The sequence below is a fragment of the Pinus tabuliformis genome, chromosome Q (genome assembly GCF_031772625.1).
Source record: "Pinus tabuliformis cultivar Carrire ecotype Pingquan chromosome Q, CPIR1, whole genome shotgun sequence".
Taxonomy (NCBI): Eukaryota; Viridiplantae; Streptophyta; class Pinopsida; order Pinales; family Pinaceae; genus Pinus; species Pinus tabuliformis.
In genome coordinates, this window is record NC_142296.1 from 907,747,891 (window position 1) to 907,819,979 (window position 72,089).

Here is a 72,089-nt window from a genome sequence, read left to right on the forward strand (position 1 = left end):
AAACAGAGATTGAACATTTGGAAATGGGAGAAGAAAGTCACAAAGTAATATGGACATTCATGTTAAATAACAAGATAAAATTGTTAGATCTAAGACTTTTGTGATCCATAATGTAGATAGATGTTTTCCGGATTAATCACATAATCAAGATTTGGTCGACCTTTTAAACCAACTAATGTGATCCATCCTAAAGACAAGGTGGTCTAATTGTTTTTTATACTAATACCAACCCTATAAGAAAAGAAAAAAATAAGAATTTTAACAAACCTATGAAAGTGAAATGGTTAAGTAGTTAGATGAAAAATGGCAGCTCGACCATGGAAAGAAAAAGGTGACCTAACACATTGGTAGAAAATGACGAGAATGCAACGCTGCTCAAACCATAGAGGCCGCAAAGAGACGACAAAGACGTTATTTAGATCATCCAAGTGTGTGTGTTATTATGGCGTTGGGATTGGTATTATTATTCATTGTGTTGGGTTTGGTATTAATATTCATGGAGTTGGTATTAAATATTCATGACATCCTAACAAATGATGAAAAGATGGTGGATTGTTATATGCAGTTCATTTTATTATATGGAGATCAAATGGCAGCGTTATATAAATGTCAGCAACATTATACAAATGGAATGTTATTATTTTGTTATATGGAGATCAATTGGAAGTGTTATACAAATGTTGGCACCAAAGATACGATGGTGGATTATTATATGGAGTTCATTTTATTATATGGAGATGAAATGGCAGCGTTATGTAAATGTCAACAATATTATACAAATGGAAGTGTTATTATTTTGTTATATGGAGATCAATTGGAAGTGTTATACAAATGTTGGTAGCAAAGATATGATGAGAGGAAAATGCAAAGCTATAAGGAAAAGACAAAGACAAAGCAAAATTTATGAAGAATGTTGTTATGCTTGTGATGTTGTGATGGGTTTTAGTTGTTGATGTATTGTTAATGTATGTTGTAAAGGCAATGGTTGTTATGCTTGTTGATTTAATCATTAAAAGTGGTTGAAATTAATATTTAGTGAATCATTTATTTTATTTTTAATATTCAAAATCTCAAAAAGTGTGAAATGAATGAGTGAAAAGAGAAGTCTTTTCACTTCAAGTTCTTGTATGGAATACTAACATCCATTGAAGCTTGTTTATAAAAGTGTGTGAGGTTGAAAGGGTGGAATGGTTAGATATTTTGAAAATGTAAGAGCTGATTTGAGTGGTTTATTACTTGGCACATAGAGTAGATGTGACGCGGATTTGAGGAGAAGAAGAAGAGAGACAGAGATGGAGGTATGTAGATTTATAAACTAGGTCTAAGGTAACTAGCACATTGTTTTCTTTATGTATCATGGTATTGTAGTTTCCTTTCAAGTTGTAGCTTGATAAAAAATAAGTTGTAGTCTGTTGAAGTAGCAACCTCTTGTGGATTGTAGTCTATAGAAAATTGATGGGCACTGGAGGTTCCTTGCAAGTTGAAGCTTGCAAAAGAAATTGAGGTAGCAACTTCCTATAGGTTGGAGCCTACTAAAAATATGATGTAATAAGATAGTATGAGTTTTCCTTTGCATCACAACAATAACAAATCATGGTTTTCTCTTTTTATGGGTTTCCACTTATATTTGGTGACCATATGTGATGTTTTTATGTGCTTATGTGATGTTTTGGTTTACATATTAGTTGTTGTTCACATATTAAATGTGTTATTCATATTGTGTTAATTTTCTCATTTAATAGTTATGTTAAACATTGTAAAGAAAAATAATTTATGTCCATGAATGTACTAAACTGATTCAACCCCTTTAGTTTAGACTAGTTTCCAACAATTGATATCAAAGCGAGTTCCTGTTGGAATATCTAATTCCTACTTGTCTCTAGTTGTGATTCTCACTAAGTAAAGGAGTTTGTTCCTAGTAGTTAGGATCCATTTCCTAGTTTGGTGTGTGGTTGAGATATTTCCTCAACCAACAGATTGTGTGTCTAAAATAGTCTCCCTATCTTAAGACAACACTTTGTATATATGTAATTGTATTTGATTAATAATATGAATCTGGATTCTCAGTTTTTAAGTTGGTATCAGAGCCCTGAGGACCTGGCCCCTCATGGGCTTGGCTGCTCCTGGGCTGAGGAAAATAAAGAGTTTGGTGTTTACTGTGTATGCGATTTTGTGTGTGCAGTTTTGGGTGTGCGAGGGCCAATGATGGCTGATTGCGGTGACAATAGATCTTTGTTGACGACCTTGGCCATGACATGAAGAACCTGGGCTTACGATTCCGTTGCCTGATCTGGAGCAGACGATTCGTGGCTTCTTCCAAGACAAGGTGGACGGGTTAGATCTGGATGGCTCGATTAGTGCTCTTTCAATTCTTATTGTGGGTGTTGGTGGGGCAGATTTTAAAGAAATGGAGATCCTGGATGCAGATAAAGGCGAACCATTAGAAAGTTCCATTGGACGAGTCGTGACACGTGATATAGTGAAATTTGTTCCCCTACGGAATTTTCCAAGTGAAGATACAATTGCAGAATCAATTATATGAAGAGAAAAAATACAGAACCTGTTGTGCTAGAGAGTTGATTCACCGAAATGTAGTTTTGATAGGACTGATCATGAATAATGTTCCTTTTTGTATTGGTTTCTTTCATGTACAGAAAGAATATTTTTTGGGCGCTGCAAATATTTTATACTCTGGCATAATATGCTCATTTAACTACGTCCCCTGATGCAAAACCAACAGGAATATATGATGGACAATGTATTCTTTACCGATTTCTGTAAAGATTTCTTGTGCCAAGATGTGGAGCACATTCTTACACGGTAGATTATGAACAAAATCAATAGCGGAAACGACATCCGCTTTGTCATAGTAGTTCCATCCTAAGTGGGATATGTTGGGTGTACCAAACAACAATCAGAATCGAGTTCCTTAAGTCCGGATTGAGCTTGAATGCGAGGAATGACAAAGTCTTTAGAGCTGGAATGGTGTTTAGTGTTGCACTTGGGCTTCAAAATTTATCAGACTGCAGAGATAGAGAAATTTGATGCTTTGTTAATCTGAAAGTTTTTTTTTTTTTTTCCTTGGAATTATGGATAAAATTATTGTGCCTTATTGAGCCTAGCTAACTCAATTTAGGTAAAGTTATTTTGTTAGAATTCGCGACTCTAACAAATGACGACAGGTTAAGCATGGAGTTCCAAGATTTAATTGACAAAGAAAAAGATGCCCAAGATGTGAAACGAGCAACAACAACGATCAAATTATGATGGACAACGAGGTGAAAGTGTGAATTTGTTCATGTTTGTGGAATAGACTCTATTATGTTGTAATGTGAATCACAGTTGTAATGTAAACAAGTCTAGGATGTTTTATTGTGGTCTTTGTAAACTATGTACCTGGTAACTCCAGAGTTGGAGTGTGAAATGTAAGCCTTGTAAGGCATGTGTATCCCCATACAGTTCGTGGTAATCTAAAAACCACTAACAATGAGAGCCCTTGGTGGCATGGTTGAGGGTGATCCGTTAAAACCTAGAGCATGGTTACGGGTAATTCGACAAAACCCAGGTTAACAATGATGTAGGGATTTACAGGTACAAGTACAAGTGTGCATTTATAATGGTTGGAAGAACCATGTATGCGAAATACATCCTACAAGACTGGCAGTTGCAGCGGTTAGTACCCATGCATTCCGGTGGATGGTTGTTCCTTTATATGGACATCAACATATTCTTTTTGGTATATTTGACCACAACTAGATCTTGCAGATTGATAATGGAGACAAGTACTCATTAAGGGGGAGTGTTGGAATATCTAATTTCTACTTGTCTCTAGTTGTGATTCTCACTAAGTAAAGGAGTCTATTCTTAGTAGTTAGGATCCATTTCCTAGTTTGGTGTGTGGTTGAGAGATTTCCTCAACCAACAGATTGTGTGTCTAAAATAGTGTCCCTATCTTAAAACAACACTTTGTATATATGTAATTGTATTTGATTAATAATATGAATTTGGATTCTCAGTTTTTAAGTGTTCCTTCTATGACATCCTAACACCGGAAATGTAAACTTAGTTGAATATGGATTATGATGTGACTGCTTTGTTAAATTACTTACGCTCATTGTACTTTTTCTGTGTTAATTTTGAAGTTCAAATTTCAAAGTAAATATACTAACAAAATAATAATTGTAAACAATAATTGAAGGGTTCAACATTTTAGAGGAGAGATAGACTCTTGGTCTAAAGATTTGAGAAACAAACTTTAATGGCATGCACACTAACCATCATAACATTACGAACTAAAAATTGAATCACAATACTTGGAAATGTTTTGTCATACACAATGATGTTTATCCTTTTTCAGTCATAACTTCACATGCGGGTGTCGCAATTGGAAAACTTGTGAAGATCTCGTCTGTCACTGGAAATGAATAATCAACGATAATTCAATGAGACTATCCCTCGACAATTGTTCCATATGCACTAATAGAACGAGTGGGGCCTTGAGCGATTATTTAATTCATCTATCTGCAAAGATTTTTTGAGCCAACCCGTGAAATCATTTAAATTTTCAGGTGGCAAGGTGAACATGATGTCAGTAATATTTATGACTAGAATTTTCTGCAAGTGAAGAATGATGCAAGGGATGGATAAAGCATTACTATATAACACAACTAGGTGTTACTATGTAGGGTGAACCTCAATTATAGGTTTGTTTCAATCTTGTTTATATGTTGTTCAAATGATCGTTTGGTTTATGTGGACGTAAGAGTTGTAATATTTTCAACAATTTTATGTGCTCCAATGGCGTCAACATTGTTTGTTTAGCTTATATCAAAGACACTGAATTTTCAATGTTTTTTTCCGCTCTAATAGCTTGAGCATTATCTATTCAACTTGTACTCTAATAGCTTGAGCATTATCTATTCAACTTGTATTAAGGTACTGAATTATTTGTTTATCAGTATTCTATGGTCAAGTTGTTTCTCATGATCTTATGGCTTGAACATTATTTGTTCTGCTGACATGAGAAGTTTATGGATTTTAATTATCTTTCCCAAAAAAAACTCCAGATGCAGGTCATTATGTCTTGGATTGTGATCATGTTACCATAATTTGTCTTGGATTTGTTGGTGAGAGAGCTGGTGAATAGTGATTTCAAGGCTCTGCATGAGGTTATGTTGTGAAGACAACAACTTGTGACTCAAAAAGCCTTGAAATCAATCTATTGAAGTTATGAAACTTTACACATTCGGCCCATCAGGTATCCCATCTTTGCTCCATCTCTTGTTGTTTTTCATGTTAGAATAGTCTCCCTTTCTCTATCGGATATGAGTTCTAATATACAGGGTATATATGCATTTATAGGAGCTTCAATTTTCATGCTTATTTTCATTTTTGCTTCAGTTCTGCTCATGATTAATAAGTTGAAGCAACACGAACAGTTCCAGTAACCTCAGTAGATCTGCAGAGCTACCAGCCTCAGCGACCATATAACTAAGAAATCCATAAATCTCAAAAACAATGAGAGACGATTGATGGGATCTACAGGAATAAGATGCGTTCCAATGCTTCAACACCTAGTTCAACAACTCCGAGTGCAACAACGGGTACCGACTTAACTAGTAGTGTAAATTGTCTTAGCTCCTTCCATGGCTACATTAAGACTGCACAAGTAAACTTTGGAAGATGCACGATACATGGTGGACGTTGTATGATATATACACTGGACGTCATATTCATTATTTTGAATTATGATATATTTAGATATTTTAGGGTTTTAGGCCTTAATTAATGGTTCCACTACGTATGTTTTCTTATACAACATATAATGATTGTTGATATATTTATGGACCTTTCTACATATTTGAGGCAAGCGCTCTAGATGTTGGTGAGGCAATAAGACTTGCCGAGTTTTCATGGCTACAAGGAATTTTAACACTAAAAGGAAAATATTTTCTAGCGGAGTTTAAGGGAAGTTTATTACAATTGAAAAAATATGAGTAGTGACGATGTTTTTTTTAGTGCGTTTAATGAAACAAGTAGCATTCGTGTGCTGCGTACATAAAAGCACCACCAAGTGGAATACATAACTAAAAGCTCCAAAGGCATTGAATGTAAAAAACATTCGTACCAAGAGATAAAATATCCCCGAGGCATTCTTCTAAGGAATGACACGAGGGCACTCAAAAAATAATTATTGTGCCGGTGCTTTCTTTAAAGGCCCCTGTTATCACCTCAAAAAACTCTCGTAGGTTGTATCTGAAAGATGCTCGGGAACATTACAAACTCAACAAAATGTTGGGAATGGATGAATGGAAGGAATGATGCATATTCAAGCCAGATAACCTTCTACTATGCTTAATCCCAAACATGGGTGAACACCCCAGACTACAAGGCTTTAGACTACCAATTACTCACAGTTTGAGGATTAGGTGAACATGGAGAATACTGATCGCACCAGCAGATGCACAAGACCATGTGATGGCCGGCTGCAACTAGTAAAGAGGTCTACAAATCTATTTCCTAATGCACAGACACGATGACAACTCTCTGGCACTAAGTAAACAAAAACTTGCACAACACATTCAATGATACATACTAGATTCTAACACAGAGGTGGGATTACAACCCCTCTAATGCTAAACATCAAGAGCACATGAAAAATGCATAACAGGCACAATCTAGAACAGAGTAGAAATAGAAAGTGAGTAATTAACAGCAAAAGAAGCTTGTATTAGCTAAAAATGAAGACCAGACGCTGCAAGTATCAGAGTAGTTACAGTCTTCAGTAGAAATAGAAAGTGAGTAATTAACAGCAAAAGAAGCTTGTATTAGCTAAAAATGAAGACCAGACGCTGCAAGTATCACAGTGGTTACAGTCTTCAGAAGTTGAACCTTACATTAAAACAACAACCATCAACCCTGATTACATCTGTGTTCTGAGTATATATAGAGTTTGATTACAAAGATATGCTGTTATGTTATGCGTGAAGGGGTCATAATGGACCACCAACCACCTTAACTCTCTGATGGAGTCTCTGCTACAATTTGCGTGCTTTAACGAACAAAATTGATCTTTTAAGATACACTGTTGTCCTTCTCGAGCAGGTGGAGTGCCATATGGAAGAAGTTCCATAATTGGTAAACGTTGTGATCTGCTCGAGGCTGTCCTTTTTCTTCTCGGCCATCCTCTTTCCTAAATGCAGTTGTTGAGGATCTAATGCGCCGGGTACTGGATTCCGGCCTCCTTCTTCCTTCAGGTACATTGAACAGGCTATGGACACGGACAACATGGCGAGTGAATGGAGGAGGAAGATTAGCCGTTGGATCGCATGGATGGACGGCGAAGAGCGCTTGATAAGGAGTATCGGGAGGTGTGTGAGCGGGATAAACGAGGGTCGTCGGATCTTATACGGGCAGATCTAATGATCGTCGGGGGTGAAAGATACGCGGACGATAACGAGGGGGGGACGGTACGATGGGCGGTAAGCGGTATTGCCCACACTGCTTTTGGAGGTGAGTGGTAATCATACAGAGGCCAACGATTACAATCAGCGCTCGAAAAGTGGCAGATGGGACCGATGGAAAACCGCTTTCCCCACGGGTTAACGCGCGGGCAGTTTGCGAGGTTGGGAGGCGTGAATGTTGTCCGATCGTGGCGGAAGTGATCGGACGGCGGGCAAATAAACAAAGTTTAACGCGCGGGGGGAAAAAGGTTTTGGCGGTGGGGATCGTTGGATCAGGGCGATCAACGGCTGCGATGCAAGGATGGCGATGGGTTACAGAAACACAGGGTCATGTGGAAGCGGTCTTATGGGGTTTAAGCACCTGTGGCCTAAGAAAAGGGGCTTACCTAAGGTTAAAGAGGAAAACAGAGGAAACCAAGCTGAAGGAAGATAAGTAGGATAGAGGAAGAAAGGGGATAGCGACTGACGAAGAATCCTGCTGTTCACAACCAAGGAGATCGAGCATGTCTCTGACCTTGGAAAATCAGCAACATGTAGCGGAGCTAACAGCCCCGATGCATTATTTATGCAAAAGGATCGGTGTTGTTAGTTTTTATAAAACACTTAGCTCGAAATAATATTTTGTAGCACTGGGGAGTTAGTTATATGAAAGTACTTGTGCATTAAGAATTACAATGCATCAGGTGGTCAATCTCATACATGACCAGTGCTTGAAGTGATAAATGCACTGGTGCTCTCATTTTCTTAAGAGGCACTATGCATGCAAAAATATGTCGTTTATATAACACAAAGCACCAATGCTTTTTTATGTTGACACACCATTTTTTTTAATGAGATTTTCTCTTCTTCTTTTTTACGGATCAACCTATGACAGTGCAATTATTGTAATTTTTAAAATCCATTATTTATAGAAAAATCGATATATATCTTATAACAGTGTTGATATAAATTAAAATTTCATTAGTGCATTTGTTATATTATCAAATTTCACATCTCTTCAAATTATAATATTAATCATCCATATATTTAATCAGTAGTGTAACATTTCTCGATAGCATTGGATAACAAAATAGAATAAATTAAATTGTATTATATTATATATATAAGGGGCCCTTTGTGATAGAAAATGAGATTGTTATTGGTAACCCTTTGCCTTTCAATTATGACACTATGTCTATTACATTAAACAAAATGTTTGATTTTCACAGACAATTATTTCAAAAAATACATGTTGTATTGATATCTAAATCAATCACTAGTGTTCACTAAAATTGAGTGTCACTGCTCGTGCTACTTCCATGAATTGGGTTATTTGAAGGAATGTTTTGTTGATTGCATTAACTTTTTTCATCTTCTTGATCTTGTAATTCCATCTACAAACATAAAAATAAAGTGTAATGAGTGTATCTAAATTGGTGAGAATAATTGAAATTGAAATGAAAAATATACATCAATGTAAGTCAAATAAAAATGTACCATAGCAAGAAGTGACTCATAAATAGTGCACATGGTTTCAAAACCAAGTCTCATGTCTTTTTGCAACAAGAATTTTGTTGTCATAGTTCTGTACTTTGTTTCCTGCATGTTTTAACCCCCATTATAAATCATAGATTTAATATATAAAAAATTGTTCTAATAATTTTAAATTCAAAGAAGTAAAACAACATAGATACTTACAAATTCCACAATTAATTTTTGATATGCCAACATATACTCACAACCCTTATTTAACCCAATGTCAATCAATTCTTTTAATGGCTCTTATTTATATGTTAGAACCTATTTAAAGACATTCAAGGATGGTTGTTTGTAAAACAACTTAAAATATACAAAAATGAAACCTTGAGTTGTTATAAGGAAATATTAACAATTACTCACAAACTTTGAAATCAACTATTTTCTTCCTTGTCATCTTGTTTTATGTGTTGAATGAGTTCCATCTTGTTTTCTTTTTTGCAAGAAAATACTTGAAAATTTATATTTAATACTAAATTATTTTTTATATGTATAAATTCAATCATGATTACATACATTTGAAGCATGTTGTTGTTGAGATGGTTCCTCCTGTGATACAATTATGTCCATTTCTTTGACCATCTCCTTATACATTTTTTTGGACATTCCTACTGGCATGTTTCACATATCAGCGCGTCGATCATTGGGGATTTTTATAATATTCCTGAAAAAATTAATAAACTATATTTATAATGATATATAAAAACTAAATATAACAAAATCAATATTAATAAATTAGTGGTTGTAGTAATATATACATATAATTCTAGAAAATCATTTTGTACAATTAGGAATATTACCTTTTGAATGATTATTTTTTGTAGTTGTATGTTTTTGTTATTGCAAGTTTGACATCTCTCATCGACCATTGCTATGGAAATGCTTCCTGTAGTCTAGATATAATTTGGTTCTTAGAATCATTAGATTGATTTTTGTATTGTAAATAGAAAGTACGTCTATACGTTCATTTTACTAGATCCCTCATAGTTTTGTTAAAAAAAATCCCCTTTCATTAACCTCGAACACGACTCCAAATGAGCTAAGCACTAATTCATCATCATTTATATGTTCTATAATCTTTCTTTTCTTAGAAGGGCATTGATCTTTTCTATCGTTGATGCTCCCTGTAGAACATTAAACATATATGAATTAATAGATTTTTTGATACATGTTATCTAATATTATCAAGTATATTATTAATGAAAATTCAAACAAAACAAAAAAACTCATATTGAATAGTATTTTTTCATTCACCTGATTCATCATTATGCAATTTTTCTATAAGGATTTTACGCTCTTATGCACTTAGATTAGAAATAATCTTATCAACCTTGTTTATTTTTCAGCTCTGCATGACACACACCAACCAATACATATTAGTTAAACTTACATATAGCTCAAACATATTAATGTTGTAAATAATTTACAAATAACTTTTCTTCTCTTCTTTTTTTGATGTGTTATCATTGTGTTGATCAGTATTTTTGTTACTTGAGACCTTCTAAAACATGTTTTATCAATACACAACATGTAACATTCAATATAGAAGTCATTAAATATATTTTACCAATAAATCAAATAATTTTCATCCAAAAAAGCTTTGGTAATCGGTGCGTTTAAAACATTAAACGCACCATGCGTTTAATGGTTCAGGTGCATCGTAATGGAAATTTAAAATTTAAAATTAATTTTAATGTATACGGTGTGATTTGTAAGGATAAATGCACCGAAATAATTTAAAGGTGTTATTTGAAAGAGGCACGCCTATGAGTTATATTACACTAGGAGCAACCATTAACATACTAGACAGAATAGAGAGTGTTCTAATATGCCAATCTATTGTATTACATAGGGAGCACTTGTGTATTATATTATAGAGGGCGCATCGGGAAACATATAGTCATTTTTAAAAAAGACAGAGAAGGTTGATAGGGTTTGGATCTAATTCAATAATCGATTTTCCAACTTTACATGTCAAATGTTCTAATACAGTAACTACACAAATCCATTAAATCTAAAATCTTTAAATTGAAAAACCCTAATTGTGAAGTGGTAAAGGAATTTAAACCCTAAAGTAAAATTTTGCAAGAAGAAGTAAGGGTTTAAGGTAAATATTGATTTTTTTTGTCTTTTGTCTGAATTTTAATTAAATTTAAATAGGAAATCAAATCATAAAATTTTTACTAGTAAAATCTATAGTAAATTTTTTACTATACAGGGTTTTTATTTTTTTTCTAAATTGTGAAAAAATCTAAGAGAAATTGTAAAATATTTTAATAGTAAAATTTAAGATTTTTGTTATCTAGGGTTTTGAGTGAATCACCATAACTTTTAACTTCTGATATTTCAGCGGATCCCAAATATTTTGCAGCTCCACGGTGCTCTGAATATGTCTCTCTTGCAAATGATCTCTCTTTTACTTAAACCCTAACAGAAATTGTAAAAACTTTTATTAGTAAAATTAACAATAAAATTTAACATTTTAGTATGCGGGTTTTTGACTAAATCACCATACCTTTCAACTTCTGATATTTTGAATAGTTTCGTTGCTCAAAAGCATTTTGTTGTTGCATAGTGCTTGATGCAGAAAACAAGCGAATACACAAAATTCCAATATCCCCAGGAATTTTAACTCAGAAACCGAGTCAAATCTTCATAAAAGAATGGTTTCAATCCGTTTCATAAATCTTTATGGGGAATGATTTATTAAACCCCAATTATAGTCTAACCCTTCATTAAAGAATTTCCGCACATAAATCCAAACCCCACCTTATAGCTTCGGTCGTAGTAGGACTTAACCATAAACCTTTCATCGGCGCTTAATCTATTATAACCTTTTATAATAGATATTACATAAAACACCATAAACCATACCTTTTCCGCCTAAGGACGGACTTCAAAATAATTACACCCGCATTCATAACTCTCGTCGGGTCCGCTCTTTCATATGCCTTTTCCTTTTAAAACCCAGGGTGTACATGGAAATACACTGAAACACATGAGAAATCCCCTAGAAGTTTAAGGCGGATCTCAAATGGCATTACACCCATGTTTATAAACTTCCAGGTCCATGTATTTCAAACCCTTTCCGCTTTATTTTCCACCGTTGATCTGCAACTCAATCTGATGGTTTACACTCCTTCCGATCTAACCAAACAGTTCGTTTGATCTCAATCGTTCAAACAACCCCGCTTAATCTAATGGTTGACATCAATATTGAGTGGATAACTCGCGAGATGGTTAACCGCCCGATAAAGCAGTTTTCTCTTTCACCTTCGTTGCTACATGTCAATTGATGAATGGTATCCGGTGACCAGCCCTAAATACCACTTACCACTTTAGTGCCGCCCGATATCTCGCTTACTATTTATGGAAACCGCCTTCCGCCGATTAACGCATGCGCTCCTTCTTCAAGTGATTTAATCTGGTCCGTTGATCCATGAGATCCAACGGCCACTATGCCTTCTTGCACCTATTCCCTCTTGTCTTGATACCGCTTGTTTTTAATGGACTCTGCGTTAATAACGATTCTCCACCATACTCTGTTTCAGAACCATAACTCCATATATAAATCTCTGTGATATATTTGGATAAAAGACCGGGGTTTAAAGTGGCTCAGCCATTGTACAACACTATGGACTGTAATAAAGCATCGAACGCTGCGATTTATAACTTAAGACATAAAAACAGAGATGAATGCTCAAATTGTTCCTCAGGCAAATATATAGAGACAAGCGAAGGGTTTCAAGAGAATAACACATTTATGCACACAAAATTATTTATTCATTACAATATAGTTACAGGGTCTCGCCCTCTAGCTCGATTACAGCAATAAAGAAACCCCCTGTTTCTTTCTTGAAATCCTTGCTCTCTCTTACTCAACTCCAACCTAGCTAACCTCTAGCTAGTCTCTCTAACCTCTCTAATCTCCAGCTAACCTATTCAAACTCTCCAACCTCTGCGACCTCCAAATTATACAAAAAGATCACAATTTATACTAAAGTGGATTCATGAAATATTATGGTTCAGATCCAGAATTCTCTCACTATTTCCTAGAGAATCTCTTCAACTCCACTCTTTTCTAAAACAAATGCTAATTTAAGATTTCAAATCCCTTATATCCTATTCAAACCAGATAATCTAACTATTTGGCCTGATCTCCACACAGGGAGGATCAATCAGCCACTATACCCTTTTTCTCATATTTTACAATAAATAAACACTCTCCTACATTTGAATAAATAAAATTAACTAAAATATTTTCTTCCAACCCTTTGTTAGTCATAACATGTGATAATGCCATCACATTGCTAACTAGGCCTAAATGCTCCTGCATCAGACTCGCAAAGTTGAAATTTTTCATGACCTCCTGGTCATGTGTTTCTCCAGTTGATCATCCAGTATCCCAAACTTTACTTTGTAACTGATCATCACTTTCATCATGTTGTTGACTCAATTATTCTACCACTGTCACTTTTATTCCTCCAGATTTCCAAATCTTATGTTGTTGTTGTCCACTTTCCTTGCTAATACACATTCCTTTTATTAATTTCTCTTCCTTGCTGTCCCTCTTCTCATCTGATTTCATCTTCCACAATTTCTCAACTTCCTCTTTACAATTTGTTCTTAACTAGACTCCACTGACATCTGCCTACTGTACATTCTCCTTTACGATAGAAATTATAAATTTTTTGTCCAAATCTTCTTTGCCTCTGTCATTTACAAACTGTTTTTTGTACCCTATAGCTTCTCTTTCATTATCATTAAAGATAATCCTTTCCTCTATGTTATCAAGTTCATCTGATATCTTTTCCAACAAAATACAGATTCCTTCGTATTCAATAAGCATGTCAATTACATATGACTCCTCCTTCCTGTATAAAACAGGTCTTCCATCATAATTTTCAGACTCAAAATAACTATGGTTTTCAATCTTCATAGGTAATTCTGTCATCAAATCTTTATACTTTCCTTCTGCATAAGTTATGAAACTGTCATCAATTCTCATTCCAATACTTTCCTCTGCATTACACAGTGTTCCTTGTTCTGACACAAGACTATCGTTTAACAGTTCAATAGCTAGGATTTCTTGGATCATATAATTATGAAGTTCCCTTTCCTCTTCTATACTTATACTATTGCAACAAAATGATGTTGTTTCATCTTCTCCTACAATAAAAACAAAATTCCAGTTTTTTAAAGCTTCTTCATGGTTTACAGATTCATAAAAATAATCCATTTTAAAATCACAGAATTCCTGAACTTCTATATCTGTCAACATCAACTTATATTCCTTCACAACTTCCATAGTACTTTCATTTTGATTCTCTACTGAAGATATTTCATTCTAGTTATCATCACAAACTTTCATTTTCTTATCTTCAGCTTCTTTAATCATGACAATTTCCCTGTCAATACCATCATTCTCAAAATTATTAAATACATGCTCAACATATATTTCTGTTTCAGCCATTTCTTCCAGTAATCTCACTTCTTCATCAACATGCATAAGCACAGTGTCCAATTGTTGTTCATCACGTGTCAAACCTGAAAACATACACAACATGTCAGTTTCAAAAATACAAGCCTCTTCATTTCAAGCCTCAGTGATCAGCTCCTCATGCTTCTCTGAACTATTATGATAGTTCACTAAGTTATTGAGAAATTCATCCTCAACATCTCTGACTTCTTCTTCATCAAAGAAAACTTCTGGGACTGCAACTTCTTGACTATGCTTGGCAATTTCATCATAAGTTTGTAGAATACCTTTATGTTCTACACAATTATTCCCAACACTCAATTTATCCAAATAAAACAATAATGTCTCTTCCTCTTCTCTGATAAGACTTTGATCTTTCAAAGATTTCCTTGACTTAACTTCTTCAGTTGAGTTCTCTGTGTCAGCTTTTCTTCTCTTCACTTCACAAATCTGCAATGCATATGTTTCCTTTCCTTTTTCCATTTCCCATTGGTCTTCTATCCATGCTAAAATTCCTTCTAACATGATCCAATAAGTTTTCACTAAGATAAGATACAACCATTTAGCCATACCTTTTAATTTCTTCCATCAATTGTAGTCTTGAAAGTCTTTATGCATCTCCTTTTGTGTTTGTCTTGCCTTTGCCTCTTTCACCTTTTCATACACAGGTTCAAATTCATTAGGTTTCATACCTGAAATTTTATATTCACAGAAATAATTAATCCCAAAAATATGAGATTCTCTTGTCTGTGAGGATGGTACCAACACATTCCTCTCATTCTGATCTACATAGATCAGTTCTTCACCACTGTCATCACTGTCTCCTTCCCCAAGGATAGATCATTTCTCTGGTTCACAAATATATTCTACTCCTTCATCCTCAACTATTCGGAGTATTACTTTCTCAACAAAAAATTCTCTGACATGCCATTTAACTCTTTTTCCCACATAAAATCCTTGTTTCCATTTTTCTCTAATTCTTTTCAATACCAGCTTCTTCAAATGACTGAGTTCTATCTTCATTTCAACCAACTCTATGTTCCTTTCTTCTTTACTCATTCATTTCAGTCCAACTGCTTCGACACTTTTTTTCCTCTGTTTGTGACTTTCCTCTATACCCCTGTCATGAATATCAATAGTCAGTTCCATTTCTTCCTTTGGTGAACTTTCCTTGTTCACTAGTGAGCTACAACTAGCCTTTTTCATTTCACCTGTAACAATTCTCCTTCATGCCTCACCAAACGTTCCTGAGTTTAGCCTTTTGGCATCTATTGGTCTTTCTTCAAACCTTTCACTAACTAACAATCCTACCTAGCGCTCCTCTTGCTAGAATTGTTATCTTCTACCCACAATCACAATTATGGAGCTGCTTCAACAACTTCTACCCAACCACAATTGGAAGTTGTTCTCATCTTCTCTCGAACACTCCTTGCTTTAGGCTCTGTTAGAGTCGGTTTGTTCAGCCCTCCGTCAAAGATCAAAACCTCTTTTGTTGCATTTCATTTTAGGTGTCTCATTCAGCTCGATCATCTGCATTCCATTAGGAGCATTGATCTTCTGACGAAAGGGTCTTGTCTCCATACTTCCCTCATGTCATGTACCTCTTGGTTTGTGTTTGATCATCAAAGTTCATCAAATCAATTTTACAGTCATTATGGATGGTCTTTTAGTCAGCCAAGAGTCATTTCAGTCATTAGGTCTAGGGTTTCGCAAATTTTGTCTTCAAAGTGTCCAATAATGCCAGCAGGCCCATGAGGATGTCTCCAATAAGTTTTCATTCCAAAATTTTCATTATCAATAATGCTTGAGAATGATTCTTCTTCAAAACTCTGTTTTGAAGAAGAAATCATCAAATGTATTTTTTGTAATAAATATGTAATTTTAAAGTTTTTCAAGTTCTACAGTTCTTCAGTGTAGCCCTGGTCATCCTTTGCCAAAATCCAAGGCCATCATCCCTGCAAAAAATTGCCAAGAGTTTCATCATTTCAGTCAAAAGTCAAAGGAAACAACAAAAAACAGAGTTTGTATTAAAAAGTGGAAAGTGCCAAATTCCAAACATAAGAAAGTGGGTTTTTGCAAAATAAAAATCAAATCCATGACTATACAAGATATTTTCACCATTCAAATGTCATTTGCACACAAGAGGTTGTCAAAGACCCAAAGGAAAATCGTGGAGGAGCGAATTTTGTGTTTGAGGCCGGGACTGTGTGTTGGAATGTTGCGCGGCGCATTGGGAGGTAGTCGCGGCACACCGGGAGGTCGCGGCGCATAGAGCCGCCGTTCACAGTGTTTTTTTGAATGTGTGCGGTGCATATACGGGTCGTGGCGCATTGGGTTGTGTGCGCGGCGCACAGAGCCAACAACTGAAATTTATCATGCCTTCAACGAAAATTCAACTCTTTCCTCCCATTTGCATCAAGGAAGTCCAATTAACCTTGAACTTGTTGTTGAAGAGTGTTTGGTATGGTTCGAAGCTTGATTTGGAGAAATTTGAGTGTTAAAATTTAAACCCTATCCTCTCATGAAAAACTGCTTTTAAGGTTTGAATTTGAGTATTAAAAATTGCCTTTGGTGCTGCAATAATCTAAACCCTGTTTCCCTTTCCCATCACTGTAATCACATCGTCATTTCAATCCCCTATTCCCCCATTTATTCCTATCCCTATCCCTAAACCCTACAATATCCCATCCCTATCACTTTCCATGTCATTTGAAAAATCCCTAAATCCCCAATTCCCAACAGTCAAGTGATTGTTATTGCACACCTTAATTTCACTTGACAAACTCCACTTTTCCCACTGTTTCATATTCCTCACAGTCCCTCATTTCCCTTTGGCACATTTGGCATTGAAAACAAAGACACCAATTAGTCATTCTCAACAAAACAAACATACACCTTGCTTAAAACATTATGGAAATGGAGACTGGTTCATCATATGAACAAGATAGTGATTCTACCACAGAGCTTCATGCACCGAGGAGGCCTCGTAAGGGTGGCAAACATGTTAGAGAAGAGCCCGCCTCTTTGACTGAACTGCAAGCCTGCCCACTTGCCATGGCATGTTTCCAACAACATTCATGCTTTCAGTATTCCGAAATGATTGCTCAGATTCAGCATCATTAAGAGTTGGCTCGGTTATTTGTTTTGCATTTGCGTGATGGTCAGGTAACTCTTGCTGGTGTAAATTTCACATTGACACCAAAGACCGTTTCTCAAGCAGTAGGAATACTGAATGTAGGTGAGGAGTGGAAAAAAAGAATGCAGGTAGAAAGAGTACATTATGAACCATATATCAGGCCTAGCTATGTGAGACAGCTCAGTAGGGTGTTCCCATTCTGGTTTTTGAAAGAATCCTATGCGTCGTTGATGAGACTCATTATGAGATACTTCAATTGTGAGGGCCGCTTCTCACACCTCTATGCATATCATATCAGGTTATTGATGCATTTCATGAGAGTGAAGATGATGAACATTCCATATTTCATGTGCCGAAACATCGAGAGGATGACTACTCTTGTGCAGAAGAAGACTCCTAAATAGTAGTACAACAACATTTATCACTATGCGCTCATCAAGATCATTGTTGTGCATCAGCTTGGTTTGCAGGGTATCACATGGGAAGACTTCATTTTCCGTGAGTTCTTCACAGCTTCAGCAGCTCATCAGGAGGTTGTCCATCATACAGGTGAACCTTCATATCAGCATGGAGGTCGGGAGGCAGAGACTACTAGTGTGCCAACATATGTCACTTATGAGAGAGGCATGAGAGGATTGTTTGCAGCAGCCCGACGAGTACTATCTCCACCTGGGGTGGAAGGGGTCTCGTTGCTGTCATCAGCAGCACAGGTATAGGTACAGGACAAAGGCAAGAGGCCTATGCAGGATGAGGGCCCTTCAGGAGGCCTAGACACTGATTTCATACTCATCGATGATGATGTGAGCTCTCCTAGCTCAAAGCCGAGGGAGGTCATTAAGGAGTAGAAAGCCGAGATAGATACATTGACTAACAAGTTGCAGAGAGCTCAATGGGTCATAAACTATTTAGAGCAGTGAAGAAAACAACTGGAGGATCAGTATACAGTCATGGAGTTACAAAACATTCGGCAAAACCGCCAAGCTGCCCAAAGGAGGAGGATAGAGTTCACTTCATTGGAGTAGGAGATAGAGGCTGATCGAGAGACTTGGCTTGAGAGGGTCAATATTCATCTTGAGAAGTTGTTGGTGAAGGAAAACAAATACAAGGACATGCTCAGGCACATGAAAAATCATTATTGGGCATGAACTCATGTTTGCAAAGCGATGATCAAAATCCTGAAGGCAAGACTAAGGAGAGCAATAAAACGACACAAAAGGCATGATAGGCTCCGAATCTTCGCCAAAGCTTCTTTGGCTAAGCATGATACTTGATGATGGACCTTTAGTCCAAATTTCAACAAATTTGGAGAAAATTGTTTCAATTTTGAATTTTTTGGCTTCAAAACAGATTTTCCTGCCCAACGCGTAGCGCCACTTGGCGCGTTCTTATAATTGGGAGATCCTCTGGAGGAAAAATTTGCATTTCTAGATTTTTTATGAAAATTTATGTATGCTCATGAATTACCTAAGGATTTTATAAAGTTTTGGGTTGCCTAAAGGGTCAAAAACACACAAAAAATGACCTCTCTGCCACCTTTTGAACCCACAGGAAGCAGTCTTGGGAGATTGAAGTTTTGGAGGGGAAAATGACATCCAAATCTAGATATTACACTTGGGTTGGAAAGTAGATAGGTAGGGCTTTCCAACAAGCTATCATTAGCTCAATTTGGATTTCTGGAAGGGCCTCAAAATCAGCCTCCAAGTTGTGCTACGCATACAGGTTTTGGGCGCAGCGCATAGAGAATTTTGGCTTATTTTTCACTCTTCAGCTCAGAATTTCAGCCAGTTTTAACTAGTTTTACTTTTTGATGTTACCCTTGATCTAACTTGATGTAATTTCATGACTATGATGTAATTTTGGCACATTTTTACTTGTCTTAGTAGATTCATTCACCAAAAGGTGAAATGTGAGTGAATGAATCAGTTTCCTAACATATAGAGGCAAGTTGTTTCATTGCCTATTTTTCAGTTCCTTGTTTAGATATGGTTGAAACAACTCCTAGAATGATGAGCTCGACCCCTAGAGGCATGGGAAGGAGTTAGGCTTGTCTATATCATGTAATTTCTCAGTCATTTTCAGGGTTGGACACTTGGGATTGCTTGGCACTCCATTGTACATCTGATTTCTACATTTTTGGCAAAGGAAAGACCAGGGTTTTGCAGCACTCTTTGGGATTCCTGTGGCTCTGTGTTTTGATGGTGTTCCTCTCTATGTAATTTGTGAGTTCACTGATATTTATGTGCATCATTTCCTTTTCTCTTTGCTTCTGAAATTAAACAAATGAGTGATAAAGGTAGAATTCATTAGCTTGCTGTGCTCTACCTGTTAGTTTTGTTTAATTTTCAATGTTTTCTTCAGTTTGAAGAGGATTCTTGGTACCCTCTCACCCTCTTCAGCTTCTCACCAGTCTGAGCCCTCCATCTTTACAAATCAAAGCATCAAAACGATTGCCTTTCTTGCCCCAATCAGAACTCTACAAAACTGGCCTTCATCCCCGGACCCAAATTTGCCTTTCCCTTGATTCCAACAAAACTACAAAAAAATCAAATCAAATCCTTGCACTTCATACCTAGCCTAACATTAGAAGATATTTCAGTCATCTCAAGCCCCATAGATCATCATTTGCTGAGATTGACTCGGAGAGAGCCCTCTCCTATCCTCGTAGGGCTAGCTATGAGGCTGAGCGTGGTTTGATGTTGGTCCTGGATCCTGCCTTTTCAGCCTGAGGTAAATCTAGGCATTAACAGGCTCTGCATCTTCAATTGCTCACTTCCTTCTCTGATTCAGTAATTTCATTTGTTGTTGGGTACTGTCACCTTTACTCATCTGAGAGATATTCTTGCTCTATCTTCTTTAACATAGCTCATATGCTATGAAGTTGATACAATTCATTCTATCTTTCAGTAATTTCACTGACCTGCACAATCTTATCTCAAGATACATCAAATTACCTTTCAAACATAAAATATTTTTTTCAAAGATGTCTTAAAACTAATTCCCATTCCATCAGTTAAATCTTTACCAAAGGATTCATCTGTTCACTATTTCATTTAGACTTTCCATTCAAAAGACTCCATACAACCAACAACTATTTCCCATTTTACTTTTCATAATGGACTCTTCAGCTTTCAAGATCAATTAAAATGAGATCTGAATTTCAATTATTTTTACCAATTCATGACAGACACTATCAACTCCTTCTTGTAAGAGCCCTATCCTAGGGTCTTCTAACAGATCTATTTTTCTAGAATTTACATGCAACCAGAGGCAATACTTTACTTTCTTACAAGGCTCTTAAACAATGAAAATTTTACTCCTTTACATCCTAATCCTTATAACTTATAGTGAACATTCCGTTTTAATAAATTTACATGAACAATCTATAGAGGAATACCTGTACCGGTGGCTAGTGGAGATCCCTATGAGCTGCTGCTCCTGCTGAACGCTCCTCTTGACTAACCCAACTGGATTTACCTCCCAGCCAACTAGAAAATAATCCCTAGCCCAGGAAACCTCCATAGGTTTCCTAGCCCTTTGAGCCCAAGTCCAACCAGATGTAGTGTGTGTGTCCAAGATGAATGATCCAGACCAAGATGAACAATATTTCCCTCCTCTTAACAACCCAAGAAACCTCCACAGGTTCTTAAGGTCCCCAAAAAGCACAAAAAATCCTAAAATCACCACCAACCCGAAAATCATAAGCAAGACCCAACCCCATTTTCTCCCTTCCCCCTTCTCTTTTTATACTCTCCCTCTCTTTTCCATCTCAACCACCTCTCATTAATGTCATTAACTTCTCATCCATCCTTACAGTTGACTTCTCTTCTCCCAAGTAAAGATGGGAGTACATTATAAAAGTGACATGAATATAAAATTGGGAAATTAATGGGAGAGGACCATGTCTTCTCCCAAGTAAATCTGAAAATACATTTGGGAATGTGAGATATATATATATATATATATATATATATATGGAGAGGACTATGTCTTCTCGCAGGTAAATGTGAGGGTACATTGGGGAATGTGAGATGAATATATATATTGATAATTGGTTGTAGGGGACCATATCCTACCTAAGATTCCATTTGAGAAGGTAAGTTGGGAATTTGAATAATAGAAATCATGAATTTTATATTAGACCAATATTTCTCAATATTTTTAGATAATGTAAACATTAATAAAATTTGCAGGATAAGATTTAAGTGGGGTATTACATACACCCCTCCTTCAGAAAACTTCATCCCGCAGTTAGAATGAAAAGATAAAAGGAGTTCGAAAGCATAACAAACCAGAGAGAGTTATAGTAGTAAAATTTGATAAGTCAGACAATGACATTACTTCCCATCTAGAGTCTCCAACTGATCTATATCTCCCTATCCATCCTGACCTACTTTCGTTCCCACCCTATCTATTCTCTGTTGCTTTATCAGTGGCAACGACCATACTAACCATTGATAAAACCAAAATGGTGGAAGCGTCAAATACATCTACCTAACTTCCCCAACAGGCAACTGGAAATCGTCATCACACATCTAGGGGAGTGTGTCCACCACTGCCCTCCCATGATTCCAGGCTTCGGAGGATACACGGTGGGAAATGTCTCCACCCCTCCTTCAGAACTAGGGTCAATGTCCTAACACGAACCACACTACAGAGCTGGTTGGACTTGTCATCGAATAATCCAGTCACGTAGTCTTTGCCACCTGTCATTTGCATTTTACTCATGTCATAAGAGTGCATATCAAGTAGATGCCAAATGTAATAGAAAAATGTGCATTATACCTTCCCCATGAGTTGTCTCAACCTTCCCTCAATGGAAGAGTAGCTCTCAGCTATCATATAGTTCTTTCCCCCTGTGGGTTAGCTCTCATTCATGCATTTATATAACAATAAGATGTATAATCATCACACTATTAAGTCTAGTATCCACATGTCAATTTTGTAGTTCATACTGGAAACAATCATAATAAAACTACGTCATTCATTAGATAGATCATATCCACTTAAGCCATACATGAAACAACAATAGCTCTGATAAGTCATATACTAGATAAATTATCACCAAGTAATTCATACATCAAATATTTCCATCATCAAAATCCAATCTAAGTAATTTCACATGTTCAACCAAATGCATCAATATTACACAATGTTCATAAGTAAATAACATGGAACTGCAAAATAAAACCTTAACATAGGTAGCTGTCTACATCAAAATGGGCATCATAAATGCTCATGTGACATCCTTGTGGAACTCCTCGAATCAATTAGAGTTGAAACAGATTCAACTATTTGTCATGGAAAATAGCATTTGAACCTAGATATGCTATAAGGTGGTACCAAAACCAAAATAATGGCAAGCAACGGATTAGTGCACTATCAATTCCACTAGAAGGTGCTAGTATAAGTTTCATGCATACAGTTTCTTTAAAACCTTAGTGAATATAAAAGTCCCACTATTCCAATTTGATGGTTTTTCATCTTCAAAACCAATTAGTTAATATTGAAATGAAAGACTCAAAACTTCATAACTGTTTCCAGCATGATTTTCATATATATATATCTATATCTATATATATATATATATATATATATATATATATATATATTAAATTGAGAGAAATGCCCTCTAAATGTCAAAGGTTCAAATTTATTATATATTTAATCATTTTTTACTAGTATTAAAACAATTTCATGATATATAATGTAGCTCACAATATGACCAAACAAATGAGAAATAATTAAACGAATGGAATAATTGCCTTTGCCCTGCTGCTATTAGTATTTCCCTTCTAAATGGCACCGCATTTTTAAAGATGCCTACTCCTTTCACAAGTGGCCAATGACCACAAAAGTTGCGAAGAAAGTTGAGGGTCCTTTTATCCAAAACTAGAGACACATTACTTTTCACGGCATTTTATTCAATGCTAGAATAAGGGTAAAAGTGTATTGTAATAGTTTCATTAGTTTTTCATTAACTAAATAAGCTTTCATTCTAAAATCTCAATTTCTCTACAAATTGATCTTCTCATTTAATTTAAGATCATTAAAAACAATTATCACAATAAGCCTTACACAAGTCCATGGTATTCAATCTATGTTTCCACTAGAAGATTCCACCACCCATAGAATAATCATTAACGTGATATATAGGGTATTTCAACACATCCTAATCTGAATTCTCATGCTTCATAGTCGTTTACTTCTCAAATAAGAGATTTGTTATTCTGACTTCCTCTATGAAGAATGACAAATATACTATCTGAAAGATAATCCTACTATCCGAATGGAAAATCTACTATATCTTAAATAAGAATAATGATAATCTGCTATCATTGGAATAAAAAGCCACCCTCGTATGTCAAATAGAATTGATTACATTCTTTAGATTGGGACACATTTTGGGTATAAATTATTGGCTCAAAAACTGCAAATTTTTATTGCAATTATTGTTCACACCATCCATATATTTAATAGACATTGAGGTTGGCATCAAAACAAAGACCTCAGGTACATATTAGTGGGAACAAAACTGCAAATTTCAAATGTAAAATATATTTCACCTCATTCTTCAATCAGAATCCTGAGACCATTACAGAGTTTTTTCAAAACGTTCAAGTGACACATCCTTCGACCAAATTTAATCATTGTGATGTGGTAGACTTAACTATACAATTAATAAACATGTCCAAGCAATGGAAGATTGCTGGTCTCATTACCACATTATAAAGATGGGATATTCACACATTGTCATTTTTAATAGCATGGTTATTGTCTTATTCACTTATATTAGAAAATGTTGGTCTCTCAACCTCTTCTTTGTACATCTTGAAGAGATCCGCATATTCATAAAAATGGGGAAGGATATCTCGTTGGAAGTACTAGAGTATATAATGGCAGTGCCTTCCTTTACTTTGGATTAAGTAATTGAAGTTGTTTCATTCATTTTCACCTTATTTGAGATCATTGAGACAACCCTACCAATCATGCATTTCAAAAAAACACAATGTATTAGTATTGTTATTCAACGAAATAATTAAGAGGTTTTTATTGTTATTCATTGTGTGAGACATAGAATTCAAAGTTGTGTAACCCCATTGAACAAGAGGTAGAATTAAGTGGCCTAGAGTACATTAAAAAAGGTGCCATAGTAACTCTTTATGTGCTATCCAATTGAAGGATACACTCGAACAAATAAGACCAAAAAAAAAGTACAAATTCAAAAGCAAGCACAAGCTTGGCCTAATTATCTCTAACTCTACCAAGTTTGATGGCTTAATCAAAATGCCTAGAAACCTGAGATCAAAAGTACATGTCCTAAGACTATCAAAGTTTGAGGTTGAGTTCAAAATGCTTATAAATCAAGATGGAGGGGAAGTGCAATATTTTTCAAAGTTTTCTTGGACCAGATAATTACAGTATTTTCAAACAGAACGGTATAACCAGTGGCAGGGCTTTGCCTCAACTACTAATTTTTGAAAAATTTGTACCAAAATCAATATAAATATTCTAGTTTTTAAATGCCAAAAGAATTGAATTATGTGGATGGGTAAGATGCCAATTACAATTACAGATATAAACGTCGATAGATTAAGGAATGAGAAAATTTATACAAAATAAAAATAAAAAATAAAATAAATAAATAAATAATAAAAAATAAAAAATAAATTGTGTAGTAATAAAATAAACCTCTCCAAAAATGTGGGAAGTTGGAATCTATTGTTTGTGTTCAAGCAGTTGGCCTCATTGATAGAAAATAATTATTACTTCTACATGTTCTGAGAGATGACACATGCCAAGTTACTTTGCTTATCTTAAAGAAAAAGAATAGTTAAAAAGAAAAGAGAAAGGAAAACAAAGCTTGATGATTGGTGTGCTAGCAATTTCATTTAAATTTAGAATAAATGATGAGGTCGTTGATATAAAAAGAACAAGCTACATCAATCTTAGAAGGTGCCCCTTGCTTGGACACTTGAGCTTTTATTGCCTCATACAATAAGCCAACAACTCTTAAGCATTCATGACTCGTATTCTAATTGGGCCATGACAATACAATATCTTGTATATGTGACACGCTGCTGGAAGATGGCATGAATTCTATGCTAGTAAAGTGTAACAGCCCTCAAATACTGAAATATGCTTGCTTATTTCCATCTCCATTGGAAAGTTACCATAAGCATATATATAATCAAGGGAACGACTTCACAACCAAGTGCTTGCAATATCTTTATAGCCCTAATCAAAATCATTTTTTCAATCAAGATAACAACCACATGAGAGCATATTTGTATGTCTTGAATATCCAAGAGTCTACTATTAGTCCCAAGTGGATACTATTAGTCTATTAACGAAGACTAACCAGTTAGAACAATGGAGAATGTAACCAAAAAAAATAAAAAAATTCCCATTATAATGGAAAGCAGTAGAAAGCAGGTTCTCAATAGTATTGACCACCTCCACATTCAATGCAACCCAGATAATAAAAAGAGTTTTAACTTTTGAACTTTAGATTGAAGAAGGTAAATTGCACTAGTTTAATCCAAAACTTACTTAATAAAAAGTTAAAAATAACACAGCTTAGAGATAGTATTTAGAGTGCACCCGTATATAATCTCTAAACAGGAAGAACTTGATTCCTTCCTTTCCAAGAAGGTTAATTCGTTTTATCCTTGAGTCCTTCCAACAAGACAGTAAATTCTATCAAGTGTTAAAATGAAATAATAATACTTTTATTTAAGAAAGTAATGCTTGTAGCTGCCCAACTCTTTGCAAAGAACTTGTTTACAAAAACACCACCATCTGTTTGCATTTCTCATATGAAAGAAACCAACAATACATAGGGTAAGTAAAATAAGGATGTCGCTTGTATGTTCAGATGCCAAAATTCTAGCTTTTGGGGATGGAGGAGATATAATTTTAAATAGACCTCTTAGAATTGGAACATATTAGAAGCAATGCTCAGCCCAGGACTCCGAACAATCATAGAACGACCTCCTGTTGATGTTGCATGATCACTCGTAGCAACTCCAGATTGACATCAGTGGACAGTTGCCATCCCCATAAGATGCTCAATTTGATATTTTCCAAGCACATCAGCTGGGTCAAAGCAATTTGAGAAGTTATGTCATAATATACATATTCTGCAACCATGGGCATCCTTTAGGCTATATCGCAGTATGACATCTTGCAATATGTAGCAGCACAACTTTGATCTCCACCAGATCAAAAATGATGGTTCAGTTCAACCTTGAAAGGTTTTTCACTTTTATAAAAATTGCAAGCGCATTGTTGCAAATGAATATTTTACTAAACTGAAAATATTTCCAAGATCATAATCCCTTGTTTATAGATATATATATATATATATATATATATATATATATATATATATAATGAATACCACAACATCAGTATTAATAAGAATGCAGTTAATCCTTTTTATTAGTGATCTGAAGATCTGATCAACATAAACTACAAAATATTGACATGATTACAAATGTATCGAATTGCTAATATACTTACTTTTTAATTCAATAATTCTTATAAAGTTACATTATTTTTTCAAGATCTACAACATAATCATGAACTGGATCATTTCATATGGAAAAACCCTTTTCTTCAAAATTGATGCATCCAACACAAGAAATTAGAGATTAACAAATGTCATCAGGTCATTCAAATGATGCTGATCCTTTTTTTGTAAGTAGACAATAATTAGTTGTAAATATTTCCATTCCATGAGGACAACAATCAATCTTCATAAGCATTGCCAAGGCAATAAGTAGAACTCTGAAATTTTTAAGAGATACTTTAAGAAGAAACTCATATAAAGGGGCAATAATATCCATAGAATAGAAACCCCAACAAAGCATAAATTATAACATGGATACATTCTATTGAATTGAATTCCCTGTCTGTAGCTCAGAAGGCTTGGAAAAACAACTTCCAAAGTTGAAATGGCACAGAGATAAGTATCACCGCCATAGCCAAAACCTAATCACTATAGAAGTTGTGAATTGTGATTACAAAGTAAGAAACTAAGCCTAAACACATAGCATGGCTAATGAAGTCTGGGTAAAACATTGGATAAACGTCCAACAAAGCAAGCTAGGACCTCTAAAAAAACTAGAAAGTGAAAAAAACATGCAAGAAGAACCTAGCCACCATGCACCAGAGTTTGACAGTTCTCTTGAGTGCTTTAACTGGGGATGTGATCATCAGGGACTATAAACAGGGTCATCCAAGAGGACACCTGCAAAAAAACCTAGTTCCAACCCTTGAGGAATGAGTAATTTAAACACTAAAGCCCATGTTACACTGCTATGGGCCCAAAATCTCAGACAAAGCAAACCATCTAGAAATTGTTGACTTGTTCCTGTAAAATTCCATGAGAACCAGGAAATCATCCTCGATGCATTGGTTCCAATGTTCTATTTGAATCAAAATAAATTTAAGATTTCACGTCAATACTTATAAATCCTGCAATATTTGAATAAAAATTCCTGAGTCAAACTGTAGCATTTTTTGTATCTCATATTCCCAAGTGTTTTACAAGAGACAAGTAGACCACACCACCATAAATGTGCCTCGACTGAATCAAGTGCCCTTTGACTCAATCCACTGCAGTGCTGCAAGTTCAAACCAAGCAATGTTTCACCCATATTTTCTATAAAAGGAAATCATTTATCTGTTATTTGCATAGAACCTGATAAAGAAAAAATCTGTATCGCCTGTTGTCTTGCAAACAATAAAGAGACAATGCCATTATCTGTAATCCCACACTTTGCCAAATCTAAGTCCTATAAAGCTGGAAAAAAGGTCAGCAATAATCTTCAGAATTCGATCTATTACCTTTCGACAACCATCTAGAATTAATGTCTGAAGGTTTTCTCCACATAGGTTGGTTATCCCAAATAGAGCCCAATCTATAACTTGTACACACCCAATCAAGTTGACTTTCACCAAACTTGTTTTACTATTCTCCAAGAGAGCAAGAAGACCATCATCAGATACTCCTGACATCCCACTAAGTTCAAGTTGCTACAGTCGAGGGAAATCTCTCCCTAACATGGCCAGGCATCCATTTCCAAAACCTGGATAGTACCGAATATTGAGATATTTGAATGATCCATAGAGTAGTATTGATGTTGTGACCAAAGAAGATTCCTTAATTCCCTCACATTTAATCAATGACAACACTTTTAAATTTCCACTGCAATTAGAAAGCACATCTATGAGACCACAACAAGATATCAACTTGCACTCCTCTATTTGAAAATTTTCAAGTGATATGGCAACATGTGTAAATGTTCTCAAGCCATCATCAGTCAATGGCTCACACTTTTGAATATATACTTGCTTCAAACTTATGCAACTTTTTCCAACTACCTCAATACTCACATTTTTCAATCCTCGACAAGCGGTAACTGAAAGATGCTTCAGCTTCTACAAACCCATTGTATTCCCCATACTCAAGAAGCCCTTCTCTGTGACATTAAATAGGTTCTCAAGCGACAGATCAGTTAAAAAATTACCATAATTCCCAATTGCAGCAAGAGTAACATTAGTCAATCTTAAAGCCTGTAGCTTTAACTTCATCATGTTTTGGTATTGGACAAAATTGTAATAACCCATTCATCACTGACAAGGAAGCAGTCATTGATACTCAATGATTGAAGTCGGACATCATTTTGTTACACAAAATATTATCACCATGACATTCTGCAGTCAATGTGAGTCTATCACCACTCATACTTTCCTCCTATGCAAGTCTTAAACCTCAGCTCTTCATGTCAAGCCTTGAAAAATGAGAGGAAGTCCTTGAAAATCTCTAAAACTCTGGTTCCGAACTTTCTCTTAGCATTACCTGTGGTCCCGCACGTACTAGTCATGTCCCCTGCGGACCTGCCCGCTCTGTTTTTGTGTAATGGGTGCGGACCCCTGTAAAAGTAAAAAAGGCACAAGTACATTCTTAAAAACTTACTTTGGGTTATTTCTAGAAGCTTCTAGAGGGAATCTTGAGGTGGCAAGTTCACTCCTTTAAGGTTCATGCATCCCATAACTAAAGGAGCTAACCCCTTGATGTGAGGAGCTTATCCCTTTGAAGGAGGACTCTATCCCTTCATAGGTGGACCTGTAACTTCCTTCCTTTGTACTATAAAATGAGGCATTGGGCTAGTTACTAGAGAGGCTAAAAGCTGAATATTTTTTAGGGTAAATGTTATTGGAATTTAGAATTCCTAATTGAGCTTGAGAGGAGAGATTACATACCTTTTGATCTAATTGGGAAGAGTGTGAAGCTTGTGAAAGTAGAGGAGATTCTTGCTTGGACCCTGGGAGGAGCTTGTACAACATCAAGGCACCAAAGGTTGTAAAGTTCTTCTTTGTTTAAGGTTAATACAATCAAGTTTATTTTTCTCAATAAGTTGTCTCTTATGGTTTATTTCATGGATTCCTTGATCACCATGATGAATATGATTTATTATATTGGCTATGCAAGTGTTATTTGATGTGTGCTTGTTTGTGTTTGCAGGTTCTCAAAAGGAAACTCATTCAAATGGTCGAAGCGTGGCTGCCACAAACTAGCATTGGACTTAAGGTAGGGTCTAAAACACCTCTTTGTTTTTATTTATAAATCGCAATATTTAGAGAAAGGTAGATTTGCTTGTTCTACTTGTCACTAGATATCTGTAGATATTAGGGAGATCGGTCTAGTCTGCAAGAACGATTTGTCCGGCCGACAAAATGGCGACTCCACTGGGGACTTGAATTTTGGTTTTTCCCTTTACTTTTACTTTGACTTGAGAAACTTTTTCACTGTTTCTGGTTTTTGCTTGATGTGTGTGGGATTGGGTAGTTTTTTAGATTCTGAATTGTTTTTTGTTTTTCATGCTTTTGAAAGAGGACCGCACGTTCTATTTGTAACACAGTGCGGACATATCCGCACTGTTGCTTTACTACACAGAGCAGTACCGCATCTGGTTATGCCAAAGACCTGCGGACCCTATCAAATTCTTGAAAAACCTAAAATCGTTTCCTCCAGTTAAACTTAGGATTTGTTTACGTTTTTTAGCCTCTGCCCAGATCTGCATGTGTCTTGTCAGAAACTTCTTGTGAGTGAGTTCCATTAGCATTTTGGTTTTAGGTGATTTTCTAGAAGTTTTGCGTGCCTGGTTTGATTTTCGCTTGGTCTTTGTAGTAACTCAAAGATTAGAAGCCTAAGAAACCTCAGATTACCCTAGTTTTTGTTGGTCTTCTTAATGAGTTTGACTTATTTGTGAAATCTACCTTTGGTGAGGAATAGATCTCGTTTTCTCTTTGCAAAGATTTGAAAGAACTTGTTTGAAAGTTTTGAATTTCATTTTTAAAAAGAAAACATAGCTGGGTGTTTTTTGATTAATTTTTTATTCTGAACAAATTAGTCCTTAGTTTGCTGAATAACTAAGTAAAACGTCCTCAAAAAGAAATTTTGTAATCTTTTATTTCAACTAGGTTTTTAGAAATTTGTAGATCTCAAGATTATATTTTTCATAGTTTTGAGTGTTTTCTATAAATTTTAAAATCTCTTTTGAAAGAATTTTTTTTTTGTAGTTTTTTGAATGTTGAAAAGAAAGGGATATTTTTCGTGAGCATAATTAGAAGTCTCATTATGAGTTTATTGAAAAAGACCAAAAAGTTTTTCTTTTAATTTATATGTTAAGGAAAGATTTGTTTTTCAAAGATTGCATTCTCAACTCTTTCTTTAGTTAGAAATTCATTGAAGAAAAAGAATTGTTTATCATCTTAGGTGCATTTTTAGTGTTTTGGAGTCGAGTCTTCACACCATAAAGTTTCATCTCCACACCTTTTGACTTAAGAAACAACCATAAAAATAACGCTTAAAGTAAAGTTTATCTAGCAATATTTTTATTTCTAGGGCCCTTTATAACCAACATAGCTTAGGCTAGTATCTTGGAGTAGGGAGTAATTAACTCTCCAAGATAGTTAAAACAAACAAGTAGCTCTATCTTGCGGTAGGAGATAAATTCCAATTTTTACATCTATGCTTTGGGAAGCTCCTCTTAAAGGAGTCAAGCACGAGATCATATCTGAACCAGTGGGGTAATCAATCCTTCCTCATTAGGAACGATAGAAGATATACACATATTTAAAATGGTAAACCTCGGATTGACCATTGTCGAGGAGCCTGGGGTCACTTGTTGGTAAACCTTGGATTATGTCAAGGAGCCTTCAAGGGGATTGAGCTTTGTTACTCTGCCCTTGCATGTGTATCGGATCACACATTGTTCCCCCAGGTATATTTGTTTCTGTTGGTAACCATAGTGACCATAATATATAGGATTCTTTCCTAAGGTGACGGTGGAGGGAAGATCCCACTGTACCTGGAGCAGACATTGACTAGACTCACTTGGACTCTCTCGGGGGTTCTCTTCACTCGAGACGGTTTAGTGAAGAAACTTGTGCCAATCTATTTCATTAAGCAGGTTTTCGGGGTAACTGTTCCAGCCACCCTTTCTATATTGAATTTTGCGACGTTGGATTTCATCACCAACTAGTGTTTTCGGTACGGAAAGTTACTGTTTGTGTGTGGTTTGAACTCCTAGATTTTTTAGGCGTGTGATTGAAATTGTTTAGTTCTTTAGAGACTTTACGTGGTTTTATTGATATTTTTCTTTGTTTGCGTGTGAAGTAATTAAAATATTTAATCGTGGCTGAATTACCGAGACAATCCCACAAACTTCGGGGGCAACCTCCTAAGTATTCACCAAGATAGCTTGAAGGGCTACGAGCTCTTGTAACTCCTAGTGACAGTAGAGTTGGGTCACTGGAAGAAAGAGAATCTTCTTTATTTGTTCATCCTGATTATCAAGTTCAAGCAACAGAGTATATTTTCGAACCAATTTCAGTTTCTGAAGTTACTGGTAGTGTTTCTTCTACTAGTGAATTAGCTGAAGAACCTGAAATTTCTGAGCTTGAAACTAAACCTCCTGCTACTCCATCTTCAGGGTTTGCTTCTCCAACTTCTAGTGGTCTTGGTTCACCCAGGGTAGGAAGGATCATTACCCAAAATCTTCCCTCTAGACTTATTTCTATTGAAGAACTTGTTAGTCCGGAAGAAGGTATAACTATCCCTGAAAATCAACCAACTTTAGAACTTATGGAGCGTGAATCAATCTTTTACAGTCCACCTAGGAGGGATTCTTGGTACATCTCGTTGACCAACCTTTTAGAAAATCCGGGTCTAAGTTTTTCACCACCTCGCATTCCTTTTCATCCAACACCTAGAGGTTATTATCCTCCTTTGAATATGTCGAGACAGTCATCCATGTTTTCCCAATCACCTGAAACATTTTTGTATGGCGGTCCTTCATTTCCTTCTGGGTATTAGTCACTCACTGGTACTTTCTCAGGAGCATCTCCTCAACCCATTGAACATGGGCTATCAACTGGTAATAATGGAAATAAACAATTGAGTGTAGAAGACATTCTTATGATGTCAGGTACCATTCCAAATCCGCAACCTCAAAGTAGTCAGTTACTGCCTGGGGGATAATCTCAAGGTACTCAATTACTAACTGGGGGGCAACCTCAAGGTACTCAATTACCGCCTGGGGGGCAACCTCAAGGACAATACATTCCTTCGAGACAATACATTCCTCAAGGTCAACCCCAGACTCAATATATACCTCAAGGTCAACCCCGGTTTCAGTACGTGCCTCAAGGTTATCAACCTCAAGGTCAGTACCCAACCCAAGGTTTCCAACTACCTTCAGGTCAATCATTTGTCCAAGGAGATAGAAATGTACCTTTGAATTATCAACCCTACTATCAACCCGGTTATGGTCCTCAATATGCTCAACCTTCTATGGGTCCATACCCTGGAATGAACATGGTGTGGGATCCATCTCAATCTCAACAGATCTTGCAACCTAATGTGCAGTTGTCATCTCAATTTGGACAACCTTTGATTTCTGGTTCAACCCAGCAACCTGTCCTGCCTACTATTCAAACTTCTGCACTTGTTGTAGCTCATCAGTCTGGGCCTAGTTCGGCTCGAACTCTGCCTCAAACGACTGCTGCAACTACTGCAACTTCTGTTCAATCTACCCCACCTACTTCTGGAGTATCGGCAGCTTCGGTTTCTACTATTCTTGCATCAACTCCTCAAGAATATTTACCTCAATCTGGACCTACAATTCAGACTTTGGTTCAGATGCTTGTAGGACAACTTGGTCCAAGTACGGTTATCACAAGTCAACCTAAATTTACTTATCAACCGTACCAGGGACAGTACCAATTCGGTCCTGTTGTTCAAAGCCCAGTTTACCAGTATCAACCGTACCCTAGATATACTTATCAACAACCTCAACAACCCCAGTACGGTCCGGTTAATCCTAGTTTTCTGGGAGGATATAATATCCCAAATGAAATTCCAATTCCAAGTTATCTTGGATATCCTCCTCCTGGGGATGGTATTATGACCCAGGGTTTTCGAGACCCTAACCGCCAGTTACCATTCATTGCAACTTTGAACTTGCCTAATTTGTCGTGCCTTACAAACGATCCGATTAATTATCTTCCGTTTTGGCCGCCAATGCCAAATAAGTTGCCCAGTGATATCCCAAAGTTTGAAGGTAAATCAGGAGAGAATCCATCAAACCATGTGATGACTTATCACCTCTGGTGTGCATCTAACTCCATTATAGATAATTCAATTTGTTTACATCTTTTTCAACACACTCTGATTGGTCTTGCGGCCAAGTGGTACATTGAGTTACCGCGAGCCTCTTTTTATAATTTTAGTCAGCTAGCTACTTCATTCTTAACTCATTTTCAGTTGCCTGTCAGATATGAAAATGGCACGGAATTATTAACTTCATTAAAACAGTCAACGTCCACTTATATTTCAGATCACATTCATGAATGGCGACGTCAACGACATTTAGTGAAAGTTTTTATTCCAGATCAAATTTTAGCTGAATGGTTTGTTAAATCATTATTACCTAAGATCACTGAGGATGTAGCTAAGGTAGGAGTTGTTACTGAAGAGCAAGTAATTGCTCAGGCTCAGTACCTTGACCTCGTTTATACGCAGTTGGGTACTTTACAGGAAAAAATCCCTAACCTTCCGAAACAAAATCAAATAACTGCAGCTCCTTCAAGGTCTCATGCCACTGACAGTATGATTGGTTTAGTTAATACCAAAAGTAAGAAGAAATCTTCAAAGAATTCTTCTCCTATTACAACTTTACCAGATTCCCCCACAAGTGACTCTTCCGTCGAAATTCCTGCCAATATTCATGTCGTAGAATCATCTATGGCCAAATCAAAATCCGGCGGTAAAAATAAGGGGAAGAAGAAAAATAAGCAAAATTAAAAAGAGAAATCAGATAAAACTGAATCTACTGATGAGAAACATAAACCTCGCTATCCTTGTCTCATTTGTGACGAAGAGCATTTTACAAGAGACTGCCCTCATCGCGCTGAGGTTGCGAAAATCGTCAAAGGTTCTCAAACGCCTGCTGTCTTGAAGGATCCTTTTCCTAGTCAAGATAGTAAGATGATCAGTTCTTCCTCAAATGCCTCAGAAGAACCCATAATGATGATGTCCCATGTTAGGATTGCGACACGATCGCAAGATTATGGGAGTAAAAGCCCTATTGGTGGTAAGGAATCAAAATCTTCTAATTCAAACCCATCAACTTCAACTCCTGGTTCTGATCCACTACAGATCGAGAAACCTAAGCTAGACTTAGTAATCAAACTACCTGCTAAAGGTATACTTTGGAAGTCAGCTTTCAATCCACATGTGAGAGTTGCTTAGAACTATAACATTGTTGAAGACTTAACTATTTCTCCTTCAGCAATGTCGGCTTTGGAGATGCTGCAATCATGCCCAGAACAACGTAAATTTCTATTGTCGGCTATAGGAGCTGTTGATATTTAGGACTCGAACCTTATAATATTCGATTTAGAAAATAGTACATCTCGTCTTCCTCATAAAATGGCTTTCCAGATTCCAGTGTTAGTAAAAAACAGACCTTGCTTTACGACTGTAATTGATGAGGGAGCTTCTACGTGTATTATGTCGCTTTAGTGTTGGAGATCGCTTGGTTCTCCTACACTCAATCAAACCCAAAAGATTCTAAAGGATTTTGATGGCCATGGGTTCCATCCTTTTGGCATTCTACAGGATTTACCTATAGGGGTTGAAGGCAAAACTATTAATCTAGATGTGGAAGTGGTTGATGTCCCTCTAGATTACAACCTTCTCTTGGGTCGTAGTTGGTCTTACGCTATGACTGATATTGTTTCATTGGTCTTTCATATTATAAAGTTTCCTCATAATGGAAAGATCGTAACTATAGACCAGCTAACTTACTTTTCATCCGACCCAACCGCTTCTGAAAGTATCCAGCATGTCGGCAAAACAACTATCCCCGACAAGGATGTTGGGGAAGGATTAGTTAAAGATTCTGGTTTACTAGGAACTTTTTCCTTTCCTCCTCCTAACGTATCGCCCTCTACTACAACCATTCATATGATTTCATCAAACACTATTGTTTATGATGATCCTTGGATCGTACCTTCCGAATCTGAGGTGGATTCATTTGGTGATGTTATGCCTTTGAGTCCCTATGAAATTGCGTATTAGGCTATACAGTCGTTTTCTGACTCTGGTTCAACCAAAATTGATCTAATGAATGTGGTCCATGGAGAATCACTTTCAACATCAAACTCAAATTCAATAACTTTTTCTGAGCTTGTTCATACTGATGAGCAGATTCGTGAAATTTTGTCTCTTGATGAGTTACTATGGGAAGATCTTCATCATCGATCTTCGTTCTTACCTGAGCCTGATCACTTTGAGAATGATTTTTCATCTATTTTTACCACTGATTATGTCAAAGAATGATGCAGGAGCATTAAGACAATTTTTTTCATTTTTTTCATTTGTAAATATGTGATAAAAGGGGGTGTGAAAATTTTAATATTTTATTAATTAATTTGTTATTAAAATAGGAGATAATTATGAGAAGTGAGGATTATGTAAATATTCTTTTAATAAATAAAAGGATATGAGAGAAATAGTTTAGGAGCAAGGTTTGGGATTAGATTTTCTATGTATGGGATTAGTTGAGGATTAGGTGGAGAGATATTTTGAGTGAATTAAATGCATTATTTGTGTATAAATAGGAGTGGGTTTTGTGAAGAAAACTAGACATTGAGATTGTGAGTGAATGTGAGATTGAGAGTAGGCTTGAACAGCAAGGCTGTAAGCCTTCAGCAATTGTAAAGGGCCACAGAAATGAAATATCTGGCCAGCGAAAGTTTGTAAGTCATTGGTTTGTTTCAGATTATACATACATTGATTGATTGAGAAACTGTTTATTTGATTTCTGAAGTTCATGGTATTATTGAATTTATGAAGAAATGATCAATATATGTGTTGAATTCACATCGACTTGTGTGAGAATCGCTATGCATAACCATTGAATGTACAAGACATTAATCTCTGCGTAAGAGGGTTGTATTTTAATCCTCGGTTTGTATCGAACCTTGGTATAAGATTGTTCTTTTGGATTGGTTTGCTATTAATATAAACTTCTGTCAAGAATCCCTGTGAATCCATGTCGATTTCATATTTTAAAACCAGTTCAAATTGTAAGTTGAATGCTGAAGGCGCTGCGTAAATTGGTTCAATAGGCAAAGCAACAGTAGATTGATATCAAACTGTGGGTGAATATTGGCCTGTTTGATGAATTCATAATACACCAGACGGAGGAGACAGGGTTTCAAAGTTTGGGTTTGTATATCCTCCGACGAATTTACAATTGCAATTATATAAAATGAATACAAGTCATTAAATTCCCAAACCTGGCAAAGTAATTAAGCAATGAAGGATTGTGATCTGAATGAAATCGCTATGTTAAAAGCAGAGATAGCGTTTGGAACTTATATGGTGAGAAATTGCAGGTTGAATCCACAAATATAGGATACGGAGAACATTTCAGATATTATATAGTATGCGTTGACATTATTGTGTTAAATGCAGATGTGCAGACGGGAGTTTTAAAAAGTCGATTTGCAGTGTTGAAGTTACATTTGAATGGTTAATGTGTGTCTACAGCGCAGGTTTGAAATCGATCTGTGGAAGCGAGGAACCATAATCAAAACTGGAATGGTGAGTCGATTTTAATAATGGAATGAGAAATGTTTAAATGGAATCAGAACGTATGGTTTGAAATGAAACGGTAGCAGTATTTGCAGCGTAAATGTATTAATGCCTGGCTTTTAAATGTTGCAAGAATAGTAATGCATTGAATTCATATTGTCTAAAGTCCACATGGGTTGCAGAAGCATGAATACAGTGTTAATGAATGCGGAAGGGCATTTTAAAGGAATTCAACGGCGTGGAAGGTCTGATCGAATGAAATTCGATTGGCAGACTTTTAAATTTGCAGATAATCTGTAGAACTGAAAAACGATTTCCTTGTTTCATTAAGAAGAACATATTTTGTTGGCGCTGAAGTAATTGTGTTAAGTGACTTGCGGACGGAGTGATAACTGAATACGTGGATCACCTTATGGTAAATGTGTTTCTGGTGTGTCAAAGCATGGAGGATTGCAAAATTAGCCAGTGTTTGGTATCCAAGACTGCGTTTTAAATGTTTGAATGTTTATTAAGTTTGCAGGTGAAAATCGATTGGTGGGAGAATCGTGAGCAGTAAGGTGAGTTCACAGTAATTTTGATCAGATGTTGAAATAGAGAATTGACTCAAGTTGTGGTTTTAATGAGCAGTGTTTTGAAAACAAATAGAACGCACAGTAATAGGAAGCGTAGAGCTTCATAAGGGCGCAGAGCATTTTTTTATTGGAATCTGTTCAGAATTTAATTGAATTTGCATTCTATGAATGAAGTTTGGGGTTGAGTAAATGAAAATGATTTGAAGCATGAGTGTTTTCTAACACATAGTATTTTGTGAACAAGATATTGAAAAGCTTCCGCAGATTTAAGTGTCAATTTGTCGTGTATTGAAGTTGGGAAATTGTTTGAGGAGCATGTTTTATATGCACGGGCATCAGAGGGAAAAGATTCTGGGTTTTGCAGGCTAGCCCTGCATCATTTTTGGTATCAGAGCTAGAATGATATGTTGAAGATATTTGTTTTTTTTTCCTGAATGAAAACAGAAAGTTTTGTTGAAAACTAAAGTGTGTTTTTGAATGTGTGATGAATGATGGAAAGGAAGATTAGATTTTAAATCTGATATGTAGCATACACAATTGCAAGTGAACAAGATTGCAGGGAGGAAAAGATCATGCAAGATCTTAAGAGGTGAGATGATTTTTCTGATTTGAAATTTGTAAATGCAGTTTATGGTTGCAGAGAAGATGATGGCAGTGAACCTGGCATTCAGCTAAAGGCTGAATAAGGAGGGCAATTGCAGTCTCCTGAAGAAGAAGGTGAGTTGAAGAGATAGCCTGAAGAGAGCAGAGAGAGTGCTCGAAAGGTTCCAGAGGCAGTGAACCAAGTACTTACCAAAAGACTGAGTGAGGAGAGCTTGGTGAGGTAAGTGGCAGCAGAAGAGATTGTTGTTGTAGAGGCTAGTACAACTCATGGTGAGTGAGAAACTCATGGAGAAGATGATCATGGAGGATCAGAGAAGAGGTTCAGAGGAATGCCATAAAGGTGAGATGACTGATGAGGTCAGAAGAAGAGAAATTGCAGTAATGAAGGTACAATTACAGGTACTAGAAGAATGGCTGCAAGAGCGGGAAAACCAGAATAGAGGATGGATCTTTCCACTGAAGGGAAAGAGAGTAATTTGGTGACAATTGTAGAGGAGGTTGAGGCAAATTGTGATTGCCTTGTTGAAAAAGGAACTTAGAGTTCTTGAGCCAAAGATGGAATTTGAAGATTCCACACATAGATATGTTCAAAGGAAAATGTTGGAGGAAGCAGTCAAGACTGAAAAGTCTTGTGGTTTTAAAACTGACAAGTTGTGTATGTTTGCAGGTACAGTACAGGGATATGAACAAGCTTTAGAGTTTGTTCAAGAAGAGGTGAATCTGAAGGTTGTTCAGATCAATGATGAGATAGCAAGATCTCAGAAGGAGATGAAGACGAAGGAGTCTAATTAGGATGTTGGTGCAGAAAGAGAAGGACCAGCTGATGATTGGTAAAGCACTGGTGAAGGTATGGAAAGTTGTGTGAAGTTTCCAAGTTCTACTCCTAATGAAGTTATTGAATTGTACAGGAAACTAGATCTTCAAAGAAGAGAATTGGAGAGGCAGAGGACTTATGTGTAGGTTAATTTGCTGAGGAAGCAAGACAGGAAAGTTTTCATGAAGGACAGTCATGAAGCAGAGGATGGTAAGAAGGAGAGACTAGTTGACAATCTCATGGTGAATGCAAATCAGCATACTAATGTGCTGACAGAGGAGTTTGAAAGGAACTCAGAGCAGCATATGGAAGTGTTGTCAGAGAAAGCTGAGGAGAAAACTAGTGAAGATTTGCTGAGTCCTAAAGAAGACTTGGCGCTGCAGAGAGAAAACTTGGTGACTGATTGTGATTTTGATGCTAACAACTTGATTGTGTTTACATGTGATGTAGAAGACAGTCCATCATTTGAGATTGCCTTGGAAGAAGAAGAACAGTTGAAGGTAAAGGATGAGACAGTCATGTCTCATATGCAGAAATTTGTTACCATATGTGACAAGAAAGAGTTGGCTTGTCTGTATAGCCAAGAGAAGACTGGTGTACAAAATTTTGGAGCTACTACAGTAGTATAAGATGAAGCTACAGTGTTTGCAAAACTTGATTGGATTGCCAGAATCAATCAAGATGATAATGGACAATTACTGAAGATTGTCGAAAGAGAAGATGGAGATTAAGCTGGAGTTAATTTGCAGCATGTTGATGAAATTGTTGATGATGAGCAAAGGAATGTTGCAGAGGGACAGGAAGATTGGGAGGCCGCAACATCCATAGTGACAGCTAGAGCAACATGTGGGGCGACATTTATGGTGATAGCTGAGGCAACACTGACAGCAGTAACATCTATGGGGGCGCTAAAGCCTTATGGCTTTTGTTCTAACAATTGTTTTGTGAATACATATTTTATTGAAGATGCTGGAGAAAGTCTGTTAGACAGAGAAATTGAACTGATGAGGCAAATGACGACGAAAGAATCCTGGAAGAGGCCAACAACAGTAAAACAAAGGAGAAGCAGCAAAAGAAAGACAGCAAAAGATTGCGAGAGCACAGCCAGTGGAGTGATGCAACATAAAGTGTGGAAACCTGGAGAAGAACATTAGAAAGAAGCAATGGCAAGTGGAAAGTTACAACACAAGATATGGGATCCAGGTATACAAAGATCCGAACACATGATCAGGCGATCATGTTTAATTTCAACGTTGGGCGTCTGATGCAGGAGCATCAAGACAATTTTTTTCATTTTTTCATTTGTAAATATGTGATAAAAGGGGGTGTGACAATTTTAATATTTTATTAATTAATTTGTTATTAAAATAGGAGATAATTATGAGAAGTGAGGATTATGTAAATATTCTTTTAATAAATAAAAGGATATGAGAGAAATAGTTTAGGAGCAAGGTTTGGGACTAGATTTTCTATGTATGGGAATAGTTGAGGATTAGGTGGAGAGATATTTTGAGTGAATTAAATGCATTATTTATGTATAAATAGGAGTGGGTTTTGTGAAGAAAACTAGACATTGAGATTATGAGTGAATGTGAGATTGAGAGTAGGCTTGAACAACAAGGCTGTAAGCCTTCAGCAATTGTAAAGGGCCATAGAAATGAAATATCTGGCCAGCGAAAGTTTGTAAGTCATTGGTTTGTTTCAGATTATACATACATTGATTGATTGAGAAACTGTTTATTTGATTTCTGAAGTTCATGGTATTATTGAATTTATGAAGAAATGATCAATATATGTGTTGAATTCACATCGACTTGTGTGAGAATCGCTATGCATAACCATTGAATGTATAAGACATTAATCTCTACGTAAGAGGGTTGTATTTTAATCCTCGGTTTGTATCGAACCTTGGTATAAGATTGTTCTTTTGGATTGGTTTGCTATTAATATAAACTTCTGTCAAGAATCCCTGTGAATCCATGTCGATTTCATATTTTAAAACCAGTTCAAATTGTAAGTTGAATGCTGAAGGCACTGCGTAAATTGGTTCAATAGGCAAAGCAACAGTAGATTGATATCAAACTGTGGGTGAATATTGGCCTGTTTGATGAATTCATAATACACCAGACGGAGGAGACAGGGTTTCAAAGTTTGGGTTTGTATATCCTCTGGTGAATTTACAATTGCAATTATATAAAATGAATACAAGTCATTAAATTCCAAACCTGGCAAAGTAATTAAGTAATGAAGGATTGCGATCTAAATGAAATCGCTATGTTAAAAGAAGAGATAGCGTTTGGAACTTATATGGTGAGAAATTGCAGGTTGAATCCACAAATATAGGATACGGAGAACATTTCAGATATTATATAGTATGCGTTGACATTATTGTGTTAAATGTAGATGTGCAGACGGGAGTTTTAAAAAGTCGATTTGCAGTGTTGAAGTTACATTTGAATGGTTAATGTGTGTCTACAACGTAGGTTTGAAATCGATCTGTGGAAGCGAGGAACCATAATCAAAACTGGAATGGTGAGTCGATTTTAATAATGGAATGAGAAATGTTTAAATGGAATCAGAACGTATGGTTTGAAATGAAACGGTAGCAGTATTTGCAGCGTAAATGTATTAATGTCTGGCTTTTAAATGCTGCAAGAACAATAATGCACTGAATTCATATTGTCTAAAGTCCAAATGGGTTGCAGAAGCATGAATACAGTGTTAATGAATGTGGAAGGGCGTTTTAAAGGAATTCAACGGCGTGGAAGGTCTGATCGAATGAAATTCGATTGGCAGACTTTTAAATTTGCAGATAATCTGTAGAACTGAAAAATGATTTCCTTGTTTCATTAAGAAGAACAGATTTTGTTGGCATTGAAGTAATTGTGTTAAGTGACTTGCGGACGGAGTGATAACTGAATACGTGGATCACCTTATGGTAAATGTGTTTTTGGTGTGTCAAAGCATGGAGGATTGCAAAATTAGCCAGCGTTTGGTATCCAAGACTGCGTTTTAAATGTTTGAATGTTTATTAAGTTTGCAAGTGAAAATCGATTGGTGGGAGAATCGTGAGCAGTAAGGTGAGTTCACAGTAATTTTGATCAGATGTTGAAATAGAGAATTGACTCAAGCTGTGGTTTTAATGAGCAGTGTTTTGAAAACAATTAGAACGGACAATAATAGGAAGCGTAGAGCTTCATAAGGGCGTAGAGCATTTTTTTATTGGAATCTGTTCAGAATTTAATTGAATTTGCATTCTATGAATGAAGGTTGGGGTTGAGTAAATGAAAATGATTTGAAGCATGAGTGTTTTCTAACACATAGTATTTTGTGAACAAGATATTGAAAAGTTTCCGTAGATTTAAGTGTCAATTTGTCGTGTATTGAAGTTGGGAAATTGTTTGAGGAGCATGTTTTATATGCATGGGCATCAGAGGGAAAAGATTCTGGGTTTTGCAGGCTAGCCCTGCATCAAAGAACCATAGAATCCATTGCAAAATCCTGATTCTGAGTTAAATTTGGGAAATACTTCTCGAACGGTTCCTATTGACATTTCAGTTAAACCTGGAATTGTTGAAAACATTCATATAAGTGCCTATTGTATGGAAAATGAAATCCAAACTTATAAGGCCCTATTTCAAGAATTCTGTGACATGTTTGCGTGGTCATATGAAGAAATTCCAGGAATTTATCCAGCAATTGTTGTTCATGAAATAAAAAATTACCCAGATGCTAAACCCATCCAGCAACGTTTGCATCAAATCCACCCGCGAAACGCTGCTGCTATTAAAGTAGAAGCTGAAAAATTAATTAAAGCAGGTTTCATTTATCCAATTCCCTTAACGGATTGGGTATCGAATATTGTTACTGTTAACAAAAAGCAAAGAACGATAAGAATATGTATCGATTATAGGGATATTAATCGAGCTTTTCCCAATGACAATTACCCAACTCCCTATATCGATCAAATCATTGACGATTGTGCCGGCAATGAAATGTTCTCCTTTATGGATGGTTTTTTCCGGTTACAATCAAATCAACATTCTACCTGCTGATCAACCAAAAACGGCTTTTATTTGTCCATGGGGGACATTTGCTTATTGCAAATTACCTTTTGGGTTGAAAAATGCCGGAGCAACTTTTCAAAGAGCTATGTCTTATGCATTTCATGACATCAAGAACATTGTGCAATCTTATCTCGATGATTTACTTGCCCATGCATTACACAAAGCCGATCATCTCACTCATTTACGAGAAATATTTATGAGATGTAGGCATTATCAAATTAGGTTGAATCCACACAAATGTGTTTTCTGTATAGAAACAGGTTGTTTACTGGGATTTGTTGTTTCAAAAGCTAGCATTCGTGTCGATCCCTCGAAGGTTGAAGCTATTATCAAATTGCCTCCTCCTTCGACTCTTTGCCAACTCCAAAGTTTGCAAGGGAAAGCAAACTTTTTATATCGATTCATTCCTAACTACGCCAAGATAACAAAGGGTTTTACCAGGTTGTTGAAACAGAATACTCCATTCTTTTGGGATGAGATAGCTGACAAATATTTTGATGCACTTAAACACGCGTTGACCCATGCACCGTTATTGCATCCTCCCAACTACAACCAGGATTACTTCTTGTACCTTGACGCTTCTCATTCCACCATCGAGATGGTTTTAGTTCAGGAAGATGAATTCGGTAGTGAACATGTGATTTACTATCTTAGTCGAACTTTGAATCCGACTGAGCTTAAATATTCACATGTGGAGAAATTGGCCTTGGCAGCTGTTCAAGTTGTCCAAAGATTTCGTCATTACATCTTACTACGCAAAACTACCGTAATTTATGACTGTAACCCTATGATCTATATTTTGACCAAAAAATTGCTAGGGGGCAGGTATTCCAAATGGATTGTTATCCTGCAGGAATTTGAATTGGAATTTGAAAAATCCAAGTTAAAGAAATCTTTAGTTTTTGCGGAACTGATGTGTGACTTCCCGCGTGCTGATACTGAAACTGTGGCGGAAGAACCCATTGCGGACGAATCCTTGTTTCTTATCAGCACTCTTGATCCAAGGTATGGAGATATCATTTTTTATCTCCAAACCCAATCTTTTCGGCCTGAACTTTCATGATCTCAGTGTTGGAAAATATGTTTCCAATCCCAACAATACAAGATTATTGGAGATACACTCTATCGTCATGGGGCAGATTCTGTTTTCTGACGTTGTTTAACTCATGAAGAAGCTGAAAAGGTTTTAAATGACTGCCACTCTGGAGCGCGTGGCGGTCATATGTCTAGGTATGCCATAGCCCAAAAGATATTGCGCACTGGCTATTTCTGGCTGTCTTTGTTTAAAGATTGTATTTACGCGGTCCGAAAATGCCACAATTGTCAAATTTTTGATCGAAAGATGCGTGCTCCACCTGCTCCTCTCCACCCTATAATTGTCGTCGGTCCTTTTGAAAAGTGGGGTATCGACTTTATTACATGTAACGCTCACTCGGCCGGGGGGCATGCGTATATCATTCTTGCGGTAGATTATTTTACCAAGTGGGTCAAGGCGATGCCTACATTTTCGGCAGACGACAAAACTGCTGCAATTTTTGTTTTCAATCATATAATTACTAGATTCGGTGTTCCACAAGTGATTATCACTGATCATGGGCGTCATTTTCGAAACATTATGATGACTGAACTAACAGATCAACTTGGCCTGCGTCACGATAGTTCTACTCCATATTACCCATAGGCTAATGGTCCAGTTGAAGCCATCAACAAATTTCTAGTCATTATGATCTGACAAATCACTGGTATTCATAGGTCGAATTGGCATAACATGTTATTTTCAGCACTTTGGGCGTATCGAACCTCAGTAAAAACATCAACTGGTTTCACTTTTTTCCAATTGGTTTACGGTTTGGAAGCTGTATTACCCATTGAATGCGAAATCCCATCATTGCAAATAGCCATAGAGTTACTCCCAACCACTTTCGAAGAGGAGAAATGTTTGTTGTACTTAGCTCAGCTAGATGAGAATCGACGTGATGCTGCACTAGCAATCGAAACTCATGTAAAACGAATTAAAGCTTAGTACGATCAAAATGTTACACCTCGTAATTTTTCGGAAGGAGATCTAGTCTTACTATACGATCAAGAAAACGATAAGCTAGGCGATGGAAAATTTGTACCTATGTGGCATGGTCCTTTTATTGTTAAGCGAAAGCTGGCGAAAGGGGCCTATGAATTGGTATATTTTGACGGTGTCTCTTTGGGTAAACCCAGAAATGCTCTTTATCTGAAGAGATATTATGCTTAAATCTAGGTGTGGAAATTTTAGTTAGATTAGTTTTCTTTCTAGCTGGTGTGTTTTAGATTAGAAAAGTGTGCTTAGTTTAGAGATCGTTTTTATCATTATTCCTACTTATCTTGATTTTACTCTTGATATTGCAGATGTCGACGTCTCTTCAAACATACATTGGTTTCGCTGATGGTGCTTATCGTAATACACGAAACATTTCTTCCGCAGCTTGGGTCATCTATTCACCCTCTGATTAGTTGGTATCTATGCATGGGGTAAGCCTTGGTCAAACAACAAAAACCATTGCAGAGTATAGTGCAGTGATTGAGTTATTATCTGAATCCATCTCATTTGGGATTCGGAGTTTGATTGTGAGGTTAGATTCTGAACTCGTTGTATTGCAACTTAATAGAGTTTATGCCATTATAAATCCAATCTTGTTAAGATTATTTTTTAGAGTTCGTCTCTTGGAACGTGAATTTGACTATATTGAATATCAGCATATTCCAAGATATTTAAATACATTAGCAGATGCAATTGCTTCTCGAATGTTAAGTAGACATTTGCAATAATCACACAGTAAATTTAAAAAACATCCCATAACATGTTTTACAAGATAGCCAGTAATAGTGATATAGCATAGCATAGAAGTGTGTCAAATATACATCGTCTTCAATCATAGGTTGAAAAACACCTTATGATCAGCAAAACTGATAGCACAAAAAAGCAAAAATGTCATATGAGTCTACAAAAGGCGATCATCCTATCACTGGTGATGATCACTATAAGAAACCACTGCTCGGGCTACCCTACAAAGGAACCTCCTGAAAGGTCCTCGGACCCCAATCACATAGTGCTGTAACTCATCTATGCTAGTCTCTGGAATATCTGTTGTCAAACGCTCTAGATGGTTTTCCAACTCAGTCAGGGTCTCTGTAGATTCGTCCCCTGGGGCCAGTACTGCTGCAACTAGGTGTCTCCTCTCATAAGGCCGGAGAGTGGTTGGTCACCGTGGACCCACATCTACATTGGAAACTTTTTACTATCAGTTTTGGACGATTTAAAAAGAAAAAATAAATTAAAAAATAAAAAATTAAATTAAATTAAAACTTAAAAAATGTTGAGAATTATTTTACCTGAGTCATCTCACTACTCTCCTGGTGGAAGAGTCATGTCTGGGTCACCACGATAATCCATCCCAGCATAAGGAAAATCCTGAATCGTGAAAAGTTGGTTCTCCAACCAACGAAAATACTCAGGAGGAAATCGAACAACCTCTGAACCCTCCTCAGGATGATGGGCCATAACTGCAACCCAACGCATCAGCTTGGGCTCTTAGGGAAGTCCAGCTCCAACAGAAAGATGTTGTGGGACGAACATCGGGACCCTTTCTAGACCAAAGCTCACAACTAAGAAACCATATCCAAAGTTTTTTAGTTGTTCATTCTTTGCTCTAGTCAGTTGGCCTTTTACATTTGCCAACACAGCTTCGCACCAGTTGAAGATGGTGCCTCGATAACAATCTACTACTATTCGCATTTGGGATCCGGTAACTACATGTAGTGTTACAATTCTGTAGAGTCTAGTGATAGTAAATGCAATCAATTTGAGTTCAGGATGGGAGATGGTTTTGATATCAATCCCTTTGTCCTTTGTTTGGTCATTACAAAACTCTAGTCGAAGACTATCGACAGACTGGCCACCTAGTCTAGTCCCGAATATAGATAATCGTTCACCTCTCTTAGGCAAACTAGTCAAGAAGTAAATGTCCTCTAGCTCCATTTCGAGCTGGTGGCCACCGATAATGAAACACTGGTCTTGTATATTCCATCTGTCCACCAGCCACTGCAAAAAGTCTACTTGGGCCCTCATGCCAGGTATGGCCCAAAATTTAAATAGCCCGCATGCCCTCAATGCATCTATTGAAGGTTGATGATTAATTGCGGCAAGGTCCACATCTTCGTGATCCCGTTCCCGCCAAATGAGCATTGTGTATATCCTACATTGAAATAAAAAGGCGAGTTAGAAAATTTTAATTCAAAGTTTTTGGGCGGAAATTGAAAAAATTGAAGTTGTAAAACCTATGTCGCAGGGTCCGCACTCTCCAGTTAGGGACAGTGCGTAGGTCCGCACTCTGCCCAAGCAGCAGGTGTAGGCCCCTGGCTCTTTCCTCTGTAGGAAAAAGTCGGGGTCCACAGGTTTCGCATGTTGCGCTTGCGGACCCCCGCGAGCGGTCTTTTAAACTAATTTTTCTTTAAAAAATCGAAATGGAAGCCTAAAAACAAAATTCAAACGGTTGAAATGCAAGATTAAAGTAATGTGGATTACCTGGAGGTGACGATTTTCGATTCCAATGAACGGATTTTCCACAATATTCACAGGAAGCTTCTTACCCAAAAGCTCTCTTTTCTCACTCTAAAGTCAAATGGTAAAAATGAATTTACAAAAGCCCTTTTTATAAGTTTTTTTTAATAAATGAATTTTTAATTTGTTTATTTTTCACTTTAAAGAGGTAACTTTTTGATGCATTTTTATTTATTTTAAACGGGTATGAGTAATGTCTGAGTTTTTGTGCAGACTATTGGATTTTTCAAGAGAAATTGATCATTTTCAACAAAAAACATCAGAGTCCTCTTTAAGCTCTTTTCTGACTCGTAAAATATGAAAAGATTGCCGAGTTTTTCTTTTTAATCTCGTTAAAACGGAATCAAAAGGACGGTCCACTTACAGATCTTTTCTGACCGTATAAACATGAAAAGATTGTCGAGCTTTTGTCGTTTCAAGTTCGATATTGGTTATAAAACGAAGTGTCCTTGATCGCTTTTTTACTTTTTCGGATCAAAGACACTAATTATGAAAAGTACTCCTTGATAGTAATGGTCAAGTGGTTCTCTCAAGTATTATTTTATACTTTTTCGGGCTTGAGAGACACAAATTTACGAAAAAAGGACAACCATGGAGTTTTCTTAAGTTTTTCTTCTGACTCACTAAAATTGAAAAATGCCAAGTTTCTCCTATACTGGACTCGTTAAAATTTAACAATAAAGGACCTTTTCAATTTCAAACAAGAGCGGACCACTCTTTCTTAGAGTTCGAATTTTAAACTAAGTTGGACTCATCCGAAGGATGAACTTATAATCAAGCAAATGTTATCCTCCTCAAGCTTGTAAAAAATAAAGAGGTACTTGCCAGAAATGGTGGGGGAAAAGAGAGAAAAATGAACCTGTTTGTTATACTTTGTGTCTCAAAAAAGCATTCAACCACTCTTGAACATGACACTTTTTGTTCACCTGGGTTGGGAAATCCTTTGTCTAACAGTTAATCAAACCATATTGAAAGTCTTCAGTCGATTTCTGGGTATTAGCTTTGGGTCAATTGTCACCAAACCATCTGCAGTGTCGTTATGTGTTCAAGAGGTCACTGCAAATAAACCATTCATCTGTAAAATATCTGTCATCCATCTTGACCATCCCTGAGTCAGTCCTTGCAAACATATTTCTTCAAACTTGATCTATGATTTCGTGTTGTGGGCTTGCCTACGACGGATTGCTTTCTATCGAATTCAGCTCATTATCTAGAACGATAATCTAGAAATCATCAGTACCTTGGAATCTGCATGCCTCAATGGCATGTTTCTCACCTTCAACGATAGGTTGCATCATTGACCTTCAATCAAAGGATTCTGTGACATGTTCGACATCAACTCATCTATTCACATTTCATGGATTGTACTGAGTACTTTGAGAGCCATTTACATTACTGGTGGTTTCTCTCACACTTGTTAACAATTTACATCATTGACTGGTAATCAAGTGGTTTCTACCATGTTCGACTTCGACACATTCATTCACATGGATAGAATCGTACTATTTCGGGAAGTAGAAATCAAGACCCTAGATCTAGTTTCCACCATCCAGGCTGCGAGGAATTTTGTTATTCATTATACAGTGGACTATTCATAAACAGATGGATACATCCATACTGTGTCTACATATGTCTATACTTGTGATGTATTACACGATCATTCCTATATCAGAGCAGCTTAGTTAGTTTTCTAGTCAGTTTTGATCTGAGTATGGGAATTCCTACCACAACAATGATATGATCACATATATATATTTTGTATTGAATGTTTTTACAGGTTCCAACTAGGCTCTCCACAGAATGATCCTTGAAATGATAAAGTACTTCACTCTTCTTAGATGACAAATATTATCCTCATCTATTATAGACTTCGCACTTTAGGGGGTAATCTGTTACACAAAATATTGTCACCATGACATTCTGCAGTCGGTGTGAGCCTATCACCACTAATACTTTCCTCCTATGAAAGTCTTAAACCTCAACTCTTCATGTCAAGCCTCTAAAAATGAGAGGAAGTCCTTGAAAATCTCTAAAACTCTGGTTCTGCACTTTCTCTTAGCATTACCTGTGGTCCCGCACCTACTGGTCATGTCCCTTGCGGACCTGCCCGCTTTGTTTCTGTGTAATGGGTGCGGACCCATGTAAAAGTCGAAAATGCGCAAGTACATTCTTAAAAACTCACTTTGGGTTATTTCTGGAACCTTCTAGAGGGAATCTTGAGGTGGCAAGTTCGCTTCTTTAAGGTTCATGCATCCCATAACTAAAGGAGATAACCCCTTGATGTGAGGAGCTTATCCCTTTGAAGGAGGACTCTATCCCTTCATAGGTGGACCTGTAAATTCCTTCCTCTGCACTATAAAATGAGGCATTGGGCTAGTTACTAGAGAGGTTAAAAGCTAAATATTTTTTAGGGTAAATTCTGTTGGAATTTAGACTTCCTAATTGAGCTTGAGAGGAGATATTACATACCTTTTGATCTCATTGGGAAGAGTGTGAAGCTTGTCAAAGTAGAGGAGATTCTTGCTTGGACCTTGGGAGGAGCTTGTACAACATCAAGGCACCAAGGGTTGTAAAGTTCTTCTTTGTTTCAATTTAATACAATCAAGTTTATTTTTCTCAATAAGCTGTCTCTTATGGTTTATTTCATGGATTCCTTGATCACCATGATGAATATGATTTATTATATTAGCTATGCAGGTGTTATTTGATGTGTGCTTGCTTGTGTTTGCAGGTTCTCAAAAGGAAACTCATTCGGACAATCGAAGCGTGGCTGCCACAAACTAGCATTGGACTTAAGGTAGGGTCTAAAACACCTCTTGGTTTTTATTTATAAATCGCAATATTTAGAGAAATGTAGATTTTCTTGTTCTGCTTGTCACTAGATATCTGCAGATACTAGGGAGATCGGTCTTGTCCGCAAGAATGATTTATCTGGCCGACAAGTTCTGTCCAATTTCTTTTAGGGACTTATTTCCCACCTGGGGGCATGATTCTAGATTAAGGGTCAATAAGTTTGGATAGTTCACAGCAACAGATTCCAAACCTTTGTCTCCTATCCATAAGCACTTGCAGAAATCAAGTTTCTCCAGTAACTTACAACCCTTCGCTATTACAGCTAGCCCTACATCACCAACTGATGGGAAATTCCAAAGACTCAAAACTCTCAAAGTTGGGCAGCCAAGGCCTATAGCACAGAGGCCTATATTGGTAATCCCTCAACACAGGATGGAACCATGAACTAGAAGTTTGCCCAAGCCTCCATGGCTGCCTGCACAGACAACAATTGCAACAAGCCTAATATCAGTAGGCTGAGCACAAAATAGGATGAGCACCCACTTGGGCGCAAATCTAAAGGGGTATAAGTATCTTCGGGCTGCTAAAATTTAATGGCGTAGGGAGTTGAGGGCTAACAAGGCTACTCAAACCCAAAATATTGCTCATATTATTTTTGTTGTTGTTGGTGTTGTGATTATCGCTAGCAAAGAATTCGGTGTCCGAGAGATTCAGGTTGCTCGCGGGCATCATTCTAGGGCTCAGATTGGAGGTGCCACTACCACCCATATGGCTATGTGGGCTGCTGAGATTAGGCGTCAGGATAGCAGCATTCATGCAGGGACTCGAACCTACGAAGTTGGGACTCAGCTGCTTGAAAATTCCTCCTGTCAATCTCCCATACAAGTAGATCTTGCTACTACTGTTGCTACTAGCATTGTTGCTGCTCACCAACCCCTTGCAGGCTAACCCCTGGAAGGGACTCGAACCTGCAACATCTGGGAGCTGGGGATCATGGTGATGATGAAGATGATGCTGATGATGGTGGCTCCCCCCAGCTAGAAAATATTGGACCTACGAAGTGTCTAAGCTGAAAATCAAAGTGGGTGACGATGAACAAGAATTCATTGTGTGCTGTAACAACATATTGGGAGGCTCGGGATTCAGATTGACCAGGGATGAATAGCATCAAAATCCTTCATATCTATATTGAAACAGGGGCCCTCAGGATGACTGTTAGCATTTATTCATAATGGCAGTAGTTATATCATTATTTTTAGTGTTGCTGTGAGAAGTAAACCATTCTTTCGCATCCAACATTGCCTTGAATGTTGGAAAATTCAAATTCTCATCATTGTTGCAGTGGAGGTCTATGGCATCTTCCAGACCCCACATGCCACCATTCACATTCATTCTCGACAACGTTTTTATCCCCAATCAATCCTCAATGATGTCAATCTATATATATATCTATATATATATATATATATATATATATATATATATATATATATATATATATATATATATATATATATATATATATATATATATATATATATATATATATAACTCACTAGTGTTCTATATATCGATTAATTATGGCGATAGATACCACATATGATTTAGCTTTTATATGCAAGAAACGATTAGTATGAAGCTTTTGGATGCATATTCCAGAGAAATCTAACGACTCCTAGCCATTTCTAGTCCCTAGGATTTGATCCTGCGCCATCTAAAGAGTTGGAAAGCCTGTTTCTTCTACTCAGAACTCGCTCTTTCAGTCTTCAAGACAAACCTGTAGCAGGTATTGGGTTTGTAACTTCCAGAAATGCCAATATCAGTTACGAAATTGCTTAAGCTAAAATGTTGTATCATGTTATCAACAATTGCTATGAACATACTTACATGGTAAGAGATCGGTAGTATTAATGTATGACTCATTTAAAATGTTATACTAAAGTAGTGGGCCGAGCTCAACATAGACTTCACATAGTTTAATGGATTGTGTGTAAGCATGGGGCTCAAATCTATATGAAAGGTTGTCATTAATGGGAAGTATAAATTGTAGGTTTAGTGGGCTTGGGTCCAAATCTTGAACCAAAGATCTGATACCATGTGTAAGAGCCTTATCCTAGGGTCTTCTAACAGATCTATTTTTCTAGAATTTACATGCAACCAGAGGCAATAATTTACTTTCTTACAAGGCTTTTAAACAATGAAAATTTTACCCCTTTACATCCTAATCCTTATAACTTATAGTGAACATTCCATTTTAATAAATTTACATGAACAATCTATAGAGGAATACCTGTACCGGTGGCTGGTGGAGAACCTTGTGAGCTGTTGCTCTTGTTGAATGCTTCTCTTGACTAATCCAACTGGATTTACCTCCCAGCCAACTAGGAAATAATTCCTAGCCCAGGAAACCTCCACAAGTTTCCTAGCCCTCCGAGCCCAAGTCCAACTAGATGTAGTGTGTGTGTCCAAGATGAATGATCTAGACCAAGATGAACAATATTTCCCTCCTCTCAACAACCCAAGAAACCTCCACAGGTTCCTAAGGTCTCCAAAAATCACAACAAATCCTAAAATCACCACCAACCCCAAAATCATAAGCAAGACCAACCCCCTTTTCTCCCTTACCCCTTCCCTTTTTATACCCTCCCTCTCTTCTCCATCTCATCCACCTCTCATTAATGTCATTAAATTCTCATCCATCCTTACAGTTGACTTCTCTTCTCGCAAGTAAAGCTGGGAGTACATTTGGAAATGTGACATGAATATAAAATTGGGAAATTGATGGGAGAGGACCATGTCTTCTCCCAAGTAAATCTGAAAGTACATTTGAGAATGTGAGATGATATATATATATATATATATATATATATATATATATATATATTGATTGATAATTAAATAGAGAGGACTATGTCTTCTCCCAAGTAAATGTGAGGGTACATTGGGGAATATGAGATGTAATGAAATGGAGAGGACCATGTCTTCTCCCTAATAAATGTGATACATTGGGGAATGTGAGATATATATATATATATATATATATATATATATATATATATATTATTTGAAATAATGGAAGGGGACCATATCCTACCTAATATTCAATTTGAGAAGGTAAGTTGGGAATTTGAATAATAGAAATCATGAATTTTATATTAGACCAATATTTCTCAATATTTTCAGATAATGTAAACATTAATAAAATTTGTAGGATAAGATTTAAGTGGGGCATTACACTTCTAATAACATGTTTGTAAGTAAATCTTGTCTTGCTTCTATAAATTCCAAAATTCATTCCTTGTAGTGACTCTCTTTTCAGATCTATTGAATCCAACCTTCAACCTAATTGTTCCTTTATCTATCGATATCATTGTCCTCAACAATACTTTAAGCAATCCTTAATCATTCTCAATTTTCACAAAATTCTTCAAATCATTTAAATGACTTTAATGCCATAGCAAACCACTCTTCTATTTAGCTTTAAATTCCAAACCTTATACTTCAATTTTCGTTTTAATCAAACCAATCATTCAATCAACTTACATGGGAATTTCATTTTCCTGAAAAACATCTTCTCTTTTGAAATTTCAATCCCTTGTTGTTCTTTAGACATTCAAAACACATCTCTGCAAAATTATCAGAATAAACATTGTTACCAGACCTTCATCAGAAGTTCACTGCTTCCCCCATTCTGATCTCAGTGTCCTTTGTAGTCTGATCCCCATCTGCATCAAATTCACTTCAATGCAATTATACATATGCTGGAATTAAAATTCAGTCTCCCAACCAATCTCTACAGAGCATTGCTCTAGCTCTGATACCAAAATGATGGAGAAAATGGGCGAAGACACAAAATTCCAATATCCACAGGAATTTTAACTCAGAAACTAAGTTAAATCTTCATAAAAGAATGGTTTCAGACCCTTTCATAAATCCTTATGGGGAATGATTTATTAAACCCCAATTATAGTCTAACCCTTCATTAAATAATTTTCGCACATAAATCCAAACCCCACCTTATAACTTTGGTCGTAGTAGGACTTAACCATAAACCTTTCATCAACGCTTAATCTATTATAGCCTTTTATAATAGATATTACATAAAACACCATAAACCATACCTTTTTCGCCTAAGGCCAGCCTCCAAAATAATTACACCTGCATTCATAACTCTCGTTGGGTCCACTCTTTCATATGCCTTTTCTTTTAAAACCCCGGGACAACTATGTTTTTGCGATACATGGAAATACACTGAAACACATGAGAAATTCCCTAGAAGTTTAAGGCCAAATCTCAAATGGCATTACACCCGCGTTTATAAACTTTTAGGTCCGTGTATTTCAAACCCTTTCTGATTTATTCTCCACCGTTGATCTGCAACTCAATCCGACGGTTTACACTCCTTCCGATCTAACCAAACAGTTCGTTTGATCTCAACTGTTCAATATCGACTGGATAACTCGCGAGATGGTTAACCACCCGATAAAGTGGTTTTCTCTTTCACCTCCGCTGCTATGTGTCGATTAATGAATGGTATCGGGTGACCAGTCCTAAATACCACTTACCACTTTAGTGCCACTCGATATCCCGCTTACTGTTTATGGAAACTGCCTTCCACCGATTAATGCTTGCACTCCTTCTTCAAGTGATTTAATCTGGTTCGTTGATCCATGAGATCCAACGACCGATGTGCCTTCTCGCATCTATTCCCTCTTGTTTTGATCCCGCTTGTTTTTAATGGACTCTCCATTAATAACGATTCTCTGCCATACTCTGTTTCACAACCATAACTCCATATATAACTCTCTGTGATATCTTGGGATAAAAGATTGGGGTTTAAAGAGGCTTAGCCATTGTACAACACTATGGACTGTAATAAAGCATCGGACGCTATGATTTATAACTTAAGACATAAAAATAGAGAATAATGATCAAATTGTTCCTCGGGAAAATATACAGAGACAAGCGAAGGGTTTCAAGAGAATAACACATTTATGCACACATAATTATTTATTCATTACAATACAATTATAGGGTCTCGCCCTCTAGCTCGATTACAGTAATAAAGAAACCCCCTGTTTATTTCTTGAAATACTCGCTCTCTCTTACTTGACTCCAACCTAGCTAACCTCTAGCTAGCCTCTCTAACCTCTCTAATCTACAACTAGCCTATGCAACCTCTCCAACCTATCCAACCTCCGAATTATACAAAAAGATCACAATTTATACAAAAGTGGATTCATGAACCAATTTTGGTTCAGATCCAGAATTCTCTCACTTTTTCCTAGAGAATCTCTTCAACTCCACTCTTGTCTAAAACAAATGCTAATTTAAGCTTTCAAATCCCTTATATCCTATTCAAACTAGATAATCTAACTATTTGCCATAATCTTCACATAGGGAGGATCAATCAACCACTATACCCTTTTTCTCATATTTCACAATAAATAAACACTCTCCTACATTTAAATAAATAAAATTAACTAAACTATTGTCTTCCAACCCTTTGTTAGTCACAACATGTGATCATGTGATGGGACCAGCCCAACTCTTTATACACTTGTTGTAACGGGAATGATTTAAAATGTTTGTTTGGTTGATTTAATCACACGGAATGCTGACATGCGGATATAATGTAATATAGATATTTCTGGGATTTTGGTTGATGAGCATTCAATGGTATGTTTAATGTAAGGGTACTTGCCTTGAGGTTCGCATCTCCCGCTCAGTTCTTGGGTTATTCCCTTGTTTGATGGTTTCCTCGGTCTTTTGCTATCTTTCCGTCGAGGGTTTCCTCTGCAACGTTCTGCGAGGGTCGATGGGCAGCAATGTTGCAGGTCTTGATTGTGCTCTAGTTACTCGTTACTGTGACTATATTTGTCCTGGTTCCTTGGTTCGTAGCTAGTTGTAACTTGTCTTGCACTGGCCAGGGTAAGCTCTCTACTGTATGTGATTTTTTCTACTGTGTAAGGTCGTTGTTTGTGGTTGATTTCTCTTCTACTGTGGGTTCTCAGGCCACTATCTATTGATTCATGCATTGATGCTCCTCGTTCAGTTTTGCTACACAACTTCTATTCACTCTCAGGCTCAAACGATGGCGCTCCTCCGACTCTGGCACATACAGGTAATATATCCTTCCCTGTTTTCAACTCATGGACTTCCTTCCGCGGATCCTGACCTAGGTTGCTCCTTATTCTTCTCAGTTGGTCGATGTTGTCACTGGACACTAGTCTCGGCCTCTTCGTGAACCCTCAGGTATCTACCAGCACTCCCAACGATTTGAATTCTTCATTCCAGCTCTTTATCTACTCTGTTGTTTCAATATACCACTAACAGTTGCGTGTTCTTGCCATACAGGTGTTGGGGTTTTCCGTTGGAGATTCTGGTACCACACGCCCTGATTCTGCCTGGTAGGTTCTATTCCCACTACCTTCTGGTAGTTTGTCACCTTGGTCTTTTAGTCTCGGCTCTCCAAACAGAAAGGGTTTGTCATACGCTTGCTTTGAGCAAGGCTCTGGTTATCAAGACTTAGGTTTTCACTGTATTAGATCAAAACTTCATTTTGTGGCTGCGGCTCCTTTCTAAGTCCTTATCTTGGTTCTCTGTTTAGAGTCTATGTGTCCGCGCTGTATGAAAAATGTTATCACTGAAACCCTTACCCAGGGTTTGTGGCTCAAGGTTTGAGCGTGAACGATTCTCGACTTTTTCAGTTCTGTTGTAATAATTTAATGTGCTGGACTTTTCGACATTCGGCAGAATGTTCTTCTGGAAAAATAAATATAATCAGATAGGTTTTGTTTGGTGTTACCTGATAGATGTATGTTGTTTTGACTTCTCGGGTTGTTGTGGCCGGAACTGTTATCATGTGCGTTCGATGTGTTTGAAATTCACCATATAGTCTCTCTATTACACGGACTCTGTGCAATCACTTGCAATGCTATTTGGCTGTTAATGTAATAAAACTCTGTGCAATCGCTCGTAATGTTACCTGGCTGTCGTTTAAGATGCTATGTAAAAACTCGCCTGCTCCTTGGTCTTGTTGTCTTTACTGGTGGTCTTTTCTCCAGAACACAATGAAATAATTGTTCACCTGATTATGTACAGGGTTAGTTGTGCATTCGTATAACTGTGAAATAGAAAACATATAATTACAGTAAACACGAGAATGGACAAACTTTTGAATTCTCTGTTGTTACTTTTATTGAGTGCGAGAGGTATTGAATGGAACCCCTTCTTTGGTTTGTCATGTTACATTTATAGGCTCCTGTTCCAGTTAATGAAACTGTATACTTATTTTGTTTTTCAGTTACAGACTCTTACAGTTATATATTATTAGACATTTTTTTTATCTCATGACAAGATTTCCTGTTCAACCACATTTGTCTTTTTCCCTTTAAATAAAAGGAAAATCACAGTTTGTTAACAACAGATCAATCTATGGCTATAACTGTTCAACTACCCTTAACTAATAGAAAATAAAATTATAAAAGTCATACCTAATTTCCTGTCAAACAACAGAAATACTAAATAAAAGTAAATTCAACTTCCTTTGACTTGGCAGAGACTTCACCCGGTCATGGTGAGCTAGATGCTCCTGCGTCAGGCTCCCGAGACAAAAAGAAATAATGGCTCCGGTCCATGAGCTTCTCAACTAAATTACCTGTCTATTCAATCTGCTTGGCATCAAGCCAAGAACTGTCCTCAATAGGACGGTTCTTCCACTTGACCAGGTATTGCAAATATTCCTTCCGCTGAGTTCGTTTAGCCACCTGAGTGTCGAGAATGCTCTCGATCTCGGGAGGTTGAATGTAAGGCATCTGTCTCTTCCAAGCTTCTCCTTCGTCCTGGGTGTTCCGTGTGGGTCGCGTGATTCCTTCTTCTTCCTTCTCTTCTGGGTCAGCCGTGTAGGGAAACAGGTCTGCTACATTGAAGATAGGCGAAATGCCTATTCCAGGTGGCAACTGGATCTCATAGGAATTTGCTGAAAATTTTCGAAGGATCTTGCAGGGTCCTATCTTCTTGTACTTTAATTTATTGTACGTACCTTTAGGGAAATGTTCCTTGCGCAGATGTGCGAGGACTTCGTCTCCGACATTAAATTGTACCTCCCTTCTCTTCAAATCTGCTTGCTGTTTGTACTTTAAGCTGTTGTCCTGCAATTTAATTTTTACCTGTTCATGCAAATCCCTCATTGCGTTAGCAAAATCTTCTCCATCTGCGCTTCGTCTTTCTTGCAGTCCAAGATCTCGCAGTTCATGCACTCCGCGAGGATGCATGCCGTATAGGGTCTGAAAAGGGCTCAAGCCTGTGCTGTAGTTAGGTGAATTGTTGTAAGTGAATTCTGCCTGTGCCAGCACTCAATCCCACATTCGTGAATTCTGCCCCACTAGACTTCGTAGCAGATTCCCTAAACTCCTGTTTACGAATTCTATTTGTACATCCATTTGCGGATGATAAGCAGAACTGTAACTCAGCTGAGTATCCATTTTCTTCCACAAAGTAGGCCAAAAATGTCCCAAAAACTTCACATTCGTGTCCGATAGGATAAATTTGGGAAATCCATGTAACCTGACAATCTCATTAAAAAACAAGTGGGCCATGTGGGTGGCATCACTGGTTTTCCTGCAAGGAATAAAATGTGCCATTTTTTAGAATTTGTCCACCACTACCATTACCGAGTCGTACCCTCGTTGTGTCTTAGGTAGACCTAAGATGAAGTCCAAGCTGACTGAATCCCATGGTCTGCCTGGAACAGGTAACGGTGTATATAGTCCCGTGTTCTGACTGTGACCTTTTGCTAACTGGCACACTTTGCATCTGGCTACGAATTGCCGTACATCTCTCTGCATCTTTGGCCAAAAGTAGAAATGTCTGAGCTGCTCGAGCGTCTTATCCACACCGAAATGTCCGGCCAAACCTCCACTATGCTTCTCTCGAATAATATTCTCCCTCATCGAGCAGTCAGGTATGCACAACTGTCCTCCCTTAAACAACAACTTTTCCTGCAGATTGTAATCTAACCAAGGGTTGTTATCTCTCACTAAGGGATTCTGGCATGCCTCATAGGCCTCCTTAAAGTCTGTATCAGTCTGGTACAAATCTCGTAAGTGCTCAAAACCCAGCACTTGCACAGTGCTTTCCTACAGAAGTAGAGCTTTCCTACTCAGTGCATCCGCTACTTTATTTGCTTGCCCGCTAATATGTTTCAATACAAAATTGAAGCTCTGCAAATACTCCACCCATTTGGCGTGTTTATGGTTCAACTTGTGTTGTTGCATTACGTACTGTAGTGCAGAATTATCTGAGAACAGCACGAATTCATTTCCCAACAGATAATGCCTCCAGTGTTTTAATGCCTGTATAACTGCATAAAATTCCTTATCATACGATGAATATTTCTGTCGAATTTCATTCAGCTTTTCGCTGAAAAACGCTACAGGCTTATCTTCCTGGCTGAGCACAGCTCCAATTGCTATCCCGCTAGCATCACATCGAACCTGAAATAACTTCTTGAAATCTGGTAATCTCAGGATCGGCCTCTTATTAATCTTCTTCTTTAACAACTGGAAACTTCTCTCTGCTGCCTTTGTCCATCAAAAAGGTTGGCTGGCCTTTTTGATGGTGTCTAGCATTGGCGCACAAATTTCACTGAAATTCTTTATGAATTTCCTGTAAAAACTTGCTAATCCGTGAAAGCTACGTACCTCAAATAAATTTTTCGGAGATGGCCAATTTACTATCGCTGCCACCTTCTCTGGATCCATCTTCAGCTCATTCTCTGCTATTACAAACCCCAAATAAATCAATTCCTTCTGCAGAAAAGTACATTTTTTCAAGTTTATTAGCAGTTTGTTCTGCTGTAATTTCTCCAGCACCTTACGCACATGTTGAAGGTGTTCTTCCCTTGTCCTGCTGAAAATAAGTATGTCATCCAGGTATACAATCACAAATTTTCCTATGTACTCCTTCAGCATCTCATTCATCAATCTCATGAATGTACTGGGCACATTGCTCAGCCCAAAGGGCATGACTAACCATTCGTACAACCCCTCATTCGTCTTAAAGGTTGTCTTCCATTCGTCCCCCTCTCGTATCTGAATCTGATGGTAACCGCTCTTCAAGTCTATCTTGGAGAAATACGCTGCCCCGCTTAAACAATCCATCATGTCGTCCATCCGGGGTAGTGGAAACCTATACTGGATGGTGATCTTATTGATGGCCCTTGAGTCGGTGCACATTCGCCACTCTCCTCCCTTCTTGGGAGCGAGGACCGTTGGAACAGCACAAGGGCTTAAGCTTTCCCTTATCAATCCCTTGTCCAACAGCTCTTGCACCTGCTTCCTGATTTCTTCATTATCTTTGGGGCTCATTCGGTATGCCGCTTTGTTTGGAAAACTGGCTCCGGGTATGAAGTCTATATGATGGCTTATGCTCCATTTTGGGGGTAGTTTGTCTGGCAAGTCATCTACCACTATATCTGTAAACTCCTGTAACATCTCCTGGATCTCCATAGGTAAATCTGATACCTCCGTATGCAATAACACTGTCCTTGCTTTCTTCACTACTGCATAACCTATCTCGCTATCCTCAACTTGTTTTAGAAACTGTTTTCCACTAACTAGCAATGCTCTTGATTCACTGGTCTCTGCTGACCCTTCTTCTTTGATGGGTACAAGCATATGCTTGATTCCATCCTTCACAAATTTATAATAGTTCGTCAATCCATCGTGTACCACTTTCCTATCGTATTGCCAAGGCCTGCCCAGCAGTATGTGACATACATCCATTGGCATGATGTCACAGACAACTTTATCCTTGTATTTGCCTATTTGAAACTCCACCTCGCACTGTTCATCTACCAGTAACTGATGGCCTTTTTGCAGCCATGAAACTCTGTAAGGGTTTGGATGTTTCAAACGTTTCAACTCCAGCTTTTCTACCATCTCTGTGGACACTAAATTGTCAGTACTACCGCTGTCAATAATTAATTTACAACACTTACCTCGTGACTTACAAACTGTTTTGAATAAAGCCTTCCGTTGTGTCTGATCAGTGATCTCTTTGACTGGTTTTAACAACACCTTATGCAGCACTAAGGCTTCCCCGATCTCTAGAGCATTTTCTGCTTCTTGGGGAGGTGCTGCTGCTTCTTCTGGCTGTGCAACATATGCACCCCGCTGTCTAGCTTGTTCTGCTTTTGGACATTCAAACGATCTATGTCCCCATTTATGACACCGATAACATTGGTAACCAGCCCCTCTTCCTTGGTCGTTACCTCTGCCCCACTGGGATGATCTTCCACCCCTTGCATTATCACCTCTGTCCACTGATCCAGAAGCTCTGGAACTGCTACCTTCCTCATTATTACCAGCAGTCCGCCCTCTGCCATATGACTGGCCTTTTCCCCTGCCGGCTCCTCGTCCTCTCCGGGCATTCTGTCTTCTGGTAATCTTCTCTTCAGCCTTCATCGCACTCTGATACGCTTCCTCAGTATTGTTTGGAGACAAAATGCTGATTTCGTCCAAAATATCTAATCTTAACCCATTAACATACCTGGTTGTTCTTTCCGCAGTATCTTCGGTATATCCTGCTCGCAAATTCACTCGATAGAACTCCTCTGTGTACTCCCTCACCGTCAATCCTTTCTGTCTCAGATTCTGCACCTACCTGTGCAGCGCAATCTGATAGTCCTTTGGCAGAAATCTGCCCTTTAACTTGGCCACCATCCTTGACCAGGTTTTGATCGGCAGTTTGTTCAATCTTTTCCTCTCATTCTGGACACTATCCCACCATAGGGTTGCGTGTCCCTTCAATTTCGTCACAGCGAACCGAACTCTGCGGTCTTCGCTAATTTCCTCGCACTCGAAATACTTATCCATCTCGCTAATCCAATCCAATAAAACCTCGATAGACAGACTGCCATCATAGGTTGGGAGTTCTGGCTTGGGTTTACTGCTTGCTACTAGAACAGATCTCAACAATCTCACTTCTGGACTCTCACCTTCTGGTCCATCTGCTGCTGCTTCAGGTTCCTCCTCGCTCTCATCACCCATCTCCGGGTCTCTTCTTCTCCCTGCCTCCACTGCCTCCAAACGGGCAGCAAGAATTCGAATCTCCTCTCTCAATCCTTCCTCTACCAACCATCGAGCACCTCTACCACGACCTCGCCTTCCTCTTTCCATATCTCCAATCAATTTAGCCTGCTCTGATACCACTTTGATGGGACCAGCCCAACTCTTTATACACTTGTTGTACTGGGAATGATTTAAAATGTTTGTTTGGTTGATTTAATCACACGGAATGCTGACATGTGGATATAACGTAATATAGATATTTCTGGGATTTCGGTTGATGAGCATTCAATGGTATGTTTAATGTAAGGGTACTTGCCTTGAGGTTCACATCTCCCACTCAATTCTTCGGTTATTCCCTTGTTTGATGGTTTCCTCAGTCTTTTTCTATCTTTTCGTTGAGGGTTTCCTCTGCAACGTTCTACGAGGGTCGATGGGCAGCAATGCTGCAGGTCTTGATTGTGCTCCGGTTACTCGTTACTATGACTATATTTTTCCTGGTTCCTTGGTTCGTAGCTGGTTGTAACTTGTCTTGCACTGGCCAGGGTAAGCTCTCTGCTGTATGTGATTTTTCTATTGTGCAAGGTTGTTGTTTTTGGTTGATTTATCTTTTGCTATGGTTCTCGTGCCACTGTCTGTTGATTCATGCGCTGATGCTCCTCATTCGGTTTTGATACACAACTTCTGTTCACTCTCATGCTCAAACGATTGCGCTCCTCCAACTCTGGCACATACAGGTAATATATCCTTCCCTGTTTTCAACTCATGGACTTCCTTCCACGGTTCCTGACCTGGGTTGCTCCTTATTCTTCTCAGTTGGTCGGCGTTGTCACTGGAACACTGGTCTCGGCCTCTCCGCGAACCCTCAGGTATCTACCGGCACTCCCAACGATTTGAATTCTTCGTTCCAGCTCTTTATCTGCTCTATTGTTTCAATATACCACTAACAGTTGTGTGTTCTTGCCATACAGGTGTTGGGGTTTGCCGTTGGAGATTCTGGTACCACACACCCCGATTCTGCCTAGTAGGTTCTATTCCCACTGCCTTCTGGTAGTCCGTCACCTTGGTCTTTTAGTCTCGGCTCTCCAAACAGAAAGGGTTTGTCATACGCTTGCTTTGAGCAAGGCTCTGGTTATCGAGACTTAGGTTTTCACTGTACTGGATCAAAACTTCATTTTGTGGTTGCGCACTCCTTTCTAAGTCCTTATCTTGGTTCTCTGTTAGAGTCTGTGTGTCCACGCTGTATGAAAAATGTTATCACTGAAACCCTTACCCAGGGTTTGTGGCTCAAGGTTTGAGCATGAACGATTCTCTAGTTTTTTAGTTCTGTTGTAATAATTTAATGTGTTGGACTTTTCGACATTCAACAAAATGTTCTTCTGGAAAAATAAATATAATCAAATAGGTTCTGTTTGGTGTTACCTAATAGATGTATGCTATTTTGACTTCTCGGGTTCTTGTGGCTAGAACTGTTATCATGTGCGTTCGATGTGTTTGAAATTCACCGTATAGTCTCTCTATTACATGGACTTTGTGCAATCGCTTGCAATGTTATTTGGCTTTTAATGTAATAAAACTTTGTGCAATCACTCGTAATGTTACCTGGTTGTCGTTTAAGATGCTATGTAAAAACTCGCCTGCTCCTTGGTCTTGTTGTCTTTACTGGTGGTCTTTTCTCCAGAACGCAGTGAAAGACTTGTTCACCAGATTCTGTACAGGGTTAGTTGTGCATTTGTATAACTGTGAAATAGAAAACATATAACTACAAAAAACACCCAGATGGACAAACTTTTGAATTCTCTGTTGTTACTTTTATTGAGTGCGAGAGGTATTGAATGGAACCCCTTCTTTGGTTTGTCATGTTACATTTATAGGCTCCTGTTCCAGTTAATGAAACTGTACACTTGTTTTGTTTTTTAGTTACAGACTCTTACAGTTATTTGTTATTAGACATTTCGTTTATCTCATGACAAGATTTCCTGTTCAACCACATTTGTCTTTTTCCCTTTAAATAAAAGGAAAATCACAGTTTGTTAACAACAGATCAATCTATGGCTATAACTGTTCAACTACCCTTAACTAACAGAAAATAAAATTATAAAAGTCCTACCTACTTTCCTGTCAACCAACAGAAAGACTAAATAAAAGTAAATTCAACTTCCTTTGACCTGGCAGAGACTTCACCCGGTCATGGTGAGCTAGATGCTCCTGCATCATCATGCCATCACATTGCTGACTAGGCCTGAATTCTCTTGGTATGTCTCTCTTGCAAATCACTCACTTGAAATTTTGAGTAAAATAATGAAATGGTGATTAACTTTTTACTATTTAAAAGACTTTATGAAATTAGATTTTGAAAAATCAATTGCTACTCATTTTTGAATTTTAAAAAGAAAAAAAGAAAAATCACGTTTTTTTTTCAATTTCTCCGCACATTGATCCATTCGATAGTCAAGCACACTGGTTTGTTTATACAAAAATCGCACTGACATTGTTGGGGCGGAAAAATTTTTCAACACAGTGACATGATACAATTTTTTTTAATTTTCAAAATCTTGAATCAGTGCAATTAATTTTTTTAATGCAATGGTGTGGTTTCTATTTAAAAGCATCAATGCTCTAATTGTTATAAGAGCATAGAGTTGGTTGAATTCGTCTTTAATTTTTAAAATCACAAAATAGGTGCGTAACGATGCTGTTTTTTTTTAACACATCGGTGTGTTTTTGTAGAAGGGCATAGATATGATTATATATATATATATATATATATATATATATATATATATATATATATATATATATATATATATATATATATATATATATATATATATATATATATATATATATATATATATATATATATATCGGTGTGGGTATTATTTGAATGTCCCGGTGTTGTTAATGTTTTAAACACATCGATGCACTTTTTTCTTATAAGCACACCAATTTGGTTTAAAATCTATCTGAAATTTTAATTTCACATAAAATTTCAATTTAATCTCAAATTATCCTTTAGAATGCATCCACATGAATTATAGTAGTTCATAGCATACATTTTTTGCTTAAAGCCACCTTATTATTAAAAAATGGTTTGAAAACTATATTGAAATTTAGATTGTGGTTATATGGTTGTCGAGATTAATTTTAGATATGTACACAAATTTTTATTTCTGATTTTTCTCAAATGCAAGGAAAAAATCTTAATAATATATACAAATGGCCAATTCTTCAAATTCCAACTTGTTCCATATTGATGATCAAATTCCTTCACAAAATTCTCCATTTCTATCTCTAGTAAGTTCAAATTTTATTTATATTTCGATTCGCTAACTGAATTTATTTATTTGTAATCCATGTCAAATCAAATAAAAATGTATCCAAATTTGCAATAACCTGATCCATAATCGAGTTCTGATGCAAAAAATGTTACTCCATATTTTCAAAAATGTCGGAAGCTCTTATTAGGAGTAGCATATCGCAAGCAGCTAGTATATGAAAATGGACAGCCTCTTCACCCTACCATTTGGAACATGTCATCTTCTAGCCGCAACCCTGGATCAACGATGATAATAATTGTTTGGTATAATGTAATTTCAACAAACCAATTGCATTGACGTGCTTACTAATATCATTGATATTGTATTAATGACGTTCAATACTTTTTTTAAATAGTATTCTAGTGATGATGATAAACCCACCTACCCTCTTATGGAGCACCCCATTACAATGTCAACTCGAGAGAAGGTTAAATTAAGAGCAAGAATAAAAAATGAAGCATACACACAATGGTTGAATCAACCACCTATTAAATTCCTATTACATCCATATTCACCAATTAGGAATGACTATAACAATAGTAGTTCTTCATCACAAGTTGGTAATGCATGAGGCAATCAAATGGAGGTTTTAAGGATGATTACTTATGGGATACAACCTCCATGGAGGAAATGTTGTTAGATGAATTCGAAAATGATGAGCTAGGGGATGATGCTCATATCACTGATACATTATTCAAAAGCCTGAAATCTGCTTCCACCACCCCTCTCTTTGGACCTGGCAGAAACTCAAAATCTACTTAGCTGGGGACAACGATGTTTTTATACAACGTGAAACCAAAGATTGACATGTTGAATGCATGTTTCTCATCAATATTGAGGTAATTAACTTGCTTGATCGATCAAGTTCCTTATATTTTCTCACACAATCAAATTTAAAAATGGTCGATTTTATGAATGTTAAGTATTAACATTGTACAATTATATTCCCCACCAACTATAGGATATTCAAAGAAAAGGTTATTTTGAGTGATAATGTCTTGTCTGGTAGCTACGAAGAGGAAACGAAGTTTTTGAAAATGTTGGGTGTTGAATACATATCATATCATGCATGTTTGAATGATTGTATTCTATATAGAGGAGAATATGCAGACAAACAAATATGTCTGAAATGTGGGCATGGAAGGTATCATAATTAAAACAAAAATTGGTAAATCATGTGGTCCTCCTCATAAGATATTGAGTAACATGCCTATAATCCCAAGGATTCAAAGAATCTTTCGTTGCAAAGAATTAGCTATGTTGTAGGTATGGCATGCCTCACACAGAAGTGAGTCAGGAGTTATGTGAATCCCAATAGATTCAATAGCCATGAAGCACATATGGGATACATGGCTTGAAAAATTCAAGGATGAAGTACAAAATCTACGAATTAGCATAGCCATGGATGGCGTCAAACCGTATTACCGCCAAAACACCAACTATTATGTTTGGCATGTAGTAGTGATCAATAAAAATATCCCCCCATGGTTGCCTATGAAGAATGAACATCTTATGTTGGATCTCATCATCGCTGATAGAAGACAAGTGAACAATGTGGATTTCTACTTACAACCATTGGTATATCAATTGAAGGAATTATGGGAAGGGATACATGTTTATGATGTATCAAGACCCATTGCAATAGAGAGGATTTTTACGTTGTATGGCATATGTGCTTACACAATACATGATTATCCAGCCTTATGAGTTTACTCTGGTAAATTACATTCTTATTTATTTGTTTTACATATTAATTTAATTTGTTGCAATTGTTCATACCTTCATGGTCGTTAACTTGTCGTCCTGTATACAATAATTTTGCAGGTCTTGTAACAAAAGGATATCATAGATGTAAATGTTGTGGAACTTCTTTAAAGGCTAGGTGGTCCGACCACCTACAAAAGACATTGTATCAATGCTCTAGGGTATTCCTCCTAGAAGAACACCCTTACAAAAGAGAAACATCCACTTCAATGGTAAACCAGAGAGAAACCAAAGGCCTACAATAATGATACTAAATAAATGGATTAGAGCATATAAGAGAGAGAAGGAGAAGGAGTTTGCATAAATGTTTGATTCAAATGGGGAGCCTATGTTTGAAGATCTAGAATACTTCAATACCTATGTTGATAAATTTCCCATTGGGATGAAAAGGAAATCATGTCTTTTATGATCTCCCATATTAGGAGCATCTTAAGATTGCCCACTTACTAGATCCCATGCATATATTTAAAAATGTTTCATATTCTTTATGGAGACACATATCATCGAAATAAAGTGATGCATTGGCTATTAGGAGAGACATTATTTCTTCAAAAACTAAAATGAAACATTAGCTAAGATAAGAACCTAAAGGAGAGGTTGGTCCCTCTTGGTATTTCAAAGAAGGTGATGTCCCATGGATTTTAAAGAAAGATGATCTTTCTTTGGCAAAGAAAGTTATAGTGAGTGTGACGGTGTCTTCTTTATGGGTCTTCACTACAACACTACTTCGTTGTGGAAGATCGTTTACCAGGGTTGAAGTCGCATGACCATTTGAACCTTCTAAGAGTATGTATGTCAAAAACATCATTTTATTTTTTATTTTTTATTTTTACGTAATGAGATATTTTATAATTAATTTTTTCATAATGTACTATTTACTATGTAGTGTCATTATCCTCTGCTCATTCGTGGGTGTGTGAACCATGACTTCCCCCAAGACCTACGACATTCCATATCTAAATTATCTACATTTTCATGTTGGATCACATAAAATGCCATTCATATGGCTAGCATTCCATGGTGGTGTCAAGAGATAGCTAATATTGTTTGTATGTTTGAGAATGAGTTGCTGACGAGTTTCATGACTTGCAACTTCATCTTCTAATTCACCTAGTATATGAGGTTGAATTAGTTGGGGTCATATCTTGTCATTGGATATTCTTCTTAGGGAGGTACATGAAGAAATTGAAAGGTTTTGTTTGACAAAGGGTAAAACCTAAGGGGTCTATGGAAGAGGGGTATATATTGTATGAGTATTTCTATTATGCCAATGAGTACATCAAGCAAATCGACAACACACCAGGTGTAGTGATTTGGGACGATGAAAGGGATGAAAAAAAGAGAAGGGGAGCTTCTCGAAATGAATGGAAAGATGTGCATGATAAAGAGTAAGTGCAGGTTTATCACTTGTCAAATTACTACACATTAACTATTCACATTTAACTTCATAGTAATACATATTTTCATCCCATGCATGCCATATATATATATATATATATATATATATATATATATATATATATATATATATATATATATATATATATATATATATATATATATATATATCATCAATGAATTCAAAAACTTAAGCCATCAACAAATTTATTCTTTACAATATGGTAGTGACACAATCGTGGGTCACATTGTACGAAGATAAGAGGACGGAATGGGATAGTGAAAGGAAATAATTCAGATGGTTGAATGACAAAAGTGTGGCTAATCTTGATCATTTAAAATAAAATATGCCAATGAGATGACCTAATAGTTGGGTTGTTGATCAAGTCAGAGAGAAATTTGGTGCATCTTGTCGTTACCCACGTGTTGAAGAGGATGCGCTAAACATAGGGTTTGGGTGTAGTAACTCGGCAATTATATTCACTTTTTGTATAGTTTTAAATTCATACTTCATCTTTGAATTGTAACATCTGTGTATTTTTATTTTTATTTTTAATTATGTTCGAGTTATTAGACACATGACACTATGATTTTTTCACTTTTTTATAGGTTCATTTGTTCCCATCTATGTGGGCATATGAACATCATTTTCACACGGTGGATATCGATGATGGATACATGACACAAGATTATGGAGTGGAAGTCGAGTTCAGCCAATCTAATTGTGCTAGCCACTGTGATCAAAACCTAATGCACGAGACATTAGGTTACAATGGAAAGATACAAGAGATCATTCAAGTGGACTTCTCTTTGTTCTAACATGTTATTTTTTAGTGCAAGTGGCCGGACACCTTTGATCGGAATAATGTAAAGGAAGATCACGATAATGGGTTGATATCTATCAACTCTAGAAAGATGTGGCATAAAGATAAGGAGCCTTATGTTTTCCCAAAACACTGCAACCATGTGTTTTTTTACCCAAATGTGTTGGATAGGGATTGGTGGTTCATATTAAGACACGACCCTAGATCAAAGCATACTTTCTAGAAAAACAATGTTATAATGCCAAGTGAGGAAGATAATCAGGGTGATGAAAATGGAGAGTGATATGTACTTGTTATTTCATCATTTATACTATTATTGTATTTTTTTGTTGTCATTATATCGTTAATTACATTATTTTTTTATTCATCTTGTTGACATTTTATAATATAACTCGTAAAATTCACAAACATTTTTACACATTTTTTTCAATGGAAACATTTTTATAGTATTTAAAACTAAGTATTTCTAATTGTGTACATTATCTATGATAATAAGGATTCAAGGTCACGACCCTTCTCAAATAGTAACATATCAAGTGTGCCAAATTTGTGATGGTGATTAAGAGGCATTTGTTTGACTTTCAAATAGACTCAGTGATGCATTTTTGTCTCCTATTTAGATTATGTGAAATAAATATCTATTTTTTTTTTTATTTATAGCTAAATTATTTAAAGTAGACATGTCTATATCATTGTGAACATTATGTAATATTAACTAGGAAAAATGTGAAAAAACATGAATTTTAGTGACTATCTCGTGATAAGTATGTAGAAAAATAATATTTTCTAAGTTGTTCATTAAGAAATAACCAAATATATTATTCGTCAAAAGCTTAAATCTAATTTATTATCATTTTTGTATTATTTAACTCATATTTATTATTAAAAATAGTTAAAGTACTATAGCGAATAAAGAACCAAAATAACATCAAAATGCTATATCTTTATTACAAAAATAAAAATAACTTGCCTTTTTAAGGGAGAACTCCCAATAGAGGAAATATCCAACTACAAGTAACTTCACATGAAGCCTTATAATGTTACATTTTTATTTATCCTCATCTTTAGAGAGAGAAATTTCTAATTTAACTTCGTAAGAGTTGCAATAAATATTAAATTTAGATTGCTTGAAAATCTCGTAACTTTAGCAATAAATTGAATTTTATAAAAATATATATTTTTTAAGTAATATTAAATCTAAATTAATTGCGCAGAGAGGCCCTCTACAACTCACCATGGGAGATATGTTGTCACATAACAACTCACCATGGGAGACGTTAGCATATAACATTACATTTAAAAATAGTAAAATAATAATTTAAATTAACAAATTAAAAATAGTAATAACAAAAGAAATTAATGTTGGTCATAATTACAATACTTCAATTTACACCTTAATTTTATATAACTTTAAAGTTTATATAGAGATATAAAGTAGGCAAAAATAAAAATAATAATTTAGCTTTTATTATGAGGAAGAAATGTAATGAGTAAAAAAAT

At 36.7% G+C, this 72,089-nt stretch overlaps 2 pseudogenes; both read right to left on the minus strand.

Annotated features, from left to right (window-relative positions):
* Positions 1 to 28,056: 28,056 nt before the first annotated feature.
* On the minus strand, positions 28,057 to 51,715 carry LOC149222415 (EIN3-binding F-box protein 2 pseudogene; annotated as a pseudogene).
* Positions 51,716 to 51,719: 4 nt separating this feature from the next.
* On the minus strand, positions 51,720 to 52,607 carry LOC149222416 (uncharacterized; annotated as a pseudogene).
* Between the last annotated feature and the right edge of the window lie 19,482 nt (positions 52,608 to 72,089).